The 72,089-nt window shown below is 37.0% G+C and overlaps 1 protein-coding gene across 1 annotated transcript; it reads right to left on the reverse strand.

Moving 5' to 3' along the window:
* Positions 1–557: 557 nt before the first annotated feature.
* LOC113055223 (leucine-rich repeat neuronal protein 2-like) lies at positions 558–53,557 on the reverse strand. The gene is made up of 2 exons (XM_026221319.1): positions 53,297–53,557; positions 558–4,217 (listed from the first exon to the last, which is right to left on the reverse strand). The coding sequence occupies exon 2, from the start codon at positions 3,963–3,965 to the stop codon at positions 1,794–1,796; it is 2,172 nt and encodes a 723-aa protein (XP_026077104.1). The 5' UTR covers positions 3,966–4,217; positions 53,297–53,557; the 3' UTR covers positions 558–1,793.
* Between the last annotated feature and the right edge of the window lie 18,532 nt (positions 53,558–72,089).

A 72,089-nucleotide genomic window follows, 5' to 3' on the forward strand; every position in this document is an offset into this window, starting at 1 on the left:
AAAAACTCTGATCCATGTGTTTTGGATTAAGGACAAAATGCTGAGGCTAATTTGTAGTCTGATTAATGTGTATACATGCTGGATGAAGCAGAGGTAAAAAATAATGTCGTCTTGGTCTGTTTTTGAGATTTTGCAAAAACCAGACCAAACTTTTTCATTTAGAATAAAATGTATATATATATATATATATATATATATATATATATTGCTTTAGACCGACTGAAAACAAACTTGTAAAGTGCATGTGAACAAACTGACCTGCAAATGATCAAACCTTGATATCAGTCAAAAATGTTTTAATATTAGCTAAAAATAGAATTTAACACAGAGTCATCTCAATTATTTCAGAAAGTGGTATATTGAATAGGAAATTCAGATTGCCTTATGTACAGCTTTGGGGTGGGGAAAAGACCAATGAGCAACAAATGGATAATGAAAGAAAACCAATTTGAGAGAGTTAGAGAGAGTCAACACGAGGGCACATCAACCACAAACTAAAAAAAAAAAAAAAAAAAAAAAAAAAATCCCCATATTTGAGAATATAAGATAACAGTTCATAATCTCCAATGCTGCTTTATTTACTTTCACAAGTAAAAGAGGAGCACACTGGGTATGTCACTCATTAGTGTAGCTGTCCAGCAGTCAGAACAGAGCTCATATGATGTGCACTGAATAGTCACCTGACACCCTAAACTGCATTTTTTTCCCTTGGAAAAAGATAGAGTTGGCACTATCTTTCCATGTAGTGTGGTGTCCCATTAGCAGGCCGACACGACCTGCACTTTTCATCAATACTTAAAGAGATGGGATCTCTCACGTGCTTGCTTTGTGCAAAAAGTGTGCATGTAGACATGAATCTCTTTCCTGTCACTAAATGGTTGCCTTCATTGCATTCACTTTAGTTGTTTTTCTAAGTAAAGGTCTTTCATATTTCAGGAGTGAGGGGATCAAAGTGCTCATCCAACTCTGAGCATTTTAGGTCATAAGTTGTATCAGTTGTATCGATCAGTCCATCTTTGAGGGGGAAAAATAATTGTCTTTTATGCTCAAAAAAAAAAAAATCAGAGATGGTCGTAACTTCTTAGAATTCTCTTGGGGTCCTTATACAAAGCACAATTTAACACACTTTTAAAGAGACAACATTAGTTATACAACATTTAAGATACCTCCCTTTATATCAGATCTTTCAGTAATGCCTGCTTTGAGATAGTTTCATTTTTCACCACAAAATGAAAAGTATATTGTTGTTATCAGCTTGCAGAACGCCTTTCAAAAGACTGAGATTCTGTATTCTTTAGTTTTTAGAGGCTTCCTTGCTATTTGTGTTCTTTGCTTTCCTGTGTCAATCCAGTCTTTTCTTCAGTATTAAAATAGTTAAGTGCTTATCTTTCTACAACCATTTGGGTGGTGACACAGACTCATAAAGTTGGGAGGTTGTATTTAAACAAACTCTATATGAACGGTTATTTATGATTGGCAGCACAGCTTTAGTGTCCTAGGTTGATATACAGTATGTGAATATATGAACAAATGCTTTAATATACATATGTGTTCTATCTTTTATTGTTACAAAATAAATACAAATATTCTTTCTTTTTTGTTTTGATTTTATACTATACTTTGAAATTGTATCGCTGTTATTTTAAGCGGTCTGCCACTTAAATGTCTAGTATTGTGTGTCTCAGACATTCAGTAGTTTTGACTGTCAGATCAGTAAAGTGAGTTTTGTGAAACTTGTACTCCAGAGATTTTTTTTTTTTTTTGGTCCATCCTTCTTTAACTCTTTATTCTGCTCAGCATGCCTCTTTTGTTAGCCCCCGAGCATCTTGTCTCAGTGAAGTATTTCTGAGATCTTTCCCTCTGCTGTCGGATAGGATTTTATTTGGATCCTGCTGATTCAGGTACTTTACTAGTATTGGAGGAGCCATGAAAGCCTTTGCCTCCTGGGTCAGAATGGTGATGTGGGGTTTTTCAAGCTCCAGAATGTGGTCTTTCCAACCAAGTGAGGCTCCCCGATTACTTGCTCTGGCTGCAAAAAAAAGGAGCAGAGCAGAAACTACCAACAGTACAGCTGGGGTCAGGTCTGGTAGAGGATCTGGCATGGTCACCTTCTTGGTTCTTAGATGGACACATGAGGTGACATTAGGCCCCATGTGTAGACAAACTTTGTAATGAGTGCCAGGTTGCAGATGGGTTAGGTTGAATCTCCTGGTGCCAGCTAGAATTCTAGTGGTATGTCTATGATGGTCTTCCAGACTGCCATTGGCCACCCATGATAAATGGGTGGTAGGGATGTTATGGCTTGCTTGCCAGGTTAGTAAGGCATACCTTTCTTTGACATCCTGAACTTCAAAGCTGTCCTCTGTCTTTTTGTATGTATTTGTATGAACCAGGTCACCTCCCTCCACATGTAGAGTCAAGCTTCTAGTATCAGCTCCCACTAGGTTCTGCGCAACACAAGTGTAGAAACCGGCCTCTTCAGCAGTGACTCCCAATATCTCTAATGTGCCTTCTGTGAGAACCTGATAACGCCCATAGCTGCTGGATGGAGTCAATCTCACACCTTGGGGAATGACCCAGTAGATACTTGGCTCTGGCTCTGCCAGTGCTCGACAGTGCAAAGCTATGTTGTCTCCATGTTTGACTTCAATGTAAGAGGGAAATGTGCTTGGGGCAATCAAGGGCAGGCAGCTGTCTGTCATCTCTCTGAATGAGACTTCTTTAACTTGTCTGGCTTTCAGCTCAGGAGGCTCAGAGCAGAATGTGTATTGAGGCTCAATAAAACGGACTGGCTTGTCATTGTCGGCTCCCACCCAGCGGATCAGGCAGTCACAGTGAATAGGATTGGTGTGCAAGCTGATTTCTTGAAGGCTGGGCAACGACCTAACTGTTTGACTATGCAGGGCACTCAAAGCATTACTGTTCAGCATTAGACTTTCCATACTCAACAACTTTTGGAATGCCTGAGGGTGGATGTATGAGAGCCGAGGATTGTTTGTGATCTCCAGTTTGGTCAGTTCAGGCAAGTTTTCCATTGCTGAATGCTCAATAGAGATCAGCTCTTCCATGTTGTTTAAGCCAAGCTCTTTCAGGTGAAGCATATTTTGAAAGTCTCCCCTCTGTACTAGCTGAATGGGATTCTTGTTCAAGTCAAGGAACTTTAGACCTGGCAACTTTTGCAATGCCTCTTTTGGAACTTTTATTAGTTGATTATCATAAAAGCTAATGCTTTCCAAATTTTGAAGCCCCTCTAGCGCTCGTGCTGAGATCTCACGTAAGCCCATGCCTGCCAGGACAAGACTGCGCAAAGAGCTCAGTGGTTTAAAATTTAGGTCCTGAATAGTGTCCACAAAGTTTCCGCCAATCATGAGAACCTCTAATTGTGGCAAAGCATGGAACCAACGCCGGTCAATTACAACCAATCGATTAGAGTTGAGATGAAGCCTTAGAAGTTTATCCAGACCCTTGAAGGCCCCAGGGGAGATGCTTCGAAGCCTGTTGTGATTGAGGTACAACTCCTGCAAGCTAGGGAGACCAAAGAAAGCTGCTTCTGGGAGGTGTCTCAGCTGGTTTTCCTCCATGTGTAAGCTGAGAAGAGCTGGCAAGTCGGTTATCCTCAGGTTACGGGTACTGGTAAAGCTGTTATGGGAAAGATCCAGCTCTGTCAGATTGATAAGACCCTGGAGTTCACTCTGGTCCAAAGAACTGATGAGGTTACTTTGCAGCCGGAGGGCTTGTGTCTCTTGAGGGAGGGAAGTGGGCAGCTTGATAAGTAACAGGTCATTACAGTCTACTGTAGGAGCCTCTCTGTACACAGACTGTGGAGAGTACCAGGGCTTGATTTGGCAGACACACTGGTAAGGGCAGGGCACTCTCCAGGGCATTGATTGAATGACAAGGGAGCTTCCAACTCCAAGTAGCAGATGTGTGTGCAGAAGAAATATTGCAATCTGTCCCATTTTCATAATTAAACTAATATGATTTAATGCAGATTACATGTGACAGGAGAACCAAGAGTTCAGTTGATTTATTTCTAAATAAATAGTTTCAAAGATGAAGCATGCTCAGTTTCTTCATATCCTGTCTTGTGAAGTAGTCACATGAGTATATCAAAATCCCTTTTCTCCTTCAGATGGATGTAATCACTCCAGTCTCAGTCCATTGATCTTACATCCTTGCACAGTAGAGTAGGTTTTAGGATTGGTTTAGGGGCATACCTGGAAAATAAAATAAAATAAGACAATTAGTCACAGCAGAGATTACCCAAGAATTATATCATGAAAATTCTTTTAGTTAGACCAACACATACTATACGACTGTTGTTGCTTCATTTAACTTTTCTCTTTGTTTGTAACAACTTTGTACACAATTGTCCTTTTTTAATAACCAAAAAAACAAAAACAAAAACACTTTGCATGCTTCTCAGCTTGTATATTTCTCTAGTAAAGTACTAAATTCATTCTGGGACATTCCAGTTTAATTTCTCTTCATGTCTCATGGATTTGTGGAAAATGACTACTGTGACAATACGTGAGTAATACATGCTGAAATTTAGTGAGTCTAATTTATGGCTTAGGATTTAGATCTGCAAATAATCAGGGGCATGGTTTTACTCATATGCTGGAGGCTTGTAAGGAATGGGGGAAAAATTACATGTTTTTGGCTAAATTCACAAAATGCAGACTCAAAGGGGACATAAAAATCCATTAAAGGGGTCATATGATTTGATCAAAAAATGTCCTTTCTCTTTGGAGTGTTACAAGCTCTTGGTGCATAAAGAAGTTCTGTAAAGTTGCAAAGACTAAATCCTCAAATCTTCTTTATACAAGTTAATACTTGTCCACGCCCTCCCAAACGCCTCATTTAAATGCATAAATTAACACGTCTATGTCACTGTGTGGGAAGATTTCCAAACAAGTCCGCCAGCCATTCCTCATAGCATTTTTGAAACAACTTCCTATCCTTGTAAGTTATAACTAGCCTGAGACTTCCCTTGCAAATCAATGACATGAAGCTATAACAGCAAATGAGCCACTTTATGCAATACATCCAACTAACATTAACACTGCAATGCAGTGCATAAAAACATTATAAACATTTAGACAGTATAAGTCATTGTGATCAGTAATTATGTCCCCACTGGATGCAAAAAGAAAACATCTAATTTGTAATAGTTTTTATTGGTTTTGCCGGGAGACGGCATCTGAGTATGTTAAGGGACGTAACATTTCCGTCACACGCTTGAGGTATTCAACCAATCTCATTGCAATGGATAGTTGGCCAATCAGCATACACCAAATATGTAACATTATGTTCTTTTTAGCAATGTCCAATGACCCCTTTAAAGGGAGTAAACTCTGACTGTTGTCTAACCTACTTTGTTTAAACTTTTTGACATGGTGTGTAGAGAAAAACTTTCAACTTGTATTTAGAGCTTCTATACTTTTGGAAAGGAGTTGAAACCTTTTTTTTATAGTTAACTTTCAGAATACCAGTTTGGGAGTCAGTGCAATATTATTATTGCACATTAAATAGCAATACTTCATCATCTGGTTTAGTTCTTGTTATTAGTATTCTTACCAATAGGCAATTTTTTTTTTATAATAAAAACTTTTTTGGAGTTGGGTACATGATATGACATTACATATATCTAGACAACAAAAAATAATATTCGATTATTTTCTAGAGATAATTTTTGTCCCTTAACAGCACCTTATACACAGTAGCGATGCAATACTTGTGTTTCATTTAGACACCACATGGATACTTGCTCTGATTGTAGCATCCACCTTATCTCAAAGCTTTGCCACAGTAATCCATCCTTCTCCTAAATCGTCAAATTAGTTCTAATGTTCTCTCTGTCTCTCTTTTGTCCCCCAGGGATCTACCTGCCGGTCCAGAGACTGTGCTTCCTCTTTGCTCTCTTTCAAAGGTGCACACTGGAATGGAGGGACAAAAGAATGATCCTTAGCTATCAACAGGCCCATGTGAGCACAGTTCTGAGCTCTCCCCTGCCAGCCATCAGCATGTGCACTTCACCTTCAAGGTCATTTACAAAGTGTCAGCTTCACAAGCAGAAGCTTGGCCCTCATGGTGCACTGTTACTTGGCCCAGCTGGTGCTGGGATGTGTTGCGTACCATTCTCTGTCTGTGTCATAATGAGTTGTGAGGGTGTCTTGAATGCCCCTAATGTGAGGTGAATTGAGATGTTTGGATGTGGGCTGCTCGCTTGTGCATGCTGAATAATGCATTTGCAGAGTTCACCAACTAATCTTCCTTCTCACTGCTTTTCGCTTTCACTTTATCTAGAAAGAAGTAGTGCAGGAGGCCAATGATGAGCACCTTCATTTACCTCCAGAAGGAAACAGCTGTTGTGGTGCCATGCAACAGGTGGTGTAATCTTGCAGGTACTATTTTATGTCTCCAAATAAATGTGTTTTCACCTTTTAGTTGCCATTAGGGCTGAGTATCAATAGTTTTCTTTATTCAGTGCAATCCGGTGCCACAAATTCTTTAATTCTGATTAATTCTGGAATTTTTCTGAATTAGTCTGTATTTTGCTCATAGAGTATATCAAAATACCTGATTCCGTAACTGCTTTAAAGGATTTAGATGGAGTTCATCATTATTCCTGTAATGATTCATAAAAAAGGACTGGCTCAGAAGAATGATTTGTTTGTGACTATAGTGGTTGTAGTTATATGCTGTATGTTTTAGATTTTATTAAAAAGAACCAGTCTGAAAGTCATTTGTTCATGAATTGTACTACAGCAGCGATTGAATGGTGAACTACAAAAATGGCGAATGTGTTTCTGCTGACTCCTCTTTAAGGATTTCCAGTCAGATTCTGTGATGTTTGATGCAGCCTGCACAAATGAGAATGGATCTGACACATGTCACTCTGAAAGCTTCCTGTTAATAATAATTTTCTTTTGTTGACCTTAACAATTGTTTATGCAAGCTACTATTTTCTCTCCATGGCAACAAAGAATATAATGGCAAGACATGCTGAAAGACATATTTTGACACCAGCCTGTGATTTGACTCATGAAACATAGAATCCTGTCACTATCCTGACAAATGCATCTCTACAAAAGCTTTTTTCCTGTCAGGTTCTTTTAAAATCAAAATAAAACAATGTTTTGTTTTGGTTTGATCAAAATGTATGTTCTTGATTTGCTTTACAGATTGCAGGGATTAACTGAATATGCTGCTGTCAGTTTCCTTATGGGCCCAATGTTCATTCATGGCATGATAGCTGATCAGGAAGTGTACGAGCCACCACTGGCTGCATGCTGATGCCTGGATCTCTGTGCAAATGCTCCTCCTGTCCTCTCCTTCTACGACTCATTTCAGAGCTTAATGGTGAGTGAAAAAAAAAAGAAGGTCTGTTTACACGCTAGCAGTAATGCAGATTTGCCAGGCTCTATGAATAATTATTTGCGGTTGCACACACCTGCACACACCTGATTTTCCAGTCCTCAAAGGTTGATTTGCACATTGCATTTACGGCTGTTTTAGGTCAACCAGTATTTATGTTTGTTTATTCTGCGCCAAAGAATTAACTTCACACCTACGTTATTTATTTAATTCCTTCGCTTTTGCATGCTTTTGCATGCTTTTATCTTATTATAATCTAGTACATTGTCCTTAACATCAAAAAAAAAAAAAAAATAAGTTCGTCCTTTGTATCATCATGATTCTGTTCAAGACATTTTTCTTTGGGAAAAAAAGTGTATGCTGATTCATATTTAATCAATGGACTGAAATGACTGGCAGTATTCATCATTTATGAAGCATGCTTCAGGTTTTGAAATAAAAGGGAATATCTGAATCAATATAGAATCCATGAATTGTTATGGATTTTTAATGAAAGGATGTAAATGGATCTTTTACCTGAATACAGAACACACTATAATGAAGACTGGATATCCTGTCACGTGCCGAATGGACCCGAAAGTCTGAATTAATTTGAAAAGACTTAAAAATAATACTTTACCACAAACTTCTGACCCTCGGATGTCCCTTTGGACACACAAGTCTCTCTTATACTTTATTTATTACAATTACACATGCAATTACATTAAACAGAACATACAAAACCGAATCTGCAAACAAATATGGTTTCCTCAAAACTTACTTAATCATTCTGAGCCATTGTTTCAACTAAAAATTCTGAAAAAAATAAATGTAATCTTTGTATTTTATTGTGCAATGCAATGACTTTTGTACAGTTGTGCGTAAGTCTGGCTTAAATGTCCAAATCATTTTGAGGTCTCCAAACATCAATTGCTGTTACATTGATTTACATTGCAGAGGTAATCACTGTTGTTTAGCACTTCTGTTCTGTAGATATCTTTAAAAAAAGTAGTTTGTCCTCTTGTGTTTTTTTCTGCAAGTGTGTGTGTGCAACATTGGAATTCAGTGGCAGGACAGGTCTCCCTCTGCTTTCACCTGCACTGACCTTGCCAGCCTATTTTCTGCCAACTCTAATATCAAGCTCAGACAGCACAACCTGACTCTACTGCCACACATACTGTGCCCTCTGCTTTTTAAAACTTTTGTTTGACCCCTTTTGCTTCCAGTGACCCTCACTATATCTGGAGTCCATCAGCAGCTCATTTTAAAAAAAGATGTAAGGGCACAGACATGCTGGTTATGACATCACAAAATTACATCATAGTCTTAACCTTGAATGCTTGAATCTGATTGGCTGCCGAACGTTCTAAGGTGTGCAGTTATTTTCAGGGAAATGCACAGCAAAAGTATTTTCAGGCAGGTATTTACCGCATTACATGTCCATATCACTTCACCATTTCAGATTTCAGTTATTTCAAATGTCCTAACATCCTAATGTAACCAAAGACCACAACAGCACTGACCAAGCTAACAAATATAGTAAACAATAGGAAAAAAAAACAAGATTGTTCACATATTTTTGCTACAAAATTACATTTTATGTACAGAAAGCGCATGCTATTTCTCTTTACAGACGCAGACACATACAATACAAACACTTGCACACACGGAAACACACGCATGGTAAGCGCTTTTCTGCTGATTTTATCTGTAAAATTCTTTATCAACTTAAAAGCTACATAACATTTCTCACAAGCAAGGTAACAGCAGCGTTGTTAGTGTAGAAAATGAACTTAAAGTTTCACTCTTAGTATAGAAGCTGCCGCCGTTGCCAATTATTCTTACATATATAAATTAGGTGAAGCATATGTAATCTAGATGATCTTTTACTGTTTTTAAAGAGTGATTTATTGATCTGAAACACATTATACATGCATACATTCTTAGACCTAGCAGTGGATAAATGCTGATGTTAGTCTATTTGTAACATTTTAGTTTTGACTAAGTTCGCTAATATAAAAAAATGCAGCTGTACACGTTTGTGTACTTTTTTATTTTTATTTATTTTTTGGTCAGAGGGAAATGCAAAAGATAGATTAGGCTCTGACAGCTATGTGCTCGATAGAAAATGTTACTGCTGTTATTTTTCTCATCTACTGTAATACCAACCATAATGGCCACACAGTGTTAAAAATACTAAATTCCTGCACCATATCACCACTCATTTTAAGACACATTGAAAAAGTGGAACCTGCTCCACAACCGGAGATGTTTGCTCCATTTTAGATGAAGAAATCATAAATTCATGAAGTGGCGGGGACTAAACCTGCCATGGCAAAAGCGTTGTGGACTTTAAATATCATCTGCGGTAATGTCCTGTTCAAAAGTAACCAGATTTTGAATATTATCCAAAGCTACTGCTTTTCGAGCATGTTTGTGTTTGTTTGGTTGCAAGTAATCCTTATTTGTCCCACTCTTTGCAAGAGTTGTTTGTTTTCTAGGTACATGCACACAAACACATAACTTATGCATATTCATGCTTGGTTTATGCCAAAAAGTGAGATCCACACCTGGTTTCACTAACCCTTGAGACAAAGAAGAAAGCCTTTGAATAATAACAAGGTGAACAACACCTGAAGCTGCAACCACTCAAGTTAATTAGAATATTCCTGTTTCTTCTCAGAAAAGGCAGATACAAAGCATTAAGATGGGCCCTTGAGCGTGCCAGCTTTGAATTTACCCAAGGCTGTGCACATCGGCTGCTGCCTCATAAACATCCACTTGGTGTTGTGGTGACTCAAAGCCCGGCTAATCCACCATTGCCACAGATGGAATCTGATTGGGGATTTTCATCCTGTTATCTTTGCCTTTTATCCTCGTGAGTCTACCTTACCAAGACTGTGGGCAATTCCTCCAGAGGGATGAAAGGATAAGCACTGTTGTATTATCATGACTTCAGACAAACTTCACAGCCTGAAAGGGTCGTCACTGCCTTTATATATAAAAAAAAAACTTTCTGATTAGCCCCCAAGCCCACCTGCTTTTGAAGCTAAATGAGTTGGCATTTCTATTTATTTTTCTATGTGCTACATTACATGGACGTCTTTGACCATGACGCATTTGTTCTGTTGCAGCTGTTTTTCGAACGCAGGAGCTTGTCCTGTGTGAATGACCCCTAATAGTGTTTCATAAGCCTCTTTGTGCAATTATAATGCACCTGATGGAACATGATGGAGTTATTTAGAGAGTGAATTAAAGATTTGTCCTCAAAAGCTTGAAAGTATTGCACACATTTTATATCTGACAGTCACACTTTATCAATTAAAATCAACTGACAGAGCTTTATATTACCTCTATGTCCATCCCATTGATTTTTTTATGAAGCAGTTTTATATGCTAGATAGGTTCAAACTAGATGAACAAGAATTATTCCATCCTTATGACACCGTCTGTGTCTCAGGAGAGTGTCATCTATTCTCATTCACCTTCCTGAGGAATATTGAACTTTGTAATAATTAGATGAGTACTGCAGCAGTGACTTGATAGCAGCTTTTTTTTTCAGAGTGGGACAAGAAGCTGTTGACCATTTACAGAGTAAAAGAATGTGTCATCTACACCAGCCATTTGTGTTTTGTGTGTTTAAATAAGTCTTTAAAAAAGTCTCTCTCTCGTTACCCTCTGCAGAGCCACCATCATTTATTTCTTGGAAGGAGCTATCGCAGTGCTCGCTGCAGAGTTGCCATGGAGATCTGCCTCCGTGTTTCACAAGGTCAGTGTGAAAGTTGAAGGAGCTCTGCATAACAGGTTTGCTCCTTCACACAGCTGGCAAAAAACAAAACCTTTTGAACAGATAAGCACATTGGTAGCACTTTATTTTACAGTCCTGTTCCTTATGTACATACAATGTACTTATTATAGTAGTTACAATAACTATGTAATAACTAGGTACTAACCCTGAACCTACCCCTAAACCTAACCCTACCCCATGTAGTTACCTTGTATTACCAGAACTTTCTTAGATAAATACACTGTAAGTACACTATAAGTACATGTAAGTACACGTACTGTAAAATAAAGTGCAACCGGCAAATTTATGAATTGGTATCTGATTATGTCAGCCCATTATAAAATGCAATTTCCATTTGCTGTTACATTTAAATAAATTAATTAATTAAATAAATTTATGCATTTAGCTGATGCTTTTATCCAAAGCAACTTACATTGCATTCAGACTAACAATTTTTACCTAACGTGTTCACGGGGAATTGAACCCACAACCTTGTGCTGCTTATGCAATGCTCTACCACTTGAGCCACAGGAACACATTTAAGTAGAGATTTATCTCCATAAACATTTTATGAATAGTGAGTATTTGTTTGAAATAAAAATACGTTGTAACATTATAGATGTCTTTACTTGTCACCTTTGATCAATTTAATGAATTAAATGTAATGACAATGCTCCTTTTGTTTGTTTGTTTTTTTCATTAATTTTTTTTATTTCATTTTAAGTTAAACAGTAAACCAATTAAGCAGTAACCACACAATATATAATCTATCAGTAGCTCTATCCACATGTAGTTGTCTAACTCACTGAAACATTTAGATGTTCTGTGAAGGCCAGATTTTATGCTGTACTCCATGCTTAACAATGTGTGATGACAAAGAACTGACAACCTAAACAGCCATTATTCATCAGAGGAACCGTACTATCCAAGCATGAAAGAGGCAGAAAGCTTGGATGGTGATGAAGAATGACAGTAGGGCTTATCAAACACTCTCTGTGTTGTTGTTGTTTTTTTCTCTCCTTGCAACTGTTTTAGAACAAAAAGATTGAAAAGGTGAAAAGGTGAAAAGTGGACAATTTATTCTATTCAAAGTACTGTCACTTATTTAAAACTGATTTTTTTTTTTTCAATTTCAGGTTGGTGACAACATAGGTTATATCTCTTCTCTTCTCATTCTAGTTCAAAGATACAAAACAAAGTATTTGTTTCCGTTACAAAAGAACTTTGGCCTGAGGTTTTTAATTAATGGGAAAGTCTTTCACACGTGGAATAAACAACAGCTCTCTTGTACTTCATCTTTTATATTTCAGGAAATCCCTTCAGTAATTCCTGAATATTAAAAGCTCGTTCCTGATTAGCATTTGTCTCTTGGTAATTTTTTATTTTATTTTACTTTTTTTTTAATGTTGATTACACTAACTGTTAACAAATGTGAATAGTGGCCGCCTGATGCACGGTATAATTCTGAAAATGTGTTAATGACTAATCTCATTTTTCTTTTCATTCAGTCAGTCTGTGGTGTTATTGAGAGACATACTGTATGAATATGCCAAAAAAGTGATATGTGTGTGTGTGTGTGTGTGTGTGTGTATATAAAGGATAAATCAGGGGTTAAATTGAGCTGGAGCAAACAAGAACGTTGTTCAATCCCCATTTAGTGGGTGTACTTGCTCAAAAAAAGCCACAAACCTTTCTTAAACATTATGCCTCTTGTTGGTGGAAGTCAGTTTTTCCATCACAGTAAAGTGGCAAAAAATGCCCCCATTTCTGAAAGACATCCACTGATTTGTAGTAGCAAGACAGTTGTGCTGCTTAAAGGAGTCATTTGATGCAATTTCAAGTGTTCCGTTCTCTTTGGAGTGTTACAAGCTGTTTGTGAATAGATAAGATCACTAAAGTTGCAAAGACTAAAGTCTCAAACCCAAAGAGATATTCTTTATTAAAGTAAAGACTCGTCCACGCCCTCCTAAAATGTCTTGTTTAAACACGGCCCCAACATATCTACGTCACTGTGTGTGTGCAATGCATTTAACGGAGGACTGTTTCCTGAACCTACAATGCCGGCTGATCTGACTGACAATCTGTAAGAATTTTTTCATATTTAAAGAATTTGCCACTGATGATTCAATCACCAGTTTTAAGCAGTGTAGAGTAGCACTTATTGATTGTATTTTCTCCTATCACAAATGCAGATAAATGGTTTTATGTTTACATGGCACGATATGGAACGCAAGTGTAAAGGCAAGGCACGGCAAGTTTATTTATATAGCACATTTCGTACACAATAGTAATTCAAAGTGCTTTACATAAAAGAAAGTAAAATAATAGTAAAGAAAAATAATAACAAGAATAAAACAAGCAATTTCAAAACTTTTAAAATTATATATATTTTTTACTTATTTAAAATGAATTTAAAACAGTTAAATGATTTTACATTTAAAAAAAAACAGTGAAAATATAGTGCAATCAGTTTGGACATTGCACAGTGATCATTCAATAAATGCACAGCTAAACAGATGAGTTTCAAGTCTAGATTTAAATATGACTAGTGTTTTAGCACATCTGAGCTCTTCTGGAAGCTGATTCCAACTGCGGGTGGCATAGTAACTAAAGGCGGACTCCCCTTGTTTTGTGTGAACCCTTGGTATTTCTAACTGACTCAATCCTAGTGATCTATGTGGTCTATTAGGCTTATATTCAGTGAGCATATCTGCAATATATTTCAGTCCTAGGTCATTTAGTGACTTATATATGAGTAAAAGTACTTTAAAATCAATCCTAAATGTAACTGGAAGCCAGTGTAAGGACCTGGGGACTGGTGTGATATGCTCAGATTTTCTGGTTCTAGTCAGAATCCTGGCAGCACCGTTCTGGAAGAGCTGCAGCTGTCTAATGGTCTTTTGGGAAGGCCGGTGAGGAGACCATTACAATAGTCCACCTTGCTGGAGATAAAGGCATGAACAAGTTTCTCCAAGTTTTGGCTTGAAACAAAACATCTAATTCTTGCATGTTTTTTAAATGATAGGATGCTGATTTAGCTACTGCTTTGACATGACTACTGAAACTAAGGTCTGTCTCCAGAATCACACCAAGATTCCTGACTTGATTTTTAGTTGTTTGACCCCTAGAGTCAAGGTATGCATTCACCTTGAAAACTTCATCTTTGTTTCCAAATGCAATGACCTCAGGTTTTACCTTGTTTAACTGAAGAAAGTTTTGGCACATCCAACTATTAATTTCATCAATGCATTGGCAGAGGGAATCAATGGGGCTGTAGTCATTTGGAGATAAGGCTAAGTAAGTCTGGGTATCATGAGCAATTTGGTTCTTTCTCATTATTTGACTTAGTGGAAGCATATACAAGCTAAACGAGCGGTGCAAGAATTGAGCCTTGTGGGACTCCGCATGTCATGGATGTCCACTTTGACTAATGGTCTCCTAGACTCACATAACAGCCTCTCCCTTCTAAGTATGACCTGAACCATTTGAGTACCATCCCAGATTTCCCAACTCAGTTTTCCAGTCTCTCTAGTAGTATGTTATGATCGACAGTGTCAAACACAGCACTGAGATCTAGCAATACCAGCACCGATATTTTGAATAATAGTAGTAATTAAAAGGGAAAAAGATCTTTTAAATGGTAGTATATATGCTCTTGTCATAAGCCAGAATCATACATCAACACACATAATGTCAGCTTTAGTGATTTCACTTTTAATTTATTGGTATTATGGTTAAAATTCCAAATCTCCATAATTTCTCTCTCTCTTTTTGTTTCACCAGGACAAAGGTTAAACCGTGAGAAAAGGATAAATCCATCTCCAGTGGAAAGAAGGGGACAAATGAAAAGAACACTTTGTGGCTGATGTGATCAAATGAGCAGCACAATTAAACAGTCATTACCACAACTCTCCGTATGTGACACTTTCATTGCTTTAAGGACAACAGGAAGGGATCAGTCTGGGCTGTTTGCAGATCATTCAGAAATAGAGCATATCCTCATGTTACCTCAAGCGTTCCTCTGAGACTAGCTATGTTGGTTAAGTCTTCCGTGCTGGTCCCCTGCTGGTGAGAGGATGACTCATGCTTAGAGTGACCTTCTGTCATAACGCCCTTAATAATATTGACAGAGGCTTGCTTACATTCATCTTCATTAGCACTTGGATTTAAGCATCGATGTCATTGTCCACTCCTGGGAGGCCTTCATTGCTATCTCTGCCTCTGTCTGCCCCAGTCGCAACATCTTTCATCCTCTTCCTGCCATTGCTTAGCTTAGAGGGAACTCAATCAGACTATCATCCGAGACATGTTTGCCAGCAGTCTGCCCTTCTACTTGTGAAAACTAGGGCAAAGAGGACAATAACACTGATCTTGGAAGGTAATTGCTTAAAGGGATAGTTCACCTCAAAATTAAGATTTGTAATAATTTAATCATCCTCATATAGTCCCAAACCCTGGAAAACAAAATGAGAACTTGAGTAAATGGAAATGCTAAAAAAACAAAACAAAAAAACTAATTAATTTCATATGAAACATTTTTTTTTTTTTCCTAGAATTATTCTGAAAAACTTTGATTTGGTTTCATAAACACCAAATTATCATATAAGAATGTTTTCTAAAGGATTGTGTGACACTGGTGGATATTCATCAGGAACAGATATTATTCGTATTTTAAGTTTCAAAGAAGAAATAGTCATACAGCTTTGGACAGACAATAAGTCAATTATAATAAAATTTTCAGTTAACTTTAATTAGCATTTTAAAGTCTGTGTGGCTTACTGTATGTGTTTACCTGTGTGTTTACATGGCTTGTTGCTTTATCAGTATTTGTATTAAAGTCTGTGTATTGTAAACGCATATGTGATCATGGGCTGCACAGAAAGAGTCATCCGTCTCCTGAAGTCAGCGTGGGACCTACAGTCAGTGACCACATCCAGTAGTGACGTATCCCTATCAGCTTCAGAGAGGTCAGAACGAAGAGAAGGGGTATGTATTATCTTTATTTCACACTGGTAGACTCATCCTCTTTACCTACAGTCCGTTGCCTACTGCTGCTGTCACACCCAGAAAGATGAAACAGAAAGCCTGTCCTTTGGTGCTTTAAATGAGCTTTGTGTACATCCAGCAAATGTGCACACTTCTGCCAGCCACGCTAACATATGAGCCTGCTGTGTTTAAACACAGCTTTCTGACAGCTTTCTTATGGCTGCTGGTTGTTATCATAGTTTTTTTATTGTCTGTAACACTTTTTTTTTTCAATTAACACTTTTTATTAAAATGTTTAAGGTCCAATATTCGCTATTAACTATGATTTTTGCCTCAGTAAACTCCTAATTTGATGCTTATTAATAGTTAATAAGGTAGTTTAGGTATAAAGTATGATTAGGGATGTAGAATGTGGTCATGCAGAATATCTTTACTAATAAAGGCCCATTTAGAACAAGATCAGGCTGAAACAAAGTTAGTTTTGAGTTTGTTTCGGCAGTTCGAAATAGCTCACCAAAGTGAACTTTCAGGGGGAGTTCATTTTGGCTCCTAAACACCTTTGAGAAACCAATGGTCCATGGCAATCAAGCAATCATTGGGTGTGTTCTGGAACTCCACCTTCTTTGACGTGCGTCTTTTTTTTCTTTTTTTTTTTTTGGTTCCTTTCTCATTTAGTGGAGTTTAGGTGGCAGCAGAACAACATCTCCAGCTCACTAGCAACATAAATACGCCATGTCGAATAGCTGAACTGAATAGCTCTCGCAGGGTGGGACTTCAAAGATTCAGAGAAAGCATTTAATTCCTAGAAAGAAATTGCAACGAAGCTTGGTGCTGATGACTTGGAGTTATGCAAAAAGGAACGTAGCGAAACATCCAAGACAAGTTTTCCAAAGCCATGAAAAGAATGAAAGGAAAGCGTAAAGATATAAGGTAGCAAGTACCAAATACATGTGTTTCAAATAAATGTTACACTATACTGCTGCTGCTGCTGCTGTTGTTCTTTCAATAAGCATAAAAGGTATACAATAAATGAAATGCCAAAAGAACATACGATAATAAACCTTTGTCATCAAATCATGGCACCACATAAAATATAAAAAAGGTTTCATAATTTATCCAGTTTAACAAAATAAACGAACACTAATAAAATAAAGTAACAATCAGGTTTGTGTCACTGAGATGACTCCAATATTTTTTCCACATCATGCTAAGGTTTCAGACTATGAACCATTTACAATTAAGGCCTTATCATACACCCGGCGCAATGCAAGGCAAAGCGCAGCGCAAGTGTGTTTGCTATTTCCAATCCAGCACCGTTCGCATTTCCATTTTGAAAAAAAGATGTTTGTGCTTGCTGGATCATTCCACCACAAAGCTTCCATCCCCACATTTCTCAAACTAACACATACACACGAAACACCTGACAGGTTTATATTTAAGTTCAGCAGTTTTTGCTTTTTTTATTCTCATGTACTGCATTTTCTTAAGATGTTCAAGCCAGAACTAATTTTTTTTCTCTCCCTTTCTAATATAGCACACTCTGCTTCTGCCTTTCTATCTGATGTTATTCAATCTATAAATCTAGGCTACAGAATGTCTTGCACCGGAGGCAAATCATGCATCAAATATGCAGAATGATATTAACCTGTTTTTTTTTTTTTCATTTGGGTCAGCAGTGAACAAGGCTGATCGATTGTTTTGTTGCAAGTTGCTGGGTAAGTATTTATTTTTTCCTTACAAGCATAGCGGGATTGTAGATTGCCTCATTTTAAAAGTGCTTCGCCCTTCCATGTTTTTTTTTTTTTTTGTAATTGTTTAGCTTGACTGATTCATTGTTGTGAGTTTTTAACTTCATCACCACCTACAAGCTTTACTTATATACTGTAAGTGCATTGAAGCTTATGTCCCCTCTACATGCTTTCATCTACAACTTCACAAGCCCACTTTGCGCTCATTGTTTCCGTATTCATTTTCATTTTGGTAATAAAAACTGACTGTGCTTCCAGAAGCCTCGGCCATCGATCGAGACAGACACTGATGGATGACCCATTTTTCCATTGTGCTGATGGATACACTAAAGCTCCTTGAGGAGTTCAGTTTCACCCCAGCAAAACCAATGGTTTCGGTACAGGGGTTTAAGTTTGATTAACAAAACCCTCCTGCAGACCAAGGAGAGCCAAACTCCTCCGTTGCTGTGTGATGAAACCCAGGCACCCATTTACTGACCTACACAATCTTTCAAATCCTCCAGGATGTGTGTGAGTGTTTATGTGCATCTGTTCTTGTGTATTTATAACAATTATTGAAAACCACCCAATATATTTCACCTTCACTTTAAAATACTGCAGTCCACATGTCAAACTCCAAGCTTATATCATGTTTGGTTTGCTTTGTGTGTATTTCCTGGCCAACAATAGACTACCTGTGCATACAGTGGCTGTGATATTCTTGGCAGAGTGTGTGGAAACACAATGTGGGTACAAGGCAAAACTGGCTTGGAGAAGACCACTTTGCATGAGGACATATGAGATACTTGGCTCACTCTGGATATGTTCTCAAGAGTCATAAGAGTCCTCGATGCATCATAATGGAGTTATGAAGGTATTGTTTTTTTTTTCAGGATTCTTCCACCTACTTAATAATCCATAAATCTGATAATTTTACTGCCTTTCTACACCACATCTACTACATTTAGGTGTGGGACATTGATCTAATAATAGTAATAATAAAAATAATAATATATAATTATATATACATAAATATCAATGTTGTTATTTTTAACCAAGACTATAAAAATAAATTTGTTAATCAAAATAAAGTTGAAGTAAAAGAAAATATAAATTAGATGGAAAAATTAAAGTTGAAATACATGAAAAACTGAATTGTTGTTTGGCAACTAACTGAAATGAAATACTAAAATTAGTAATAAAATTACTAAAACTGAGATAAAAGTATAGCTAAAAAATGTCAAGTCTATAGAATACCCCATGTTTAGATGACGTGTTACTAGTGCTTGGAGGCTGGTGACCCCTTCCTTACCCTCTGTACTTTCCCTCCAGTAAATGACTCCCTTTTCTTTTTCAGTGCCTATTTGGAGTAGGCTACGGAGTGATGTGGAACTAATCCCAGCATGCAATATGGTCCTCTCTCACCTCCAGGCACTAACACACAACAGACACATACTATCACTAATAAACTTTTAATTAGCTTCAGAGGAGACACCTTTCATTTACAACAGAGGATAGAATCTCAGAGAACTGCAAAACAAACTTTATCGCTTTCCTTATTTCCTATGCATCTTTAGAACATTACAATGACAGTCTAAACCTCATATTATGTTGTTGTCTATTATTGATTAATATGCTTCGTTTCTGTTCGCCAGAGCCGAGATTTTCTCTCTCATAAATCTAAAATCACTGTGAAGTGAAACCAAACATTCCTTATGCCCTGAGAAAATCACTTCATCAGTCCCTATCTGTGTTTGCTTGCTGACCTCCTGGCAGTCTCTGTTTCTATGCCTCCTCCGAGACCAAGAGTGTGTGTTTTCCCATCACCTAAGGTAATTGAAACAAAGCCATCTATCAGCCTACTTTGGTAATGGTTAAAGGCTCAATTCTCTCTGGGATGCCTTAAGGGGAAGATACACAAGATACACAAGATGCTAGACTGAAGACTCACATTTGAGACAAGAAGCCATATTGTCAGTCATCAAGCAGATGTAATATGATCATTGGCCATAACAGAAGAATGCTGCTCATTCAAGTAGTCATTTTCAATTTGTTTTAAGTTATCTCAGCTGTCTGAAATCACAAACAATCCATCCTGTATAGTGTGCAATATTTGGATAAGTATCTCCTGTTATGTTGAAGGAGGATTAGACAGGCAGGCACATGAGGTGTAATGTAGCATTTCTACTTCACTCAATGCGTTATTTTTCTGCGCTCACTTCTTACACCAATTTAGCAAACCACCTAGTAGACATGAATAGTATAGCAATGCAAGAGGACACAACATCTTCCCCTTTTCAGAAAGAAAACAGCTGTTTATATAACACTTTATATATAACACTTTATTTTAAGGTGTCCTTGGTACAGTACACATATTACATACACTTTCTATTATAATAACAATTAATTATGCATAATTAAATTCAAGTAACCCTAAGCCAAACCCTAAACCTAACCCTAACCATATAGTAAGTACATACAGTATAGTTAATTGATATTACTTAGTACTTAAATATATAATTACACTGTAACAAGGACAGCTTAAAATAAAGTGTAACCAAATAAACATAAGCAAGTATTATAAACTCTGTGTAATAAAGAAAATGTCTAAACTTTGCATCTCTCCTTCATTGTGAATAATAGTCCACTTAAGGCGAATGTAGACGAACCCAAGTCCAGCTTTATTAAATCCAAATGTGAGCAGATACAAAAAATAAATGAATAAACAAAGACTTGCTTTGGCTAGACTTGACCTAGTACAAAACATTATCTTAAACTTGAACAAAAAACTCCCCCGTAGTGGTTACACTGACAAAACTAGACCAGACAATGGCAACATGAGGGCTATATATACAGAGACTAATGACTAACTAGGAACGCCTGTGAATAATCAAGACAACAGACAATGAGAAACCAGAACACATTACAAAACAACAAATAAGAACCTAGCACATGGGACTAGTGAAGCACATGAAATGATCACATGAGGACAAGGGAATCACATAATAAACCAGGACACATAACCATGGCTAATCTACGAAATAAGAGACATGAAAACAATGACCATGAAACAGAAACAGACATGACAGATCCCCCTCTCTATGGGTAGCTCCCAGTGCCTAAACGGAACACACACCCAAAAACACAAGCAAAAAATTTCAGGAGGGTGGCAAGCAGTTTTGGGGGCAGGATGGATGGCCAGGCCCGTGAAGTGGAACAAGTCTCAGATCGTGGAAAAGGGGTAGCCCATGGAGTAGTGGAAGTCTTGAACCATAGAACAGAGTTGAAGCAGTGGTGGACCTGTACTGTGGAGAAGAGATGGGCCTTGACTGTGGAGCAGTAGTATGCCTGCATCGTGGAATCATGGTGAACCTGGACCAGGGAGCAGTGGCAAGCCTGGTCTATGGAGCAATGGAGGGATCTGGACTGTGGAGCAGTGGCAGAAGACCTCGGACTGAGAAGCAGAGACAGTAACTATGGACCATGGAGCAACCATGAAGGACCAGGGAACCAGGGCGAGCAGGCAACCAGGGTAGATCTGGAGACCAGGGTGGAACAAACGACTCACAGAGCAGGAAGCCAGGGTGGAGCCAAATATTACTATGGAGGATAAGGATAAGGCAGAACTGAAAAAGAGAGCACAGAGAGTTTGGAAACAGCCTCTGTGGCCGTAGCAGTGCAGACAAGGATTTCAAAAACTTTGACAAGAGATGAAGGGTACTCAAAGATGGCCCCAGGATCGTGACACGACAGGCTGAGAGCTCAGAGATGGCCTCCTTGACCATGACAGGACATGCAGAGTGCTCAGGGATGGCCTTGTTTCCTGTGACAGGGCAGACTGTGAGTTCAGAGACAGACTCTTGTGTCATAACCAGACAGGCTGAGAGATTAGAGATGGCCTCCTTGGCTGTGATAGGGCAGACGGTGATTTCATAAACGGCTTCATTTGCCATAATATATCGCTGTGTCCGTTATATTGGCCGATATTTGGAAATTGTAAAATATCAGCATCAGTCGATATGTTTTTCCATGTGGCTGATGGATTTCAAAATGGATTATGACACCATTTCATGCATTTATGCTTCCTTTTTAAGACGAGCCACTCAGATGTGAAGCACCAGCACCTGACAGACAGTAAAATGACCAATTGTCATTCACTTTCTCACTAAGCATAGACTTGAACCTGTGACCTTGGTTAAAAAAAGAAAAAGAAAAAAAAAGTATTATTATTATTTGACTGTCAATGTTTAAAGTTACGGAGGAAAAGATTCAGCACAGATAAAGAAGAAATCTTCGACATGGCAAAGGTTTTCAGATGTTAATGATTTTGGCTCTTGCATTTAGTGAAGATGTGCCTCTGTTAATTAGATTAGTGCCTGGATCTCTCCAGTAAATAACCCTTGCTTAGCTCAAAATGCAGAGTGATCTGCAAATGGGTCATCGATTGAGAAGACTGACAGATAGCGTTTCAATCCCTTTGGTAAAAGACCTAGGGGTCAGAGAGGGACCAGAAGATCTGACAACCCTTTACAACAGCCAAGGATGAATTAAGTTACCTTGCTGAAGCTGCACTTTTAATCAAGGGCTCTCCTGATAGCAGCCTATGTGCTATAATGTTAATTACAGTTAGCACATAAAAGCAATGTCAACCCATGGGGACTCGATCTGTTCACAGATTGTTTGAAAAATCAATAATAATACCAGAGTATTATTACAGAGGGACTAGCTTCCATTTACTTTTTTCTCAGCCCTTTAACAGCATGTTTGTGTGTAGAATGGCAACAATGCAGCTCGCTTAATAGGACAGTTTAAAGTAACACAGAGGGTGGCAAATTAAAGGCAGACCAAGTACAAAGAAATAGAAGCTACATTTTTTTTTTAAATCTATTCTGCATTGGATCTCACAGTATTCTAACAATTGCAAGCTCATGTTAACTTTAAGTGTTACTCATGAGTGTAACCACGATGTTTTTTCCTGCTTATATATATTTTATTTACCTCTTTGTTCGATTTTCATTATGCATTATGCATTAGATGGTTTTTGATGGTGTGTGGTATTTCACAACGCCTGCACTAAATAACTTTATCAACTGGCAGCTATGCTAGGTTGGTTCATATTCACAGACAAGTTGTATTAAAGGAGTCATATTATGAAGCCAATTGAGGTCAAATTGTGAGCTTTTCCTTGTTGTGTGTAGCACCTTGCCACTCTGCAGATCTGAAGAATCACTTTCTCTTCTTATTTTTTTCTTAACAGTTTTTGTGGCATATTGTATAAATCTGCCAATGTTTTGCAGGCTTTTCAAAGAGCCTCTTATTGAAGAATGGAGTGGTTAAACTATACAGAACAAACGTGAAAGTGTAGTCTTTTATTTCACATGTGAATGGGGTGTTTCTTAAAGGCACAGTCTTTTTAACTCTTGACAGTCAGAAAGGGGTTGGAAAATTGTCATGAAATCTAAAAGGCACTCTGAAGTTGAAAAAGAGGTGCACTTTTCTGCCTGACATGCAGTTTTCATTTTGATGCTTTTTTATTATTATTATTATTATTTATTTAATTTTTTTTGCATGCCTCCAAAAATCTGCTGATGCCAGCATAATAACAATCTATCTCTTACAGTTATGTTGCATTTTCTTTGCTGCTGGCTGTTTGGTGATTCAGTAGATTTCAGGGGCAATTATGAATTAATGTTCTTCCCTTCACAGTATACACTTTGCTTGGTGATACACAGCATCCCCTCTGAAATAGTGATGACTTGGCCTAAAGACATGCTGGCAGGTGCACTGTGTGCTGAAACGGCTTTGTAATAAATCATACCACCAAAACCATTCATCGTCAGCTATGCTCTAAACATTGACTCTTAAGACTGCTTGTCACAGCCACAAGAAATCATGCATTTACTTCCATTTGTGGCTTTTAAATAGCTTTGGTAATTGCATTTTGTCATTGCAATGATTTATAGCGCCCATTAACTCTTGAATAAACACACCCTCTTTATACGTGAAACTAAAGCGATTGAACAGTAAACTAAGAAGAACTGAGTGGAACATTTAATTATAACATAGAAATGTGTATGTGTAATACTGGACAGGCAGGAATTTTCTGTCTTGGACACGATTTAAAACGTTGCATATTTTATCATATAGTATCTGACTTTGTGACATTTGTGTAGACAAAAACAAGGGTGAGGAAATGATGACAGAATTTTCATTTTGGGGTGAACTGTCCCTTTAAGTTGGTAGTCACTTCCAAAAACAGCACAAATGTTTAAACATTTATCGACTTAAATGTGTCCAATAATTCTCCATTGATTTACAGACAGATGCTCAAAGCCTTTGACTGCCCCAGGTGTAGCATAGAAAATTAATTAACAAAGGTGTCATTTCCTGTCTGTGCCATTGCCAAGGCCGCAAGATCACAATCGCTGTTACGAGAAGTACTGCTGGCTATAATTGCTGCCCCGTCTGCCTAACTAGGCCAAAATTCAGTTTGCATTAACCAGAAAATCCAATGTTGTCTTAGAGAGATTTCATCCCTTAAGGTGAAGAAGAAAGAGAAAGAAGGAGGGTGAGACAAGCAGAAATAGTTGGCATGAAGCCATCACTTTCACCCAGTGGGGTTTTCTGAGGTGTGTTTACAGCTCTGTGTAGACATGGATCCTCAGTGTGTTTGAACATGTCAGCTTGTGCTATGATTTGAGTTTAATGGGCTTCACATTGTCAGTTTACTATTAAAACTATGGCCTGATATGTATACAAGTATTAATTTATATAAATGTCTGTTGACATTTAACCCATGCTCTACAGTCTTCTGAACCCATATGGTAATTTTGTGTGAGCAACAGAATGAAGTAATCCATCCTTAAATTAATTAATTTTTGCTTTGTAAATTTCCTGTCCACCGTTGCTCTCATACCTCTCTACTGAAACTTGTTAAAGTTAAAAATTAGAAAAAAAGTTAACACTGAGATATAAAATTGCAGTTGCAAAATATAAAGTCATATTGGGAGTTAAAAATTTGTACTGAGAAATACATTTGAATTTGTGAGATATAGTCATATCACAAGATATAAAGTGACATTTGGAAAATGCTGAGTAAGTTTAGTTTGTCAGAAATAAAGTTATAACTCAAGATAAAAAGTGAAAACTGGGAAATGCTTAATGTAATGTCACATTGTGAGTTCTAAAGATGCAACATGCAAGAAATAGAGTTGCATTCGTAAGATATAAAGACACAATTGGAAAATACAAGGTCACATTGTGAATGATAAAGTCACAATTGCTAGGGGATATATAAAGTCATATCACAAGATATAAATTGACAATTGGGAAATGCAAAATATAATGTCAGATTATGAGACATCGTTGCAATTGTGAGAATGTAAGATATAAAGCCACATCGCAAGATATAACGTTAAAATTGGAAAATATGAAACACAAAGTTGCGTTTGTGAGATATCTATTCACATTGTGAGATATAAAGTCATATTTTAAAGGGGTAGTTCACCCAAAAATTTCAATTTGATATTTATCTGCTTGCTTCCAGGACATCCAAAATGTAGGTGACTTTGTTTCTTACAAACTGAGATTTTTAGCTCAAACCGTTGCAGTCTGTCAGTCATATAATTGAAGTGAATGGGAATGCCAGCTTTGAGAGTCCAAAAAAACATACATAAATACGGTTAAGTACTGTTACAAATACTGTTCAGTTTCTTGCACAGACAGATCGTTTCATGTCTTTACACATCAATGTATCGTCACAAGCCACAGGGTTTAATTTGGTTTCATGTATGTTTTTTTTTTTTTTACTCTCAAACCTGTGATTCCCGTTCACTTCTTATATGACTGACATACTGCAATGGTTTGAGTTAAGTATCTTTGTTTGTGTTCTACTGAAGAAACAAAGTCACCTACATCTTGGATGCCGTGGGGGTAAGCAGATAAATACAAATTTGTATTTTTTGGTGAACTATCCCTTTAAGATCAACATGTCGCAGCATTATATATGATAAAGTGGCCCGATGTGACCCTCAATGCAATGTATCAAGACATGCTTTTTATAAGACTCTGAAACCGACAAATGAGGAAAGGAAAAGGGTTGGCCTGAAGTTGAGAAGGGATTGCAAAGATGAGACAGAGAGGGGGCAATAAATCAGAAAGTCATGCAGTCATCTATCTACACAAGGACGAGGCTATTAGAGAGATGACAGACCCATGGACTTGGGTGTAACCACTCTCTCCCACTCTCTCAGTCCCCTGAAGTCTCTTCTGCAATGCTTTTTCTCACCAGTAAACACTGTATACTATAGGCCTTATATTGATTTAGAAGATTATTTAATGAGAACAGATGGCACCAGAAAAAGCTGGCAAGCTTATTCATTACTGCCTTCCCATCAAAATGCATCTCCTTCATCAAAAACTAGATGACTTTTCTTATCATGCAACATCCATTAATCAGAGCTGAAATGGAAAATGAGATGACTTGCACCCCCTTTTGTAAGTATGACCTCGGCGCACACAAACACAAGACCGAGGCACATTGTCATTTGGATCTCCTCTGACAAGCGTGAAATAATTTGATTTGCAGGCCAGCTATGACCGCACAGCCCAATTAAACTTTGAGTCATGAGAATTAAAAGAGCACAAGGACCCTCTGGCCTCGGCCCAAAAAATAGTGACTGTAATTTTATTATAATATCCAGCAGAAGTGTTACGATGGCATAGAGTTGACATGCATACATTATACTTGTGCAAAGACCAGCTGTGATGTGGGCACTTGTGCACTCGCACGGATGCGTATCTGTGGAGCGCTTGAATGTATAAACCAGCATGCATCATAATAGCATTTATTGAGGTCTAAATCGGTCTGTGACATCTTCGAATGAGATGATCCTGTTAGCGACCAATAGCAATTTAGAAGATGGAATTGGATTTTCTTAAGCAAAACAGCAAACCTTTGGAGAGTTCTAATTTCTTGAAGCTTGTAATATTGATAAGTCTCTGAGGAATGTGGGCTAAGAAGCCTACCGCCAACAATTTATTAAACATTTGAATTAATGACGATGATTGAATTAATCTTTGAGTAAAGTGCAGTAATTCACTTTCATGAAAGCATGTTGACTGGTTCTGAGAAGAAGAGCAGATGTACTGCATTGCCTTGGTGCTTTATTGTGTGCTGTTGTCAGCTATGCTGTTTGCTAACAATGGTGGTGGTTAAAAGCCTTAATCCAGACTCCGAAGGCCTGGGTATGAATATAAAAGGCTAATGCTGATGTCAATTTGTTTTAATGCAGAACCAAAATATATACTATTGACTATAATGATCAGCCTATTTGAACAGTAAAATGACTGTGGTAAGCCTACTTTATGTAATTTAGGGTTGTGTTATAGTGGGTAATTGACCGAAAGATGCATGGGAGGTAGCTGGAGGTTTCTAAAATAAAAAGCTCTTTTTTATTTTATGTTTTGCAACAAAACAAAATGCCTCTACCTAAAAGATATTATTAAAATAGATGATTCTTTAAAAAAAATAAAATAATAATAATAATATTTCAGTGATTGGCCATCCCTGAATCTACAGTATCTGAACACCAATAAAACAGCTTAGCTAATCAAAAGTGCTTTCTTTCTGTCATTCATTTTTATTGACAACAGGTTGACTGACATGTCTGTAAACTGTCACTGGGGCGACACCCTTTCAAAAGGTACTAATATGCATACTTTAGGGAAACATAAGGTACAGAGGTTAACCTTTTGAGCAAAATAATAAAAAATAATTTTAAATACAGTTTGATGGCTTCATCACAAACATATACTGATTTAGAAGTAGTTGTAATGGTAAATGTTTATATATTGTCATCCAAAATAACCTGACTGTTGCAATCTGTGGATTCGCTTTGGGATTCTACACTGACTCGACTAAATATCCAGATGGAATTATTCAGCACAAATCTATCAAAAGTTAGCAAAATTGGCTAAAATCATTTACAGCACTGTTGCAAATCACATGAAATGCTGCAGATAAGTTAATGTGCTCTTTATTCACAAATAATGTTATTGATCACTTCTGTTTAAGCACAGTGGCCTTCTCCCATGGTAGGAGGCCACATAGGACGTCACAGCACTACCATGAGTTTTAAGAATGTCATCCTTGTGAAATGTGGTTCATTTCAGACGACATGTCTCTGGAAGGTCTGCAGGAGCTTTTGGCTGCTTTATTGTAAAGATCTAATGGCAAAGGAACAGGCCTGAGATTGAGTAACTCCAGCAGAGAGAGAGAGAGAGAGAGAGAGTTTCACCTTGCTGTGACGCTGCAGGATATCAAGTACACACATTTACATTTAGCTGACACTTTTATCCACAGCGACTTAAAAATGAGGACATTGGAAGCAATCAAAATCAACAAAAAAGCAATGATATACAAGTGCTATAACAAGTCTCAGCTTAATGCAGTACACCTAGCAAGTTTTTTTTTTTTTTTTTATAATGTAACATAAAGAAAACAGGAAGAATAGAACAAGTTAGTGTTAGAGGTCTATTTGCTTTTGTTAATTGTATAATAAATGTAAAGAAAACAGATAGAATACAAAAAGTTTAGAAAGCTAGTGTTCGTTTTTTTGTTAGAAAACAAGCAGCAAATTAATAGGCATTTTTTAAAGAACATAATTAGATTAGAGAGTGTTAGAGAATGTCAAATAAAGATGGAAGAGATGTGTTTTAGCCGATTCTTGAAGATGGCTAAGGACTCGGATTGAGTTAGGCAGGTCATTCCACCAGCAGGGGGCAATTAATTTAAAAGTCCATAAAAGTGACTTTGTGGTTCTTTGGGATGGTACAATCAAGGTACGTTCACTTACAGAATGCAAGCTTCTAGAGGGCACAAATCTGAAGTAATGCATTTAAGTAAAGGGGTGCAGAGCCAGTGGTGGTTTTGTATGCAAACATCAATGCCTTGAATTTAATGCGACCAGCTGTTGGTACCCAGTGCAAATTGATAAACAGAGGTGTTCGGTGCATTCTTTTCGGCTCATTAAAGACTAATCTTGCTGCTGAGGTTCCGGATTAATTGTAAAGGTTTGATAGAACTGGCTGGAAGACCTGCCAAGAGAGCATTGCAATAGTTCAGCCTGGACAGAACGAGAGCTTGAACGAGGAGTTGTGAAGCTTGTTACGAAAGAAAGGGCCTAATATTCTTGATGCTGATAAAACAAATCTGCAGGACAGGATAATTTTACCAATGTGGTAAAAAAAAAGTCAACTGATCATCAATCATAATTCCAAGGTTTCTGGTTATTGAAGGAATTATGGTTGATGTGTTTAACTGGATGGTGAAATTGTGATGAAACCAGTGTTGTAGTCGAGTCACCAACTTTCGAGTCCGAGTCGAGTCTCGAGTCCCAGTGTTCGAGTCCGAGTCCAAGTCCGAGTCACCAAAGAAGAGTCCGAGTCGAGTCCAAGTCGAGTCACCATTACCAGAGTTCGAGTCCGAGTCGAGTCTCGAGTCCCATATTGGATTTTTTTTTTTTTTTGAGGAAACAATAGCAACCAACTGAGTTGGTAGGCATTGAAGTCCATTATATGAAGAAAACATCCTGAAATCTTTTCCTTAAAATACGTAATTTAAGAAAAAACGCCATGGATATCCTGGATGGCATTGGGAGGAATAAATAATTAGGAAATTTTTATTTTTGTGTGAACTAATCCTTTAACAGTATATTACAGAAATACACTCGGCGAAAAAAAAAGAAACGTGCATATTACAATGAGTGTGTGAGAGAGAGAGACAGAGTGTGAGTGTGTGACAAGAACTTACCAATCAGTTTCATCCTTTCCCGCAAGTTCCCGAGCGCTTTGGAAAAAAAGTAAAGTGAAAGTAAAGTGAGTGACGTCAGTGAGTTTGTTATCAAGCAAAGAGAGCGAGCGGTAGCAGTGTCTGTGAGGGAAAAGAATAGATCCCGGCCGGTCTTGGGCACGAAACATTTTTTATAACATTTTTAGTCAAAAACAACGTGATGAATGCTTAAGTCCGATTTTATATATCCTCGAGTCCGAGTCCAAGTACGAGTCATCAGTCCACGAGTCCAAGTCGAGTCACGAGTCCAGAGAATGGAGTCTCGAGTCGGACTCGAGTCCAAAGAATAGTGACTCGAGTCGGACTCGAATCCGAGTCCAGGACTCGAGTACTCCATCACTGGATGAAACAATGGGTTTGCTGGAACCACAATCAGTTTGGTCTTGGGCTGGCAAGGTTGGGTTGAAGGTGATGGTCCTTCATCCAGAAAGAACTGTCTGTTAGACAAGCTGAGATGCGAGCAGCTATCATCAGATGATCAGGATAGAATGAGAGGTAGAGTTGAGTGTCATCAGCATAGCAGAGATAAGAAAAGCCATGTTTCTGAATGACAGAACCTAATGATGCCATGTAGACAGAGAAGAGAAGTGGATCAAGAACTGAGCCCTGAGGCACCCCAGTAGTTAGATGTTGTGACTTGGACACCTCACCTCTCCAAGATACTTTGAAGGACTTATCTGATAGGTAAGACTCAAACCACTGTAGTGCGGTTCATGAGATGCCCTTTGCCAATAGGGTTGACAGGAGGATCTGGTGGTTAACCGTGTCAAAATCAGCGGACAGATCCAGAAAGATAAGTATTGAAGATTTGGAATCCACTCTTGCCAGTCTTAAGGCCTTAGGGCTTCAATAACTGAGTGCAATGCAGTCTCAGTTGAATGTCCACTTCTGAAACCAGAATGGTTGCTGTCAAGGAGATTGTTCTGTGTGAGGAAGGAAGAGATTTAGTTGAACACAGCTCATTCAAGTGTTTTTACAAAGAAAGGAAGAAGGGAAACTGGTCTGTACAATGTTCGCCAAGAGCATCAGATAAAAAAGGGGCAGAAGGGGTGGTATAGGGTAGCTGAGAAAACAAGGGATGCAGACAGTGTCTAAACAAGATATAAGAATAGAGTAGAAAGTATCAGTAGTTCTGTTTGCATCAAAAGATGCTAACAGTTTAGGGGAAGGAAGTGATGATAAAACCATAGCAGATAGCCGGGGGGGTGAGAGTGAGCCTAGGTTAGGTCGAAAGATGCCATGTAAAGGGTTATGTGTCGTGTCAGAAACCATGTTGAGGTTAAGAGTGTGGAGGAAGTGATCCGAGGTGTGCAGTGGAGTAACCATTACATTGATGCAAAAGTGGTTGTTTGGCAATATTTAGGATTTTGAAAAGCCTGTTGAATTTGTGCTGTTTATCCTAACATTTGTTTCTAACACTGGTTACACATTTTTTGCTGATTTTTACTTTATTTAAACTTTGTATCATTTATTTATTTTATTTGGTGCATTATAGGTGTATGCTGTGGCTCCAAGCTTTCTTACTCGTTTTGATAACAAGCGTTCTATGTTTCTTATATGGTTATGTTATACATGTTTAGCCTATTTGTATACCCATGTAAACTGTTTCCACACGACGATTAACCTGTGGGAAAATTTCCTCACCGTCACAACCATACTAGGTGGATGTTGAAGTTTTCAAGCATAACTAGGGGAGTACCATCCTCAGGAAAGGTTGAGAGCAGCACATCTAATTCATACAAAAAGTTACTTCGTGGTCCTGGGGGTCAGTAAACAACTACAAAATGGATTTTAAGAGGGCAGGTAATAGTAACAGAATGAGATTCAAAGGAGCTGTTGATACCCAAATATGGTAAAAGATTACATTTTCAATCATTAGAGATAAGCAGACCAGTATCTCCACCTCTTCCAGTCAAACGGGGGAGTGGGAAAATGAGAACTTATTAGAGAGTGCTGCAGGTGTCGCAGTGTCCTCTGGTTTGATCCAGGTCTCTGTAAGGGCCATGAGATTTAGCTTTGAATGACTAATAGAATGAAATCTGCTCTGTTTACAGTGGACTGGCAATTCCAGAGACCAATAGAAAAAGAAAGCAGTGTTTTAGCAGACATAGGCAAAGTGTGCAGGTAGTTAGGATTGCGCTGCCTACAGTTTGTGAAACGTGGTTTGCGAGTGGTAGGGATATTAGGGATCTAGAATCACGTAGTAAGAAATGGTTATAAAAACTGAAACAGAAGTGAAACAAGTAGTATGAGGATGAATCAGAAGCGATACTTCTATCCCTTGCTGGTTTCTCTGCCCGGTGGAGTAGCACGGTAGGTCGATGGTCTTTACACTTTTCGGTCTTCACACAAGGAGGGCTGCGACCACTGCCGTGATATACTAACCTTTTCCATACCCGTAATGGTAATTTAATTCAGCTGAACACACTTTACATTTGCTTTAAAAAGATTACAATTGATTGTATTATATTATGCTGCCTTTATTCAAAGGTAGATGTGACATACTCGCCTGAAGCAGGCTTAACAGGAGGGCTGCCGCAATATAGTAACCTTTTTCATACCCGTAACGGAAATAGAATTCAGCTTAACATACGTTGCTGTTTTTTACAACAAAGGTCTAAACAAGCGCACAACACTGACAAGGTATAGAGTACGAGACCAAACGCCAGCGCGTGACACACATCTCCTGCATTCCGCAGTCTCACCAGCAGTCACTTGTCTCACACAACATGGTCCATGGAAGATTAATAAAGAAAGGCCAGTGCAAGTGTTTATCAACTCACCAAGATATGAGGGCTAACTATCAAAGGCTAATTAAACACAATTATTAATCATTAGTTTGCAGCAGAACATTTCAACAATGGCCTCTCTCGACAGGATGAATCAAATCCTTCCCACATCATGCTGGAATTACACAGAAGGCTGCTGGAATGCCACACATGGCCCCTGTCTGCAGCCACCAACATTTGACAGCAGTACATTTTACCATGACTGCCCAGTAATGAGCTGACATTCTCTGGAAGAAAGGAGATTAGTCTTAACTGCCACCACAAGCGATGGTTAAAAACTTTTAGTGACTTTGTGCATTTGAGTGGCAACACAATTTTAAAATGTGCCCTGGAATGAAAACCGTGACCTGCATTTTTTTGATGATCAGAAATCATTCTATTATGCTGATTTGATGCTGGTTACCAGTAGTCTCTTCCTGTTTACTACCAAGCATAGCATGAAATAAAACAGAATTAAAAGTTATGTTATAAGAAACTGTACTGCTTACTGTAACATATTCATTGCCATGTAATCACAGTTTCAAAAGCTGTCACAGAGTGCTTCAGTATACCCTAGCATAGAGCCCCAAAGTGTCAAAACACCTAAGTAGATACCTTTTATATGTCCATCGGAGTAATCATTAAAGCTACATAGCTTTTCTAAATGACTCTGGATTCTGTAATAAGAACACTGTAGCGGTTAGCTCACATCAAACCAGCATTCAGCTCCTAGTTCAGACCAAAGATGTCAATAAAACTTTCTGAACATAATCTGATGTTATGTTTACCTCAGGACTCAGGACAGGAAGTTTGTTAGTTAAATTTATATGAAATATACATATATTCGTACATATGCATATAGTTTTATGTATGTATATATGTATAATTATATGCATTGTTTTTTAAAAATGATTATATCTCAAAATATTATAATTTTATTTTTGGAAAGCATACACTTTTACATTCAGTGAATAAAAATAACATTTTCTTTTTGAAAATGACTAAAATTAGGAAGCAGATTACAAATAAATTTTTATGATCTAGAAGTCTCCCTGTCCTCCCTTGGAAAAGTGTAAATTTAATGATCTGGTGTCAATGATTAAATGATCTGTAGACTTAAGACATTGATGTGTCACTGATCTTTGTTTTTATCTGAAGCGATCCAGAATAACACACAACTTCAGTATGCTCTAGTAAATAAAAAAGAATACACTCTGGTCTTCATTCAGTGAGTGCATTTGTTTTAAAAAGGTTAAAATAAAAAAAATAAAAATTGTGTTTGCCTTTATTCAAAGGTAGATATGAAATACTCTCCTGAAGCAACACAGAGTATCCTGAACCCTGATGTCATTTTTATTGTTTCTCTTGGAACAGACAGTTTTAAGCAGGTATGTTGGACCTAGATCAGTGGTGTTTCAGGTAATGATAAAGATGGCAGATTTAATTGCATTGAGGCTGGTATGCCACCTGCAGATGTTTCGCCTACAACTGACCTGATGTCTGCAGTCAAGCTGCAATATGTATTTCAGTTTTTTTTTTTTTACATACCATAAAAGCTGTAGGGATATGGGTGTCTATTTCCATACTTTTAGTTGTGCAGTATAACTGCCAATTGTGTGTGATGGCAGTGTTGATCAGACCTTGTAACAAGCTGACCTCCAGTGAGTCAGCTTGCCTGTCCTCTCTCATCAACTTTAATCCTGTCTTTTGGAGGAAAAGAAGGAAAAGCCAATGGAGAAAAATCCATACCTATCCAGATGGGCCATCCTCATGGCTTGTGCCTCAAAAGAGACAAAATGATCGATGACTTTTGTGTAATTGGCTGGCCAAGGGTCTCTGGGACTCTTCACAGTGCAATTTCTTCTCTCTTTTTTTATCTTGGGCAAATTGATCACCATGTCAGAAGATTCATCAAACAGCGCAAGAGGTGACAATTTGTTCCTTCGATGTGCTTCAGTCTTTCATTCTGCACAGAGTGTGAGTTTTGTGCTTTCAGAGAATATGACTCAGAAAACACTATGATTTTAACTAGGTTCTACCTTTTGCAAGTTCACATCAATTAGAACAAGATCGTGTTCTTTCAATAAAAACAACATGTTTAAGCCAGAACATGCAAAACAGCAACTTCAAAATGGTTATGATAGTAAAAGTTTATAGATTGCATTTTATCAAACACAAAATGGATTTGCAAGTTGGTTTTGCAGCAGTTTTACTGGTGTTTATACATATTTATTTATGTACAGTACCGTTCAGAATATATATATATATATATATATATATATATATATATATAATTTTAGAATGAATTAATGAATACTTTATTGAGCAAGGATGCATTAAATTGAATAAAAGTGACAGCTAAAACATTTATAATGTTAAAAAAGATTTCTATCCCATACAAATGTGAAATGTAATAATGCATCATGGGTTCCATAAATCACAGCAACGGTTTTCAGCATTCATAATAATTATGTTTCACGAGCACCAAATTAACTTTATTATAATAATAATTATGGTGGGCTATAATAAATATAATAACATAAAATGAATAATACATTATATATATATATATATATATATATATATATATATATATATATATATATATATATATATATATATATATATATATATATAATTATAATAATTATAATGAGCGTTATTAGAATGATTTCTGAAAGATGTGACTGAAGATGACTATAGAAGTGACTGCAGGAAATTCTACTTATATAGAATAAACTTTAAAATAAAATAGAACTGCTGTATTAAGTTTTAATAAATATGTTATATAATATATTATATAATAAATGTAGCTTTGGTGAGCATAAACATATTACAGTATATATATTAATATATAAATAACATCTATAAATATCTAAATTAATATAAAGTTTTATAATATATATAAGAATTAACAAAAACACTTTTTTTCTGCTACATATTCCTCCTATTTCCTATTTTCCATTTACTTTTTTTCTACTATTTCCACTATTCTGTAAATAAATAAATAAATAAAAAAGGCTTAGAATAGATTTCAAATTTCTAGAATAGATTTTCAGTCTTAGCATAGGTTTTATGTATTAAAGAGCAGGTCATATGGCATTTCAAAGTGTGCTAATATTGCATTTGAGTATCCTAAAAAATGCATCTTTAAATGCATCTAAGGTCAGAAAAAAAGTTGTTCAAATTAGTTCTGAACTTAAGGTCTGTAAACTCCTCCCATACATAAGCCTACTTTGCTCTGATTGGTCAGCTGGTCAAGTCTGTTGTGACTGGTCTGTTGTGACTGATTGTAAGCATGACTTGATCAGGATGTTTCTCAGTGGTAAGTTTAAACTTTGCATATAGTACTTTTATGTGATGTGATGACAGTTTTATTGCATTCATTATTATTATTATTATTACTATTATTATTTACTTATTTGAGGTGCACGTGTGGGAACTGTGTTACAATGAGGCTGAAAACACTCTTGACATGATGTCAACACACTACAATTAGCGGAAGTGTTCGCATTTCACAGGCAGGCAGAGATAAAAGGTGTGTTTAACTTGAAGCTGCACTGGGCAGACCAATCTGCTTATGACATCAAAGCACTGTGAGAGTGATTGGAGAGCAGACATTCTTTAAGCTTTTGAACTCTCGCAGTACTCTGATGTCATATGTAGATTGGTCTGCACAGAGCTGATGCATCTCGAACAAGCCTCTTATGTGTTACCTTGTGACGTATATAGGTAACAGGCAGAAGATTCAAAAATATGACGACTCGTTAAGGCGGTTCAGCGTCGACTCTTTCTTTTGAGTGACAATATCTTTTAATTTATCATGCACATTTTTGATTAACAACTTTGCAGACGGAAGGATAGCTACATTAAAAACTGCTAAAAATATATTTTTCGAAATCCCATATGACCTGTTCTTTAATGTTTGTTTGTTAGGAATTATACACCAAGCTAAAGTGAGCCCAAACTAACCAGCTAAATAAAATGTGTATCTACCAAACAAAAGCGCAACTTTAATCACAAGTTTGATGCTGTTATTTGGCAATAATATCCAAACCCTAGTCCATCTATAAAGCTAAGCAGCATTCATCCTAGAAGAGTTCTACCTGATTGGAGTGCTTATGGCTCTCTATGCCACCTGCTAGAATTAACCATTGGAGATTCATTCAGTGCGATTTGAGTGGGACTCCACATGGAAATGAAGATAGCAAAGAAAAAAGGGGACGTGAATGGGGGTGAGGCCGCTGTATGTCCACAGCATTCAATTAAATGCAAATGTTCCTCTCCACTGCTCAGTGAGAGGGGGCACCTGAGGGGTCACTCTCTTTCTCTCGCAGCACTCCATAGAAATGTCAAAGCTGTCACTCAGATGCTTCTCCATCCTCTTATCAGCTATTATGTGAAGGGACATTTGACTACTTTCCAATGGCCATAGAACAAAACATGCCAAAGGCAAGGTTTATAGAAATGTTTGCTCACAAAGAGACTTTGCGGAGGTATGATGGGAGAAGGCTGAACATTCAGAAGATCGCTGACTTACTAATGTTTCAAAGTGGAGAAATGTGATGGTAATGTTTTCTATCTCACAGCATCTGCAAGATTAATTCTTATTCTAATATTTCTAATATGCTCCGCATTGTAGAACGTGATTTTTCCAATCGTTTTTCCCATTTGATTACCCTGCCGAATAACTCCTGGCAGAAAATGACAGTCGAACAATCTGCTGACCCATTTCTCTCTATATTTGAACCAATTCCATCAGCTCCTAGAAAACTTTAAAAATGGTCCAAACTTTTAACAGAAAAGCCCATAGCTCATTTTGCATGACTACTGCTTCCTTATGTATTATGGAAGCAGTTCCTGGATTTAAAGATGACACCAGCTTAAGTTCAGCCTCTGTTACAGGTGAAGAAAACCTCAGGCACTGACCTACCGCAAACTCTCACTGACCTACTAATACTTATAAGACTTATGGGAGTTCTCCATTACATTAGCTTTTAACCATGGCCTTCATAGTGGGCATTTTTTGTCTTAAGTTATAAATGTGAATGGGAAGATTTGATCTATATGTGTCACCTGAAAAAAATAAAATAAAATAAAATAAATCCCAAGAATGTATGTGTCAGTGTTGTGGACTTGTGTTTCCTTGTTTTACCCCCGTCTTAGTTTCCGTTTTGCTTTTTTTGGTTAGTTTCCTGTTCCTGTTCTGATTATGTTGTTTTAATCCCCATTGTTTCCCGTGTAATTTCCATTGATTCCAGGTGTGTCTCGTCTTCCTATTATCCTGTTCTGTGTATAAATATATACGGTATTATGTCAACTCCTTGTGCTACTTGTGATTCCCGTGATATGAATAAATTCTTTGGTTGTGTACTCCTGGTCTCCTCGCTCTGTGTTCCCGCACCGTGGCAAACCGTGACAGTATGTTCCTGACACATTACATTATTAGGGTACAAAAAAGGGCCTGTTTAAATGACATACTTTTTAATTTATTTTCTTTTTTAACATAGTCGGTTAAAGGGTGATAATGTAAAAGGGGTCATATGATGCGATTTTAAGTTTTCCTTTCTCTTTGGAGTGTTACAAGTCAACTATGCCCTCCTTAAACATCTTGTTTAAACACGCCCCCCACATGTCTACGTAAGATTTGCATAACGCCACCCAAATGTTCACGCAAAGAAAGAAGGCTTAACTTTTATTTTCACTGTTGCCGCAGCCATGTTGTGGATATGGTGTGTTTTGTTGTGAAAGCAAAACTACTTTGTTTGGCCTTTCAAAAGAGGACACAATTAGAAATCAGTGGTTAAAACTGTTCCAGTACAGTTCAACCCAAATATTCAGATGTGTGCAAACACATTTTACAGAGGACGAGGACTGTTTCCTGTGAGAGTAGCCTACAATACCTGGTGTTTGTTTTCTCTAAGTGGGGCAATTCCAACTTTCCAAGGACAATACTGGCTGTTCTGACTCACAGTCTGTAATTATGTTTTCATATTAGTGTATAGTATAGAGTAGCGCTTGTTGTTTGTCATTTCTCCGATCACAATTGCAGACATGGTTTTAATGTTACGCAGCGCGACACACAATGCAATGCGTAAAAAGACAGTATAAGACATTATAATCAATAATTATGTCCCCACTGGATGCAAGAAAGGCCTATAATGGATTTTATTGTTTTTTGTCTTGTTGCACCGAGACACACCATCACAGTATGGTAAGAGCATAACATTCCCATCACACACTTGAGGCATTCAGCCAATTATAGTTCACTAGATAGATACAGGCATACACCTCACTTTTCAGAATGATGAGCTTTGTAAAAATCAATACATTTCAGAAAGGCCGGGCATAGAGGAGCAACAGTAATGGTCATTATGTGGAAAATGATGTGTTTCCTGAACCTTAAACTGAATAAACACATTGCATTACACCAAATACACCAAATACTGTTCTTTTTCGCTACATCATATGACCCCTTTAATTTATTTTTGCAAAAATTGAGAAAATATTTATTAAGATAATTTGTGTGAGAGGATTAAATATAATCTTTTGGCAATTAATATGAATTTACATATTTTTTTTTTTTTTTTACAAAAATTATTGGAAAGCATAATATCTATTCAATAAATTAAGTCTTTTTTGAACTGTTGGATAGTCAAGAAAGTCAAAGACGTCTAACCCTTGTTATTGTAAACTATGAACTATGAAAAATTTATAATTACATTTATTTTAATCTAATGTTTTGGTAATATATATATATATATATATATATATATATATATATATATATATATATATATATATATAGGGGTGCTCCGATCACGATCGGCTGATCATTATGCACATCTCATCAGTAAAGCCGCTTCTCTAATCAGCGGTTAATTCCATCAGGTGCGTGATTTCACATCGAGCAGCTGTTACTACACAGAGTTGTTGTTAATAGAGAAGTTAACAACGGCCGATCATGATCGGAGCACCCCTATATATATATATATATATATATATATATATATATATATATATATATATATATATATATATATATATATATATATATATATATTACAATAATAAATGTAAATCATAATTTCAATTCAATAAAATCTGTCAGTAGGCTATAACCAAGTTTGACCAAATTGTTGGATTCAGTCATGAAAGTCTAAATCCTCTAGTGTTTTTTTTTTTCTTTTTTTTCTCCAGGATATAGTTGCATATCATGCTAGGAAATGTTAACGTTACTGATTTTAATGGCAGCATGAGCCTAGTGTGAATGTTAACTCTCTGGATAAATGCATATAGTCACAGACTTCATTGTTTTTGAGGATTAATTCCACTATATTTCTTGCTAGTAAAATTTGTTATTTACTTCAGAGGCTGTATGCGTTAACCTAGCATGAATTTTAACTCTCTGGTGAGTTCTGGTTTTCACTAATAAATACATGCAGTCAGACTTTAATTCCAGAATATACATTCGCTTATCTTGCGACTAGTTCTTGTTTAGTACTTGGGTTGTTTTTCTCCTTTTTCTAAATTTATGTGACATTGTAACTGATAAACCTGTGAGTATTCATCCTTTATTTTACACATCAGATCACTGCAGACAGCTATATGGTACGAGCAATCAGTGAAATTTGTAGGTCATGCCCCCTGCAAATAAAATGCTAACCTGTATCACATCAGCTTATGTGTGGAGTCTTCTTTATTTCTTCCTTCAGTCTGACTGTTTTGCATCTTAACTCTAATTGCAGAAAGGTGTTTGGGAAATTATCTTGGCACAATCCCCAAATGACAAATTAGTTTGCATTAGTGTGTGGATCCATCCAGATCCTTCAAATTACTTCCTGTATGTAATCAGACTTATTACAGATCCATGCTGTTTTTGAGGGGTTTTTCTATCATCATCAAGGAGAAAATAAAGGTTCTGCGAAGTGTGAAAATACGCTGATCCAATTTTGGGATTTTTAACTGCAATGAGTCTCCTTAAATTATGAGGAAGTTTAAAAGGGAACTGTCTGCTTTGAATAAATGGCCTGGCCATAACTTTTCTTTGGGAAACAAGCGTATTGAAGAATATAATTTAATTTCTCGTTTAAATGGCTCAATGAATCAGATAAGGGTAGCGCATTTGGAGGCAAAGGATGGCACATGAAATTAATGGAAGTGAAGGAAGGTGGGAGTGTAAAATAGGGGCACGTCAGCATCAGGCATGTCATTTTAATCAATGCTCTACCTATCAACACCAGCACACTTTGCAACCGCAGATGTATTACAGTATCTCTCTTTATAGGACTGCTCAGCCTTCCTCTGTAAAGAACTGTAAAATCAATACTTTTTTATTAAAAATGGATATCCAGAGAATTGGAAAAGTCATCATAAAATTGAACAAGTCCCCATTCATTTATTATTATATTTGTTAATTCTTTTAAAAAGAAAAGGAAAGAACATGAGGCCAAGTATTGTGTCCTTGGAATTTGTGCTCTGCATTTAACCCATCAAAGTGCACACACACACACACACACACACACACACACACACACCAGTGAGTAGTGAACAAACACACTGTGGGAGACACACTTGAGGGTGCAGAGAGCGCTGGATAGTAACATCCTTGCTAAATAAAATAATTAATTTATTTTATTTTAGGTAAAGAAGAGATAGCATTAGATCAGTGGAGACTATGTGATCTTAAAAGGCAGACAAATATATTAAAGCTGGCTGATTCACCTAAATATTTGATGAAAAATGAAATGCAGATATTTGCTTCGGCATTCCCTTGTAAAGTATATAACTGCATTTGTTCAATCATGCACAAACAGGGTTACATAAGTTTGTTTACACTTTTGGCCCACAAGCTTAATGGACGTGCGTTTGATGGTCTGCGGGGACATAAACATGCTTTGGGATAACAAACAAGTGCTACTACTCTAGTACTTTTGCACGCAGAAATCTCACTGAATGCGCAGTGACCCATATCCTCTATTTTATTCATGCTCTTTGGCAACAAGGGACTGAAGGTTTGTGCGAGGGCACAAGTGTGTGCATGCAAAGATGCTGATGTTGGTGATTAAAGGCTTCCATTCCTTTAGGGAGATGCAGGGAGAAATGCCACTTAGGCTCTCACTGGGCACAGATGGCCCATGGCAGGATGGATCATGTCACATGGCGGCGGGCGAAAAGGGGGCAAGGTGTCCCCTCCCTGCTCTCCTCTGCTCGCTGTGCGACCTGTCACCAGCCATCGATGTCAGGTGTTGCTGCAGGGAACGGACTGCTCATTAGGTTTGCCTCAATTTCCTCCACCTTCCTGCACCGAGAGGAACAACAATCAATTTGTGTCACGCATTAAGTGTTTTATTCTCACTGACACTCCACAGAGTGTCACACTGAGCTCCTGCTCAGGAATTACTGATCTTTATAAGAAAGATTTGTATCATTCCCAGAAAGAAAAGCCACCCTCAAAGCGAGGGGACAGCATGTGCATGAAGGTGAGGCCTAAAGTTGTTAACATTCATTCATTCTGAGAGACCTAAGTACGACGGTCTGCTGACTTGGGAGGCATTTAGCACTGTCCACTTGGTTTTTATTCTGGTGTGTTCATTTTTTGCAGCAGATAAATTAATCTGACTGGCTACCTTGAGGCTTTGGTGCAAGGCTTAAATCCTGTCTCTTGCTGTATTTACATCTCTTAAGCATGACTTCTGGCAAAACCTGTTTTATAATTAGTATTCTGTTATGATCTGATTGGTCACAGAAGGTTATCATTTTATATAAGAACATCTGTGGAGGTTGGTGGTGGGCTTTTGCTGGAATATGTAAAGATGAGTTTCTTATGCAAATGTCACAACTTCATATTTCATTACAAAATATTAATTTGCAGAGTACTTTGCAATAATTGTTTTCCTGCTAAATGTCACCAACGAAACTTGTTATAAAGGAGGAATTTATATGAAATACTACAATTATGTTTCTTATCAGGAAATTAAGAGGACCAATGATTCACAAGGGGAAAAAACTTACAATTCTGATATCATAATACGCATGCCAACCTTGAAATGTGACTAATGCGGTAATGGAAAACTCAGCATGCCGTAGTGAGACTGGCCATCCAATTTATGGATATCAGTGTGACCATTATGACTTAAATGGCCTTGGCTTGTGGGAATAATTGCATTTCTATGGTTGGGCAGGGGCATGCCTGAATGTGGTAATAAACATGCTATTTTCCACTTCGGCTGAAAATAGGAGTAGATGTGAACATTATGCTTGAGTAAGATAGCAGCTCAGAAAATTCATGCATGTGGCAGGATGCCATGTTTGAATACAGTCATCATTATGCACCCTGCATATACAGGCAGGAAGACAAATGTTTCCTTTAGGATATGTCTGTGTAAGTAAACTGTGTTTTATGCTTATTTAATTGCAAGTAATTGCTGCATTTTGGAGTAGAATTGCTTGCCATCGTAACACCTGTACAAATCAAACACTCAATTATATGTTATTTTTAACAAATAATCTCTAGCACCTCTCAACAAGCCAACAATGAGGGTCTATGGACTTCCCCCGAAATACAAATATTCCTAAAAGGACAGAACAGATCTCTGGTTATCAAAGTAACCAGACAAACTTTACAACTTGTAGACATAGTCAAAAGTCTGAAACAGACACATACCGCCTGTAGAAAAGGATTCCTTTCATTGAGTCATAGACAAACTTTTCCATGAATGAACATATCCTCAGGTAATTGTGTGTTTTTATTACTTGTACATTCTTTACAGTATATTGTCTTTTGTGTAGTTAATGTAACCTCAACTATACCATGTTTTGCTACAGTTACTAGTGTCAGCTGATATAAGCAATTGTAATTCATTAAAATTAAGCGTAATTATGTATATAAACTTCCCTTTTTAGATAATTTGCTACACTATGAAGGGATGCAAATATATACGTGTAAGTTCACCAGTGGATGTTAAGAAATATGCTTACAAAACTTGTTATTTCCTGGGTTGATATGTTTTAATTTTGTTCCCCGTATACTTTTTAATCTCTTGCGAGTTTAAATATTTGGTTTTGTTTGACATAATACATGCTCTGAATTCTGATGATTCAGTATGTCGCTTGTAGACAACAGCATGTCTTACTGAGCCAGCAGAGAAAAAAGAATTGTCTTGAGCTCTGCTTTGCATAAGCCTTGATCTGCTATCCACCGTTGTCCACTGTTTATGAGTCACTTCCTTTTAATTTAATATATTGGGGTACCTTATAAATAATTCACCTTCATACCTTCTGATATTTCACAAATGCCTTGAGCCGTAGAAGCAGACAGCAGCCCGTCTGTCTCACTCTTCTATGTTAGGCCATTCTACAAAGAAAAGTCCATCTGTTCATTTATCTCCTGGTCTGTTTCTGGAACTGGCACCTTAATGAATGTTAATGACAAATTGTCCAAACATTTTGAAAGCTGAAAGCCAAAAAATAAAAGCAGGTTGCCATATCCATTCAAAGTCCCACTTTTTTCTTTCTTTTGTTAATAAATTTCCTAGATGATCCATTGCTCTGACAGTGCAATCTCGCTCAGCCAGTTTGATGCTGTGATTAGTATTAATTGGACTGAGTCAAAAATGCAGTAATGACCCAAGCTAAGTTGCCTGTGAGAGCAATTAATGAGAAAAGATGCCTTAGTATTACATTTTTCCATGACACATCCTGGCCAGAACTTCTTTATTGCCTAAAATATCCAGGTTTTGGCTTTGGTGTCCTGTTTTCATACTTAATGAAGTTAATGATCATTTGACCAACATGTAGACATTGTATGTAATCGACCAATCATGGTGTGTGAGAACCAAAGTCAAAGCGATGCAAATACATGTGTTCGACTTGATGCGGAACTGAGCATACCGATCGTGTATGACATCAAAGTAACATGAGAGCGATTCGAAAGCACAAGAAGAATCATACAACAATTGGTCTGCGCAGCGCAAACAAAGCTAAAACGTGGATATTTTAAGCAAAAAAAGAAATCCTGGCCAGGACTTGTCCTGGGAAAATGGCACGTTTGGTCACCCTACAGTAGACCTTTTTTAATGAACTGCTCTATTGCTATAGGCCTGCAAGGATATATTTAAGAATTTAGGGAAAAACTTGCGTAATGTGGTTACTGAAGCAAGTTTTTTTGACTTTCTCATTAAGAAAGACACTGATTTCTTTATCTTAAAAAATGTTTTATCGCTCGCCTGCTTATCTGTTTAGTTTTCTCTGTGTTTCTGAACCACATTGCTAAAGTGTGTTCTTACAAACTAAGGAATTTAATTTAATAATTTATCTTGTATGTACAGATATTTTTCTGTATGTCCAAATGAATTCAGATTTAACACTTAGAAATGTCAGTGTGAATCAGACAATAGTTATAAACTAAAGTTATAAAAAATTTCAATCAACCAACACAGAGAGTAAACAATTTTCCACAAAACAACTCAAAATCTCTGTAGATAAGATTAAAAACTCATTGTCAAATCAAAGTTATACAATCAGAGTGATGTGTCATTGCTATTTTATGTATTTTCTCTTTTAAATCCTTTAAGTGTAATAGGTGTGTTAATATCACACACTGAAAAATGGAAGTAGTTGAATTGATTTGAGGTTTGCTCTTTTTTTCTGTTAAGTCTACAGGGCACAAAAACATTGTTCTATTGAGCTCCACAATGAAATGTTAACGGGGTCATATGGCATTGCTAAGAAGAACATTATTTGGTGTAATGCAATGTTTATGCGGGTTTAAGGTAAAAAAACAACAACATTATTTTACACATAATGTACATTATTGTTGCTCCTCTATGCCCTGCCTTTCTGAAATGCCTGCATTTATACACAGCTCACTGTTCTGAAAAGCGAGGTGGATGCTGATTGGCCAGCTGTCCAGTGCGTTGTGATAGACTGAATGCCTCAAGCCAGGGTGTCCTTGCAAAGTTGAAATTGCCCCACTTTATAGAAACAGACACTGGAATTGTAGGCTACTCTCACAGGAAACAGTCCTCATCCTCCATAAAATGCACTGCACACATCTGAATATTTGGGTTGAACTGTTCTGGAACAGTGTTAAAATACAACCTAACCACTGATTTCTAGTTGTGTCCTCTTTTGGAAGGACAAACAAAGTAGTTTGCTTTCACAATGAAACACACAGCATATCCACAACATGGCGCCGGTGTCAACAGCCAGAATGTCTTCTTTTTTTGCGTAAACATTTGGGTGGCGTAATGCAAATCTTCACACATAGTGATGTAAACATGTGGGGGCGTGTTAGAATGAGCAGTTCTAGGTAGGAATAGTTGACTCTTAACTTTTATAAAGAATAGCTCTTTTAATTTGAGACTTTAGTCTTTGCAACTTTACAGATCTTAATGCATGAATGGCTTGTAACACTCCACAGAGAAAGGATAAATTTAATTTGCATCATATGAATCCTTTAAGGGTCGACTGTTAGATAAACCTTTTCGAGTTGTTTTACTGTCACTGTTTGTGTTCATCATAACACTCCAAGATGGCAGAGTGATGTTTCTGCTTGTTCACAGATATGCCCTTGAGGCTTGTCTTCACCTCCTTCAGATATATCCATACTACTCTCAGCACTAAGCATATCTATTTCTGACAGCTGTGCATACTAAATGCCTATGCAGATGTGATGTACAACATACTCGCTCTTATTTGTCTTCATGTAGGGTGCCATGTAAGGCCATGGAACCAAATGAGCTCCATGGAGGAGACATCATATCCCGGTCCTCTCATTCACTTTAGCTGATTTGTTTGTATATGTGCTTACAGAAATGCAGTGCACAGACAGAGCAGTGAGTCTGAAAGTGCAATTTTTTTCTCTTTGAGACAGATGTCTGCAATCTTTCATGCACGGGGTTCGTCTTCAGCAAGTACAACAAGTAAAGTTCTACAGCCCTTATGACCCTATTATGCATATGCGCACCCACATTTGTATATATCTGCACATACACACGTGGCTCATTTGATGTACTGCTGTTTCACAGCAGTTCGAAGTGAACCCTTGCCCATGGATGACCGAGCCAGGCCTGATTTTTTAGAGAGAGTGAGATAGAGAGAAAATAATAGGGAATAGGAATGAAGAGGTGTTCCTTTTGATTGGTGTTCAAGAAACATAATTATTACTATTCTTTCTCAAAATTCTTTGATGAATAGAAGAAATGCATTTATTTGGAATAGAAATCTTCTGCAACATTAGAAATGTCTTTACTATCACTTTTAATCCACATCTGTAAAAAATAAATAAACTCATTTTTAAAAATGTTGACATTCAAGAACCATTAACAGAATTGAAAATTGTGAAAATCATTCAGTTCTGGCATTGTTACAAAAATGGAAAAAGCTCTAAACAGTTTTTGATTCCCAACCCTGGGAAAAATTCTTGCTCTGTCGTCATTTTTTTTTTTTCAGCTGTACCAAATATAAACCTTATATTTCTTTTTAGGAGTTTTTCCCCCAAGTCTCTTCACATCAAAACCCATTGCCTTTTGTTGCTGAATCAATACATTTTTATTAAGGCCAGTTTAATAGGGATTATCTCGATTTGTTCACTGGCCAATCCACTATAATAAAAGGGGATTACAGTGGCTAGATGGCAGGGACGTTCATGGAATGATTAATTAAACAAGACATCACATGCACATATCTTAATTTGGTTTGAATTAATTTGGCTTGCATGTCATTGTCAGCCACATGGAACAAGAGCTGTTTGCATGTGGTAAATAGCATGAGACTGTATCCTTTGTGGCAGATCAATAAACATAATCGACTCTGCCGTTATAGTCAAGTGGGCCTGTCTTTGCAACAGCAGATATATCTGCTAAGCAGCACCTAGCCTGTCTCAGCTTCTTAATCTTGGAAACATCTGCCCTCACTGAAGACTCATCTGTAGGGGGACGGAGGGGTGTGCTGCATAAATGTTCTCCCATCACTCACACTTTCATTCTCTCTCTTTTTTCCAGTCTCGTCTATGTATCTCTTTTTCGCACTCTGAGGCATCTGTTCTGTCACACCCTTCGGCTCATTAGCGATGCTCACATGAGGAGGATTTAACAGATGTTTATGACAAACCAGCTCACCCTACCTGCAGAATGAAGACATTGAGAGACATACAAGATCACAAAACACCTCCTAAAAGGCCACACAGGCCTCAAAGCCAGCACAAATCAGTGGGATAGCGGGCAGAGGAGCTGAAGCATTGTATTTGAATTTGAAAAGTAACCCTTCGTAATTGTTTGCAGCTGTACTGTCAGCCACTAGTGTTTTTATTTTTAGAAAGCAGTACCGTGGTAGCATTTCACCCTTCAGTGGGGTTCTTGTCTTATGCTCAAAGTGAAGTGGTTGTTGTCATTCTATAGGTGGAATCAGTAGAGAACATCTCAAGTAGGAGTGTTCGTGATTACAGTTTGTTCTCAAAGAGTAACTCAACATATTTTCTTTAGAATCAGTTCATAAATTTAGTATTTATATGAGGGTGACATTTGAAATAACACGTTTAGATAGATAATAACAGATACATAGTTTTGTATGTTTAAATCATAGACTGAATAAAAACATGGACGTAGTGTCTGTGATGTCACCCATTGGTTTCCGAAGAGCATTTATGAAGCCAGAAGTGGGCGCAGGGAGCCGTCGCCATCTTGACAGTGCATCACTGATTGTCACTCCCGGATAATCGAAAATAGGCAAAAAGGTAGGAGCTGGTTGCTGAAACAGCAGCAGCAATCCACCTGTCACTTTCTTAATTCACTTCTATGGGATTGACTCCATTTTGGAGCCAGCCTCCAGCTGATGATTCAAATCATTAAGTTGTGATTTTGAGTCTAATAAAGTATCTTTGAATGAATCATAGCTCATGTTAGTAATTAGTAATGGGCAACTCTCACTTTTTGTTTGCTACTTTTACATTATTTAGCTTTAGAGTCACTCTTTGGATCCATTTTTTTTTCTAATGGAGACGGAGACTATGAGCTCGGCTCAAATAAATTGGCTCTCATTTAGATTGCCTTTGGATCTAGATGAGATGTGAAGCACGATAAAGGATGATTTAGAGAACAATAGCTGTGAGCATTATGAAATCAAGACATCTGAGGATTCAAAGTGGATTTGAGTTTAACAAATTAGTTTTCAGAATAGGCAAAAGAAACTAAAAAAAGAACATGATTTACTATCTACTGCACACATTGGGACTGTCAGTGCAGCTAAATCATTAATTAGGAGCAATTCAAGGGTCATGGCATTTTTCATTGAATTAAATGTAAAAAGCCATTGCCTCTAAATTTATTGTTGTAGGTAGCAATAATCGATTGGGTTGGCTAAAGTTTGCCTCATAAAAAGGACATCTTGAGTAGTTAGGAGCTAATATAAGCCACTAAATGATGAGGAACTGTAAAGATAATAATGTTTACAGTGATGCACTGTCAGAGACTGTAGAGCTCCCTCATGCACGAAGAAGTGTATATTTGCATTCAGCAATCATGCCCATACACAGCACTGAGGGCTAATCAACGTTGTGATAAACAAACTATGCAATTATCTTTCCAGTCTAGTTGACAGGACAAGTCATGTGTTTAATTTCTTAGAACGACTTATAAAGAATTTATTCATTGATGTCTGGGTGGATTTTTATGAGCTGTCAGAATATTATTCATCTCAAAGTGGAATGTGATTCAATGTCATCAACATCCCATGTCTAAAATGACTATTTTATTTATTTATTTATATTGGGGGTCACATGTAAATTTGTGTATTTGGGAAAAGAATATATATATATATATATATATATATATATATATATATATATATATATCCTGTTTAATTTCTCATTAATGCAATTATCTAATCAACCAATCACATGGCAGTTGCTTCAATGCATTTAGGGCTGTGTTCCTGGTCAAGACAATCTCCTGAACTCCAAACTGAATGTCAGAATGGGAAAGAAAGGTGATTTAAGCAATTTTGAGCTTCACATGGTTGTTGGTGCCAGACGGGCCAGCCTGAGTATTTCACAATCTGCTCAGTTACTGGGATTTTCATGCACAACCATTTCTAGGGTTTACAAAGAATGGTGTGAAGTGGGAAAAACATCCAGTATGTGGCAGTCCTGTGGCCGAAAATGCCTTGTTGATGCTAGAGGTCAGAGGAGAATGGGCCTACTGATTCAAGCTGATAGAATAGCAAATTTGACTGAAATAACCATTCGTTACAACCGAGGTATGGAGCAAAGCATTTGTGAAGCCACAACACGCAACCTTGAGGCGGATGGGGTACAACAGCAGAAGACCCCACCGGGTACCACTCATCTCCACTACAAATAGGAAAAAGAGGCTACAATTTGCACAAGCTCACCAAAATTGGACAGTTGAAGACTGGAAAAATGTTGCCTGGTCTGATGAGTCTCGATTTCTGTTGAGACATTCAGATGGTAGAGTCAGAATTTGGCGTAAACGGAATGAGAACATGGATTCATCATGTCTTGTTACCACTGTGCAGGCTGCTGCTGGTGGTGTAATGGTGTGGGGGATTTTTTTCTTGGCACACTTTAGGCCCCTCAGTGCCAATTGGGCATCGTTTAAATGCCACGGCCTACCTGAGCATTGTTTCTGACCATGTTGTAATGGAAACAGGTCAATTTAGCTCAAAGGGAATCATTTAAGATTTTAAAGGGAATTTGAACAGAATCACTGTTTCACGGCTGGTCACTGAGACGCCCTGCGATTCAGTGAACAAGCCGTTTAACATCAAATCTGTGCTGGATACTAATATCCAAACTATAGTGAAACACTATCAATTAGCACAGTAACAAGATCGGCAGTTTAAGACATTAACTTGTAAGCACAAAACACAAGATACTTCTCTTTTCAATATGAATAAGGCTTTATTAGATAAATCTAAGACATATAAACTAATTTAACACATAAACGCACGCACTCACACATTCACACAAGTTGCATGAAGATCGAAAGTTAGGGAAAGATGAGTTTAAGAGAATGGAAATATGGAATCCCAAGTTTACAGCAATACGTTAAATTGCATAGACATGAACAACCATCAATCACGTAATTAGCCTTCGCATTGAGTTCCTCAATGAGGTTAAAATTGTATTAGATACACCAGTAAAGGTTACAGTCTGGAGGTTTCATTGCCTGAAGGTGTCCCTTTGCTGTCGCTGATTGGCTGGAAGTTCAGTCGCTGAAGTGACGTCCTGGGAAGCCCGTGGTTAGACGTTGGCTGAAGATGAAGTTGTGTGGCTGGTTAAAGTTGAACACGACGTTACAACTTAACTCAGAACACGAAACTCTCAAACGGAAAAGAAAAGAAGTAAAGTTTGACGAGACTAGGTTGTGTTCCTTCTCATCGTGGCTAAGTAGCAGCAGGCATGCAGGCTGAAGCACGCTGCAACCTTGATGACAAACAAACATGGCTAATAGCAGAAACACAGCTAGAGACTAAAAGCAAAGATTTTATGATGTCCTCAGTTTTTAAACTGGCCTGTTGGCCACACCTCAAATGTTGTCTTGACCAATCAGATATTGTCTTGGCTCGGGGGGTATCATAAATCATATGTTTATCTTACCAAGCATGTGGTCCGAATTTTCCTGCTCTGGCAGGGTCTAATTTTGGACATGATTCCTATAACACGAATACGATACATGGGACAAATAAATTATTGTCTGAACTAATTCAAGCAAGCAGATTGGATCACAGACATACCAAACATAATTACAAAAATCGTTAAGCTATGCCATAGTTATAAAAAAAAAACAGGCACAATAAGTGATTATAACATGATAGTCAAATGTGTGGGTTACACATAAATGAATATGGAGTGAAGCGATGGACTGATTCATTTATAAGTCTTTTTGAGTTCATTCTGGTCCATATATCTGTACAAAAGCAGTTTCTTTGCCATTCTCTGACAAAGGGATGTTCTGTGAAGACAGAGGTTTAAAGCCCTTCCCAATTTCAGTCTGGTTCTGCTAGGTGGGGGGAAGTCAATGGAAGTGTTTAACTCATGGGTTTCCATGTGATGTCCAGCGTTGCTTTTCAATTATGAACAACAAATTTGACAATCTCTTCTGCAAATTAAAATTGTCAATAATTGTTCTAGTGGTGTTAATGTTGAAAGCTGTTGTGTGAACAAGTTGGTTGGTCATTTTACTTGGTTCTTGTGGCACTAGAACTGATTTATGACTTCCTGAGGAATTTGCCTCGTGTTTCAATGCACACAGCTTTGATAGACTCTTTAATTTGTCTGGTTCGACTAATTTCTGTTACAATGTCCATCCCTTTATGACCACCATGTACCCATCCTCTGATGGCTCCTTCCAGCAGGATAATGCACCATGTCACAAAGCTCGAATCATTTCAAATTGGTTTCTTGAACATGACAATGAGTTCACTGTACTAAAATGGCCCCCACAGTCACCAGATCTCAACGCAATAGAGCATCTTTGGGATGTGGTGGAACGGGAGCTTCGTGCCCTGGATGTGATATATATATATATATATATATGTATGTATATATATATATATATATATATATATATATATGTATGTATATATATATATATATATATATATATATATATATATATATATATATATATATATATATATCCCCATTGGACATTATTCCAGATTACATAATATTGTAAAGCATTCAGCAAACTCTTATAACTTGCCTAGGCTACTTTCCTTTCGATTGACATCACTAAGTCCCGGCAATTAGGTCAAAAGGTTGCGAACTGCTTTACACCTTAGCTTTAAAAAAGTGTGAGTTTCCTGGGTCCTTCTAGTAAATGTTTTAGTCAAACTCTTTATTTATCCACAAACAAGCAACAACTGCACAGATAGATAGATAGATAGATAGATAGATAGATAGATAGATAGATATGAGTATCATATAGTGTATTTATCACACCCAATTTGTATTTATCACACCCAATTTGTCCTCACTGCACTCTCTCTCTCTCTCTCTCTCGGAGCCGCATAATGCACCTGACACCTGCCAATACTCTCACGTGTGTTGGTCCGTTCTTCCAGGATGACACCCACACGCGCATGCTTCCTCCCCACACTTGAAGAGGCAGAGAAGGATTAGCACCATGAGCTGACACCCTCAGAGGAAAGAGTGTGGAGGAGGCAACAACAATAGACTCGCTGTGGAGAAGCACGCTGGCTTCTGCAATTCAACTGCGACAGCGGCATAGACGCGGACACGGATAGCATCAGCAGGGAGGAGGAAGAGGAGGAGAGATGAAGAGGGAGGGAGAGTTTCTGGATGCTGATCACTTCAATGAAATGCCAGATGCGTGCCCCTACATCCACACAAATGCGCAGGCATACTACATTATTATCCTTATTTTCGCAAAGCTCTGGTTGTGGAATTTGAATGCGACATTAAGCGTCTCTCTCTCTCTCATGCACACTCTCTCACTCCTCGGCCAAGCTAATGTGTGAGTCAGTGCTACTCTAACCCGATGTGCTCTGCATGCTGACCATAACTGCCATGCAGCGTGGAAAAGTCTCGACCTGTCAGTGCAGCACACAACTTGAGCTGCGTATCATCACCAGATCTTGTGAAACAAAACCTCTCGATTTATTCTTAAATATCGAGGAATTACCTGCTTAGGTTAATTTCTGACAGGTTGTTCTCTGCTGGAATTATTTTCTGCCCTTTCTCAGGTCAACACCAATACAAAATCATCTGCAGTGCGCGTTCAAATAAAGCGTATGAATTTCGATTTCGAGAGAAAACGATAAACTTCCCTACCGTGCAGAGATGTGTAATTTCAGCGTACATCTTGGTCTCTTATTCGTCTTTCCTTTTTGTTGTCGTCGCTTTTTTTCTCGTTTTCCTTCTTGACGTTAGTCAGTCAACCTGTATCCTCACTCAGATTGTGTATTAGCGCACCGCCCAGGGTCTCATGCAAAACACGCTGTAAACTCAGCTCTATTTCTGACACTATGTAGGCGATCTACAGAGGACGGATCTGTGTGTTCTCCAATCTCTCTCTCTCTCTCTCTCTCTCTCTCTCTCCTTACCGTGTAGCCCCACCTCCTCCTTTTAGAAGTCTCCCATTCTTGCCCCCGACCCCTTTGTAGTCTGCTCTGTTGTCCTTTCTCTCCTTCATTTCTTTCTCACAGTCAGAATGTCATATGAAACCTAATATTTCAATGTCACTTGCCACTTTATCATAAAACTCAGCTGCTATGACCAGGAGGGCTGGACTGGGGGTAAAACCAGTACTGATTACAAGGGCCGCAAAGGAAGAGAGGGCCCTTGAAAAGTCTGGAATATATATTTTTAAGGGGAGGGGTGCCCATTAGGACTACCTATGCATAGGGCCCAGGATCTTGTGCAGCGCCCCTGGCTATGACACTTAGTCAAAAGTGCAGCTACTGTAATATGGTCTCGGGACTTTGATTTTGTTTGGTTAAAGAGATAGTTCACCCATATATATATATATATATATATATATATATATATATATATATATATATATATATATATATATATTTGTCTTGCTCTAAGAATTGTGTTGCACTGATTTGCTGTGTGGTTGTCCCTTCTGTTAGTTGGATTTATTATAGTCTATTAACCGTGGACAATTATTTGTTAAAATGTTTAAGAGGTCTCTTTTATTTCTTTTAGAGTATTTTAGGTTTAATAATATTTGTATTTTGGAAAGTCAAGTCTTTGTCTTTAACCCCATCTGAACCAGCAAGGTCCTATACATATTATTGTAATTCCTTTTGGTTTAATTCTTTCTGGGTGGGTCTATTTATTTATCTATTTTTGTCCTTTAATGAAATCGCATTGGATCAAACTTACTGATCTAGATCTTATACCTCAAAGTGAAGATGTTACTGACCATTATCTTGCATGCTCCTGGCAGCACTATTGTTTCAGCCACCAAAGACAGATACACAAATAACCTGCCTGATTTATCTCAATGGCTCTGTGTACCCATAAATACACATGAACTAGATGAAATGACTAGCAAACATGGGCACTATTTTCTCTAATAGCCTACATCAGAAGCTGTTGCCCCCTTCAAATTGAAAAAGTTTAGAGAAAAACGTACTGCGTCATGGTAAAACAGCAATACCCATTCTCTCAAGAAAGAAACTCCTAGTCTTGAGCACAAATGGAGAAGAATTAGCTTGGAAAGTTTTTGAACTGCGTGGAAAAATCAGTATGTCCAGCTATAGACCGGTCCTAAAAACTGCCATGGTCGAGCATATCCACAAATTTATATAAAATAACCAAAACATCTAAATATTCCCTCACAGTTTAATAGTAATGACTATGAATTTGATAAAACATAAAGATAAATTAATAGTGTTTTACCGTCTGTTTGTTTACGTCTTTTAGCCCCCCCCCCTTGATTACCCCCCCCCAATACATTTCTGCCATACGTACGTACATTAACTGACGGTCACCATGGTCAACTGTTGCAGATTAGCTACTACTAAATATTGTACAAAAATGTATTTTTCTGTAAAGTTGATTTTCAATATTTCAGTTGGTGTGCAATGAATCTAAAATATATGAAAGTTTAATTTTTATCATTACATTATGGAAAATAATGAACTTTTATCACAATATGCAAATTTTTTGAGAAGGACCTGTATTAGAATGATTTTTGAAGGATCACATGAAACTGAAACTGGAGTAATGACGCTGAAACTATATTCATGTGTATTTTTATGTCCGTCTCAGGATGTTCAGTTGGTCGTTCAACACGGGACGTGGTGTACTTTGTATGGACTCCATGGTCTTTATGCTCCAACTCATCCACATTTTAGCCATTCACAGACAGCTGGGTCCACAAATCATCATACTTGGCAAAATGGTGAGACAATCAGAGAGGTGATCAAAGTTATAATGAAGCTCTATAGATGCCATCCAGCAAAAATCATTATGCATGCAAAGCATTACCATAAAATCAAGATCTTTCCAAGCAGCCGTCCTGAAAAATATATATTAATTTCATGCTTTTAAAAGTCCTCCAAACCAAAAAAACTTCTTTACCACTAAAATCCCATTGCCTCAACCGTTTTTACAGCTTAAAAAAGTACATCAAATTAAATTTTAACAAAAATTAAAACAACATTTGGAGATCTTTCACATCTCACTCCTTTTTTTATTTCTTATGAATGAACCACAGATAAAGGATGCGTTCTTCTTCTTCTTCCTGGGAGTGTTTCTGAGAGTTACATCTGTTTTACTGTTTTTTTTGTAAACTTCTTTGCATGTTCACTTGTCACTTGACACTGGGTCAGTACTTTTGCTGCGATGTATGATGATTTTGAAGTTGGAGGAGAATATGAGACGGGAGTTTTTCGGCCTGCCCTGTTTCGAACGTAACTGCAGAGTACGCATGCGCATTGCAGAGCTACAAGAGTATATTATTTTTACTTATTTTTGTAGAAAATGGCAGATCGTTTTGCTAGATAAGACCATTCTTCCTTGGCTGGGATCATGTAGAATGCTTTAAAGCTGCAGTTTGGACCTTCCTCCCAGTCAACCCCACTGAAGTCCACTACATAGAGAAATTCCCTGAAATGTTTTCATCAAAAATCTTAATTTCTTTTATACTGAAGAATGAAAGACAATAAATAAAGGTGAGGAAATTAATTTAGAAGTGAACTAATTCTTTAAGGCTGCATCCATTTATTTGATCAAAAATAAAGTTAAAAGTAATATTGTGAAATATTATTACTATGTTAAATAACAATTTTCTGTTTGAATATATCTTAAGATGTAGTTTATTCCTGTTCGTTTTCAGCATAATTACTGCAGTCTTCAGTGCATGATCCTTGAGAAATTATTTTAACATGGTAGTGCTGGATTTTTTTTTTTTTAGGTACCCAGTTATCAATATTGGTTCTTAATAAAATAAAAAATTATTTGGTGAACAGAAAGTTCAAAATAACATTATAATTTGAAATATATTTTTGCAACATTATAAATGTTTTCTATCAGTTTAATGCCTATATGCTGATTAAAAACAGTAATTTCCATTCAATAACACACACACACACACACACACATATAAAACATTTGAATCAATGTATATCATGGTTTCTGAATATATTAAAGGGTATAACAGTTTTTAAATATTGAAAATAATCAGAAATGATTCTAGAGCATCAAATCAGCATATTAGAATGATTTATTGAAGATTATGTGACACTGAAGACTGGAGTAATGATACTGAAAATTCAGCTGCGCATTACAGGAATAAATTACATTTTACAATATATTCACAGTATATTGTAAAATATATTGCACAATAAGCTATTTGTTATACCAAACTGCTTAATATTTTCAATATATTCACAAATAAATGCTGGCTTGATAAGCAAGAGACACATTTTAAAAATATTAAAAATAGTAATGTGTCCAAACATTACATGGTCAACTGTGGCCGAGGAGTAATTCCGTCACTTAAGTAGGTAAGTGGACAAATAGTAGGTTTGTGGGATGGGTGCTGGGCCACATAGTGGTCAGCATGCTGACCTGGATGGGAAATTGCCAAATGGCAGGTAAGCGGGATGGGGGTCTGCATGCCACAGTGTATGGGAAATGGACAGCCCAAAAACAGTCCACTTCCAACTTATCAACTAGCCAGCTAATCTAGCTTCATGTTACAGTCCCCTGACCCGGGTTTTATTTGTGTTTTGGTTTTGTTTGTGCTCGGCAGTCGTCTGCAAAGGGCTGTTGTGCTGTTTTGTGTTTATTTATTTATTTTAAGTTTTTGCTTGAATGTTCGCTGGTTCCCGCCTCCTTCTTCCTGACTCATGATCTTTGTTACATATGCATTTTAAAAATTATTTTATTTTTAATTTTATAGAACCAAAACCACCCAGTTTTCTTAAATAATTCCACTTGAGATTCTGTGTTGACATTCTGTCAAAAATGAAAACAAGTCTATAGCAAGTATATTGATTCAGCTTTGCTAGGATCAAAATATCATCTTTTCAATGTAGCAAGGTTGAAGCATTCGGTTGAAAGTATTTTTTAAGCAGAGAGCATCTTCCTCACTATACGATTAACATCAGCAGCCATAACCCAGGATGCATCTGCAGCAAGAGAAGGAAATGCAATCTAAACTGTGCCATGAGTAAGATGAAACAGCTCTTTTATCTTAGTCACAGAACCAAACCGATACCCCAACATAACATCACTCAACCCAGCACTCAGTCAAGGAGGGTGACTGGAGAAAAAGCAGCTTTATCCATCATGCAGGAGTTGTGGGCTCTCCAGCCACTAAAGTATCTGATGCATGAGTTATTCTATGCTGGTCCTTCCAACCTAGAAAATGTTTTAAAATTGAATGTCAACAGAAGGATCAGATTCAAAACCAGACACATTCACTATGGTGTCATGCCTGCAAAGGATATAGAAAAATGAGGGGAAAGATTAACCTCAAACAAAAACACATATTTTATAATATCTCAATCACTAAACTTGTGTCCAATTTTACCACTGTTCTTCCAAAAATGTTTTCTTTTTTAACTTTATTACTAATTTTATTCTTGTTCATACATTGCTTAATGATGACCTTTTTTATGCCGCAAACTGTTTGCACAGTCTACAAATATTTGTTATATTGATAAAGTGAAATAAAACTGAACCTGAGGAATGATGTAGCCTAGTTCATGAATGTATACATTGTACAGTATGTATATATATATATATATATATATATATATATATATATATATATATATATATATATATATATATATTTATATATATATATAAATTAAGCTTTATTCTAAAATTACTGCAGTATTTTTTACAATAAAATACTATTTCAGTCCTTTTACTTCGAAGTTTCACGTTTATTTCAACGTGTTATATAGCATTTGGACCAATCAGACACACATCTATATGTTATATTTATCAAAAAAATATCTAATGCCCCTTCATCTAACCAACGGGTATATGGACCCTTCACCCTAAATGCAAGTATCACCTCAAAAAAGGCAAGAACAGGCCTCTGGTTCCATAGCAATCAAAGGCACACTATCTGATAACGCTACTTTATGGCTCCCAGGAATGTAGCAAAACGCCTCTTAACTCAAGTCTCTCAAAAACAGACACATAATGACAATAAAAAGGGACTCTTCTCTAATAAGTTCATAAGAAAACCTCTCTTTGAATGAACACACATATCCTTTAGGTCATTGTGTATATTATTGCTGTTCTTGTATATTGTCTGTTGAATTCTTATTTGACAAGCCCATCCTGAGAGGCGTGAATCTTCTCAGACCTTAAAGGCCTCACATCAGTGACGCCTTCAGTCTGCAGTTCTTTTAGATCCTAAGGGGATGATATAGAACTCTCTTGAACCCGCTAAGTCTGCGCCAGGCCTTGTGCCTTGACTTTCCATTAACCAAAGATCTTAGGATCTCAGCTGACCTCTCTCTTAGCTCTTTCCACTGGGAAGAAACTCCCAATCACCATCGAGTCAGGACATCTTTGGAATTCATCATTCTTTAAAACTGGAAGTATGTGATTGCGACCAGCAATCCTCCAAATCATCAAGAATTTGCATCCCTTTAAGATTCAGATTTTGCTACATGCTGTGATGCATTAATACTATATGAAAGTATTTTCTGTGACTATGAAAGTATCCTTTCTTAGAGTTGATCAAGATTCAAGATTCAAGATTTTTATTAGTCACATACAAAATTATATATAGCATATATAACCTGCAGTGAAATGTGAGTCAGGTCCGCTCCAAGGACAGTGCAATTATTAAAGAAAACAACACCGATGAAAATATACATAAACATAGCTATGTAAGAATGAAATAAAAGCAAACAATCAAAATATAAGAATAAAATATAAAAAAGATGTATATTGTAGAATTAAATATAGAACGCAAAATAATGTGCATGAAAGTAAACTGTAGTCTTAAATATTAAGATATACAGGGATGTACAATTTGAATTTTACTGTAGTCTTAAATATTAAGTTACACAGGAATGTACAAGAAGCAAACAGGTTGACAATGTGAGGTAGTGAATAAAGAATATCTTACTGATAAAGTGAACAATAAGTGGAGTCTCTCGGTTTTTGCCATCAGGCTACGGAAGCGCTTACCAGGTGGCAGCAAAGTGAAAAAATGGTTACTGGGGTGGGTGGAGTCTTTGATGATTTAAGCAGCTCTACTTCTGCAGCGTTTGAGGTAGATGTCCTGCAGAGAGGGGAGAGCAGACCCTGAAATGCGCTCAGCTAAGCGCACAACTCTCTGCAGGGCTTTGCATTCTTGACTGGAGCTGTTCCCATACCACACTGAGATGCAATGAGTCAATAAACTTTCTATAGCCCCAGAATAGAACGTTTTCAGGATTGCTGGTGAGACCCTGAATTTCCTCAGCTGTCGCAGATGGTACAGTCTTTGCCTGGCTTTATTAACCTGTGTATGAATGTGAGTAGTCCAAGTCAGGTCCTCGGAGATGTTTACACCAAGGTACTTGAAGCTGCTCACCCTCTCCACAGGGGTCCCGCTGATCATAAGAGGAGTATAGGGCTGCTGCTGTCTTTTCCTGAAGTCCACAATCAGCTGATATGAAATTATGCTAAATGTTCACCAGACGAACAGATTAGTTGATGACAATTTAACTCTGCTAGAGTTACTACTGGCAGCTCATATAAATAACTGTAATTAATCATAATTAATTGTAATTACTGTAAATACTGTAATTTAATTAAAATATAAAAAAATGCTATTATATAATATATTTACAGGATGTTATTGGCAATTTTTTTGCCAGGTAAATTCTGTACTTTGGTGAAATTACAAAATATTACTGTAAAATAAGCTACAAATTTAATTCAATGTTACTCTAAAAAACACTACAAATTACTGAATTTCACATACAGCAATTAACTGTAATTTGATTTGCAATAATATACATTTTATACCAATAAAAATCATTTTTACAGGACTATATTGGCAACTTTTTTGCCAGTAAAATCCTGTAAATTCTACAGTACATTTTTTACAGTGTAGGAAACATTTATGACCTGTCCACATAAAAAAAAAAAAAAAAAACATTGCATATTTTGAAAATGTTCAGTGTTGCTTTACTGACCGTGTTAGCCATTTTCATGCAAATTACCCATGTTCTCTCTCTGTCATGCCAGCTATTTCAAAATGTGTCCATGCAAAGCAAAGGTCAACTAGACTTTTAAGAAAAACAGCATTTCAAAGACGTGCTCAGTCCCTCTTTTTAATTGTCTGTCTGAAAAACAGCTTGCTTTGCTTCCTTAGGGCACAATATCTCTCACATTTAATATCTGCCATGACTTTCTGCCCTGTCATTGTCATCTCAGCATGTTATATAAGATGTTCTGTTCATTGTTTTATTTTATATAGATCCAAGCTCTGAAACTGGCACAGATTGGAACCTCATCTGCTGTTCGTGCTATGTCCATAACAGCTTTGATTACTAAGCCCACTGTATTGTTGTTACCAGTTTTTAAATTACATGCTTGAGATGATAGCAATGGAAAAATGGGAGCCTCACTGGCCCCAGAAATTATTTTCTTCATTATGGAGTCATTATCAGCCGCTTGACCACTTCTAAAATGTAATGGCAAAAGGGCCAGGCTGGTCAATTTTGTCCACTAGCACCTGTCAAATAATAACTGGTTTGAGCAGCATTTGAGCAAGCAACAAGCAGGTATATGGTTATAGGAGAGCAATGGGTTAAAATTCCTCCACTTCAGGAGCTTTGCCCTGGACCCGCTGCCATTCAATTTCCATGCTCTTCAGTCTTCAGACTCTTGCTTCATATTACACCCTCCACTACTCCATTCGCATTTCTTTGCCTGCCTCCTCTCATCCATTCAAATAGACATCTGAATAATGATGGCAAGGCACGGGTTATTGATCAAACACTCATGCTCAAACTGGCACAGGACAAATCCATCATGCCATTTTAGCCACAGAAAGGTACTCTTGAACTGTGATCCCTCCCAAGCTCTGATCTTTAGGTCATGTCCCAAAAACATTCAAGCTGGCGGTTATTAAGCCTCTTAGTAAGAAACCACAACTAGATCCCAGTGTACTGGCAAATTACAGACCCTTTTCAATTCTTCCATTTATGTCTAAAATTGTTGAAAAAGTTGTGTCTGTTCAATTGTGCTCCTTCCTGCAAAAAACTATCTGTATGAAGAATTTCAGTAAGGTTTCAGGCCCCACCATAGCACAGAAACTGCACATATTAGGCTGCATCTCATTGATAGTTTTATTTGATCTTAGTGCTGCATTCGACATCATAGATTATGACAAACTCATTACGATAGCTACCACATTGTTTATTTAAATGGGAGTCATCTCATTTATCACCAGTAAAATATGGAGTGCCACAAGGATCTGTTTTAGGTCCTCTTCTATTTTTAAAATACATGTTGCCCCTTGGTAATATTATTAGAAACACAGGATTAGTTTCCACTGTTATGCTGATGATACTCAGCTAACAGAGTGTGTTAAAAATGTAACAGAGAGATATTACTTATTGGACCAATAAACAGTACACGTACCTACAGAATCTCGTAGATTACAATTTGCAACTAGATGGATGTACTGTTACTTCCTCTACAGTCAAAAATCTGCACATTATATTAGACAGCAGCTTGTCTTTTGAAAACCATATTTCTCATATTACAAAAACATCATTCTCCCATCTTAGAAACATTGTCAAACTATGAAACGTTACCCATTTCTGATGCAGTAAAGCTAGTTCATGCATTCATGACTTCTAGACTGGACTATTGGAATGCACTTCTAGGTGGTTGTCCTGCATCTTCAATAAACAAACTACAGGTAGTCCAAAATGCAGCTACTAGAGTCCTTACCAGGTCTAGAAAATATGATCATATTACCCCAATTCAATGGTCTCTGCACTGGCTACCTAAGCTCCGTATAAGTTACAAAATATTATTACTCACCTAAGGCTCTTTTAGGTATAGCAGCATCTACTGTTTTGGAAGAGGAAGTTACTCAACTGCATTTGTGAGAAAATCTGCCTGGAAACACATTTGTCAGAAAAACTCCATGGACGCATTTGTGAGAAAATCTTCCTGAACGCGTGTGAGAAAATTGAGCCAAGAGATCTCACAATCATAACAGACAGGTATGCATTTGTATGTACTAGATTTGGTATTTGTTCAAAGGTTACATGCAATTTGTTGAATGGTTTGTATTTATTTGTGAAATATAATTTAGGCTAATTTATTTATATTTGTAAAACACAATATTACTCAACTGCGTTTTCGCTCAAAATGACCTTTGTATTTGAAAATTGCTTTCTGTTTGATTGCGAGTAGAGTTTTCCTTTGCAAAGCAGATTGAGTTTGTTTGCAAAATGCTGGATTTGTTTGTTTAACTATGGCACATAATTTGCTCCATACAAGTACTTCTATCATTATGGGTAGGGTTAGGTTTAGATGTAGGGATTTGCTTAAGTCTATATCTTTTGAAAATAATGTTGAGCCACGATCATCAGATGTTGATGATCCAGGAACATGTCTTGGCAAAATGGCAGAGGGAAACAGTGAGTGTGCATGTTAGCTTCAGCTAAAGTAGCATGGATGTGCAGGACGATGGAGCCTCCAACGATCACAGTGTTGTGTTCTGTGTCACAGAAGGAAGCGAAGTGGTTCCGGGTGGAGATTCATGGAGTCCGTGGTGTCCTGGCGCCGGAGTGAAGGACATCTGGGAAGATCACGTCCTGGATGCACCACGCCTGTGCAGAGAAACACATGGAGTAGAGGTGGTGGGACTGTTAGTAGTGCGCTGTATACTTACGGTCACCGTGATTTTGCCAAGTAAGACCTGTTCCTAGATCATCAACATCTGATGATCGTGGCTCAACATTTCTTATTATTATCAAAACAATTGTGCTGCTTAATGTTTTTGCTGAAACCCTGAAATTTTTATTAATAGAAAGCTCAAAAGAACAACATTTATTTGAAATATTTTGTAACATGGTTCATTTGATGTCAATTTAATGCATATTTGCTCTTTAGTGACATTTCTAGCGTGATGAATGACCATCCCCTTCAGCTCAGCCTTACTAAGACAGAACTGCTGGTGGTTCCAGCTAACCCATCGATTCATCACAACTTCTCTATACAGCTGGTTTCATCAACAATAACTCCTTCGAGGACAGCCAGAAACCTAGGAATTGTGATGGATCATCAGTTAAGCTTAAACGACCCAGTCCTGCAGATTTGCCTTATACAACATTAGGAAGATTAGACCCTTCCTGTCAGAGCAAGTCACCCAACTTCTTGTCCAAGCTCTTGTTCTCTCCAGACTGGACTATTGTAATGCTCTCCTGGCGGGCCTTCCTGCATGTACTCTCAAACCTCTGCAATCCAGAATGCAGCAGCGAGGGTTAACCCTTACGAAAGGAAAATATATTTACCAATATATTTCTTAAAATATATTGTGATATATTGTAATATATTATTTTCCCTTTTTATTTTCTAATATTTTATATATTTGAATACATTTAATAATATATTGATGATACATATATTTTATAATATATTGCAAAATATACAAATGATTGCCACTTTCAATATATTGCAATATATTGGAAAAAATAAATATATATATAAGAATATATGCCTAATATATTACATGATATTTTCCAATATACTGCAATATATTTTTGTTTCATAAGGGTTGTCTTCAATGAGCCAAAAAAAGCTCACTTTACTCCTCTCCTCATCAGGTTACACTGGCTACCAGTAGCTGCTCGCATCAAATTCAAGATACTGATGCTTGCCTACAAGACGGTCACTGGCACGGCACCAACTTACCTAAACTCACTAGTTCTATCTTATGTGCCCTCCAGAAATTTGTGCTCTGCGAGTGAACGATGCGTTGTCATGGCACTTGTATACTGTTGTTGTTCTCTTGTTGGTCTGATTTCTTCTTTTATTCCTCTTTTGTAAGTCACTTTGGATAAAATCGTCTGCTAAATGATTAAATGTAAATGTAAATAAATGTAGGAAATAAACAGCTCACAAATATCTCTATCAACCCTATTTATTTCTATGCAATGGTAAAGCAGAGCCATGTGCCCTTTTAAATGGAATGTTTATGTTTAGTATAAACAGATGGATGATATGATGCACACTGTCCATCATTTTCCCACTATCCAACCCATCACATCAATTTTGCTTTTAAATGATTAACCAGTTGATGTCAGCACTTTGTGTATTTTCCCTTCTTGTGTCCCTGTGATATTTTCTGACACCCTGGCATTCTAAACCTGGAGATCTCCCAGTAAGGCTGCTAACCACTAGTCATAGCATCAGCTTCAAGGGGAATCGTATACAGGTTCCTGTCAAAAATGTAGCTTGTAATCTGCCAAAGTATCAGTATTAGGAACATAAAAAAAACAACACAAATTATATTAATTAATGTGTTGTGCAATTTTATCTACAGATTAAATGAATGGTAAATCAACTACAACTGTACTTTGTATTTACATTTATAACTTTCAGAGGAAAGGTCACTCCAGATAACTCCAGCTGAATCTTTGCATGACCCACTTGTGTTTCTGCAAGTATTTTTCCTCCCTGAGAGAAGTTTGTCTTCAATATTTATTGTTTAGTATATTTGAAGTTGCATATTTTTCTACATTTAAATAGGCACCACATATCAGGGACAAAAAAAAATACTGCAATCATTTGTCACTTGCCGACAAATGAGAAAGTGGATGAGAGAGTGAGAGAACTAACAGGAGAATGTATCCTGTGGACATAACTGATCTTCAAACACTGAGATTCATTTGAAATTCTGATTTGGGTTCTATTTTTAGGCAGGGCTGTGATGAGTGCCAAATCATGGCAGTTTCAGCTGTTCAGCCTTTTTTGTCCCTTTTACATCTGGGTCCCTCAGGGCTGAGGCTCCATGACATTACCATAAGTTTTTATATTAATCCATGATGCAATACATGCTCATCACAGGTCTGGAGTTTGTCCAAAATGTCATCTTTTGGTTGTACGAGTTGGATTAACTAATAATAAATCACAAGCAACAAGCAAGACTTAATGCAACAGCAAAGACAAGTCTGTCTGCATGTGCACATAGACCAACAGTTTATAAATGGCACAGCCTAAAAACAATGCAAGTGTTATGAACAGCCCCCAAGTCTACAGTGCAGGGATATGTTTATGACAAATAATGGAAACAAATGTTGACTCAATTCAAATGTCTCTAAACTTAACCCAGTATGAAGGCCTTTCTCAGCAAATATGCATACAAATACTAAATATGTATGTAATTCAAAACAATTAAAAATGTTAACATTAAAACTTGCTTAAAAGTTACTCATCCTCAGGCCATTCTATATGTAGATGAGTTTGTTTCTTTATTGAAACAGATTTGGAGAAAATTAGCACATTATCACTTGCTCACCATGGATCCGCTGCAGTGTATGGTTGCCATGAAAATGAGAGTCGGAACAACTGATTAAAACAGCACTCATTCATTCACTGTAGTGAATCCATTGGTGAGCAAGTAATGCTAATGCTATACATTTCTCTTGGGTAAACTATTATTTTAATGTCATTAATTAATCAGCATTGTAATTAATTTATCAACAGCCATAAAAAAAACAATATATAATATATGTATATATATATATATATATATATATATATATATATATATATATATATATATATATATTTTTTTTTTTTTTTTTTTTTTTTCGTGCATCAGTCATAAATCCAGAAATTATTACTTCGTCATATTATACCATATCAGAAATAAAAAGCTGTTTCTGTTCTTCAGGCAAAGGCAAATGCATTTACATTCACATATCATTTAGCAGACGCTTTTTTCCAAGGCGACTTGTTGTCTCAAGCCACACTCTGTAGCAATGGTTCCCACGATCGTCCAGGTCTATACTCAGAAGATGCCTGTTATAATATTATGATCGATGCTCTGGACTCTGAACATAACTTGTTTTTCGATAAAGTGACGTGACATTTAGCCAAGTATGGTGACCCATACTCAGAATTCGTGCGCTGCATTTAACCCATCCAAAGTACGCACACACAGCAGTGAACACACACAAACCATGAACAAACACCCGGAGCAGTGGGCAGCCATTAATGCTGCGGCACCCGGGAAGCAGTTGGGGGTTCGATGCCTTGCTCAAGGGCACCTCAGTCCTGGTATTGCCGGCCCGAGATTTGAACCCACAACCCTAGGGTAAGGGGCCAAACTCTCTAACCGACCTCCCCAAAAAACTGTTAAATATTTTCTATAAAAATGTTAATGTCATGGCAGTGACAAATAGCTTGTTTTATATTTAATTAAATTACATTATCTAATTACATTACAAATTACATTTGTGTATAACAATGCAATTAATCGCAGACAATCATGCAGTTAATCACGATTCAAAAATGTAATCGCTGCCCAACACTAATATATATATATATATATATATATATATATATATACACACACACACACACACATACACACAAACTAGAAGATAGCATAGAAAAAATAGAAAGCTAGTGTTTATATATATATATATATATATATATATATATATATATATATATATATATATATATATATATATATATATACATATATACACATATACATATATAAGAAGATAAATATATAAAGTAAAATTAAAATAGAAAAGAAAGTGCTGGAGTTCAAATAAGGGGTCAAATAAAGATGGAACAGATGTGTTTTTAGTTGTTTCTTGAAGATGACTAAGAACTCAGATGCTCGGATTGAGTTAAGCAGGTCATTCTACCAGGAGGGAACAGTTGATGATAAAAAGTCTGTCAAAGTGATTTTGTGCCTTTTTGAGATGGCACAATAATACACTGTTCACTTGCAGAATGCAATCTTCTAGAGGGCACATAAGTCTGAAGTAATGAATGTAGGTAAATGGGTGCATGAGCCAGTGGTGGTTTTGTAGATCACACATGCGCTGATAGTGCTAAAGTGAACTAGACTTGGAACATAACCTGCTCTGGAGCAGGTTATCTTCAGAGAGCAAGTTACTATGGTTTCTACATACCCTGAAAGTAATCTCCGATTTTGGAACCAAAAGCTGAGATTATCCGCTCGCTTATCCCATTATGTCACATAACCTGCTTCTTGGAATACCCCCTGGCAAAGCATCAGTTGTTGTGAAAAACCTAGTAAAATCAGTCGAGTATTATAATGCAATCATAAAATCTTGCTTTGATGCACAGTGCTGGAAATTCTTCAGTATGTTTATAATGTTTTACTCAATAATGTTGCTCAGTATGTCCCTCTAAATCACAAGGGTATTTTAATTTCACCTTGAGTATCTGTATGACCCCAATTAAAACCAAACACAGCTGTTAAAGTTCTGGCTTGTTTTAAATTATAATTAGTGTTAAGCAGCAAAATAAGAAACTTTTCCAAGAGGCTAATTAGTTATCTTAATGGTCAAATCGAATAATTAGTGTAAACAATAGGGAATTTTATAGAGAAGAGAATGTAAAAACAGTCCTTGAATTTAGAAATTAGCATTTAAATGCACGTGGAGGTCAGTTTGAGTCTCGCTGCCAGCTTTTAGATCATTTGAAATGGAAAGTGTAAGACAGTCTGAGAACTGAAAGGAACAATGGCTAAAATGGGAAGTATTAGATTAAACATCTAGAGATGATTTGTCGGCTTAACTCTTCTCTAATTCCTTGAAGTTTACAATTTGTGTGAGAAGAGGAAGATCTAACTCTAATGAGGTTTGCGTTCAGAATGCTGTTTGGTTCCAGACGTGGGCGTGTCATTTGTACGTATCTGAGATCAAAGCACATGTATGTGCTGACAGTGTCCTCAAAGCATCTTAATTAGGCAGTGATGCATGCACGGCCTCCTCTTAATTCACACCAATGCAAATTCCCTTGGATGCAAAAAAATAAATGAATAAAATGAGAGAAAAAAAAAAACAACAATTTCTCTCAGGCTTGCCAGATCCTACAACAACAGAATGAGCTGAAACAAATTTCTCATCTGAGAGATAACTTCTAAAGAGACAAAATAAACAAAGAACAGCTTTTTAAACATGGAAACCGTTAGCAAATATTGTCTGGGGACGTAAGCCCGTATGATCCATCAAAACTGTGAAATCTTTGAAACATGAGATGTTCTTGGCTAGATATTGCTATAGTTATTGCCTGATGTTTCATTACAAATGACTTGAGGAGGAAAGGGAAGTGAGATTGAGAGAGAAAACCCTTTTACTGATGCACCCGCCTGTTAGGGGTCGGCAAAGGTTCTCAACAAATCTTGGATCTTGAAAAATCTTGAAATCATGGATCTTCTGCTGCAATTTCTTTTCCAAACAGCTCACCATTGCTCACTAGTCGGGCAGTTTCCTCATATCTTTTCACTGGTGAAAAGTTACATAGATTTTCCAAGCAAAAATCATCTCTGTCCAGAAACAGTAGCATTAAAAGATCAAGATTTTTCAGCAGACATATTTGTGAAGCCGCCCTCACCAATTCTAGCTGAGCGTCTAGTGTCAACACATAATTACACAACTTTCTTTATCAAATGGAGTGTGAAATAAATATAAAAATATAAGTATGAAGTATGTCTTTAAACAGCCAGGCAACTGAAGGATGAGAAGGGAAATGTGTTTGTCAAAAATATCCTTGCACTTTCCCAATCCTTAAAGTAATCCTGAACCCCCTTTCTTTTTCAAAACTCTTTTGCTTATGCTGTCATTGTGTCAGCCATTCTTTCCTAGGGAAGCTTTGTAATAACTTCCTGTTAGATCAAAAAGGGCAGTATCAGAGAGATGACTGCAATCTGCACTGAGCTCTGCTCCACTGCTCACGATTACAACAGAAAGCAAGAATGAAGGTTGCAAATGTGTCAGATGTGTCTGTTAAAAGTATCAACTCGTAATCTTTTCTGCAGTTCAAACTGCAACATTATAATTTTTGGCTAATCCTCTCAAAATTAAAATGTTTCTGGATTTTGATGAATACCAAACAATGTTTCTTATGTTAGATTTTTTCAAAATGCAAACTCTAAATGTTATCATCCACTAATATCTGAAATGAATAACATATAGTGCAATGGATTATGGAGATCTTCCATTCTAGATGTTTTAAGGACATCTGATCTTTTCCATTTTTTTAATTTTTTATTTACAGTGCATTGTCTTTAACTCCATGTGTCTTGTCTTTGCGTTATTAACACATGCATTTAGCTACTGGCAACATGCATTACACTGCCATCACAAATGAGTATGAGACAATTAAACTTTGTACTTTGAAGGCCTGGGGTGCCTGTCAAATGATGCCCAAACCCCCCAGAAGAACATCAAACCATGTTCCATGAAATGAAATATGTTTTTTTCTGAGAAATGATGCAAATAATAATTAAACACACTTCATTTCTAGTTTTTTCCTTGTGTTGGCAGATTCGTATCAAAACATGAAGTTAAGATATTTAAAAAACAAACAAAACAAAAATACATACACACACGCACGCAGACACACACACACACACACATACTGTATATATATATATATGTAAGTAAATATGCATATCAGTGTGGTTGAAAAAAATATAACTAAATGTTAGTGTTTCACTGCTTCCATATAAATGCATAGCTTCGGGAATTGGGTCCTCTACAAGGGGATAATTTTGAGGGTGACATTAGGAAAAGGGACATTGTCATTCTAGAGGGAATCTGACAGGGTAGGATTCTTTTTTTTTTTTTTTAAAGATGCATAACTGTATGCAGGGCTGTCATGTGGGCATGTCATTACTCAAGTATATCTGGGAACATTTTCACTCATAATCTATTTCTAGAGATGATTTTTTTATCCCACACATTCAAAAATGATCAGTGGGCAAAGGGAGTAGAAGCAAAGAGATAAAGAAAAAGAAAGAGAGAAAGACAGGCATTTTGAAGTAAAAGGAGGGATTATCAATGTAAGACCTTTAAAAAAGTGAAACTGAGGATTATTTCACCTTCTCATGGAAAACTTGCATAATACATGTTGTCTGAATTCCTCAGTGAATGTAATGGCTTCCTCCCCATTTCTTCAGTATCATCTACCATTCTGTTCTTTCATTCCTTCTGGACTTACACAGCGTCTCCACAACGTGGCAGCTGCACAACAGCGAGAATAAAAGTTATGCCTTCTTTGCATGAACATGCATTATGCAAATCTTTCCACATCCTGATGTAGACATGTGGGGGCGTGTTTAAACGAGGTGTTTTAGGAGGGCGTGGACAAGTCTTAACTTTCATAAAGTATATCTCTTTGGATTTGAGTCTTTGCAACTGCACAGATCTTCTTTATGCACCAAGAGCTTGTAACACTCCAAAGAGAAATAAAATAATCGAAATCACATCATATGACCCCTTTAATGATGAATCACTTATATAAGTAATAAATAAGGTAATATATTATCTAATATGGTTATTATATTTATTTTATTCGCATATATAACAGTTATCTGTATTAAATATAAAAAACTTTTTATTATATTATATATTTATTTATTACATTTTATATTATCATCTCACACTTGGGTCAGCATTTTCTATAATGTCTAAATTCTAAATCAAAATACATATCTGCTATGTCTTAATATATAATTAACATCAAACAAACAATATAAATCATATTCTCAAGGATTAAAGAAAAAAATGATTGCACAACCATCAATTAGGTGGAGAAATGCACTAAGCATGTAAATGACCACTGAACAAAAGAAGAAGAAAGAAACAGCATGGCACGCTTTTTCTGAGCGTCCGTTTGCATAGTGACATGTCGATTCGTTGCTCTGTTGAGAATGTCTTGAGTCTTAACCAGCAACATATTCTGAGTTTAATTAACTTACTCCCGAATGCGTTTTTGGAACCACATACCTCAAGTAAGCAAGGTTTGGAAAATCAGGGTTTAGCTGGCGGTAAGTTAACTGTGCTTTCTGGAATAAACCCCAGGTGAAATTCAGCATGTGAATGTTTTCAGAAACATAAACAGCTCATCCAAGAGCAAGGCTATTGAAGATTTCTGTGAATTTTCTTTTCCCCTCAGGCAATCTGAATCACCAGACAGGTCTTGGAAGTATAAATACACATGTGTATGCATAATTCGGTCACTAATTAATTGTGTTGCAATAGCTTGCTTTCTGCTTCTAGCACCTGGTATAGTTAGCATGACAAACTTGCGTCACTACAGCATAGGCTTGACAGGAAAAAAAATATAATAACCTGTGCAATTTTAGCAGTCCCATTTTTATATGGTTGACAGTTTATGGTTAAAAACTTCTCAGCAAGCTCCTTGTGACGTCTGCTGTCATTTTCTCATTTGCCATCTTCACAAATAACATACATTTTTCTACGTCTGATTTTAAGACATTTAGCTCAACTCAGACCTCTCACACAAACCAAGTATCTTTGCATTAATCAAACCAATTAGTGGATGGCTGCTCTCTCCTGTGCTTGTCTGTAATTGTGGGTGAAACAGGCTCAGGAACCAA

The sequence above is a fragment of the Carassius auratus genome, chromosome 36 (assembly GCF_003368295.1).
Source record: "Carassius auratus strain Wakin chromosome 36, ASM336829v1, whole genome shotgun sequence".
NCBI classification, from domain to species: Eukaryota; Metazoa; Chordata; class Actinopteri; order Cypriniformes; family Cyprinidae; genus Carassius; species Carassius auratus.

Bases quoted from the DNA above. Each gene is read 5' to 3' on its own strand.
- LOC113055223 (XM_026221319.1), bottom strand. From the start codon at position 3,965: ATGAAAATGGGACAGATTGCAATATTTCTTCTGCACACACATCTGCTA.